The sequence below is a fragment of the Pristiophorus japonicus genome, chromosome 6, assembly GCF_044704955.1.
Source record: "Pristiophorus japonicus isolate sPriJap1 chromosome 6, sPriJap1.hap1, whole genome shotgun sequence".
Classification (NCBI taxonomy): domain Eukaryota; kingdom Metazoa; phylum Chordata; class Chondrichthyes; family Pristiophoridae; genus Pristiophorus; species Pristiophorus japonicus.
This window is the reverse complement of record NC_091982.1, coordinates 60,427,743-60,499,831: the sequence shown is the minus strand read 5'-3', so window position 1 is coordinate 60,499,831 and position 72,089 is coordinate 60,427,743.

Sequence of the window (72,089 nt, the reverse complement as noted above, 5' to 3'; positions counted from 1 at the left end):
CATAACGGCCTCACCCGAAACTATTTTTCTGCTAAATAATATTTAGAAATAAGCAGCGATGCACTTACTTTTACTGTCAATCGTAGCCATGGCAACTCAGTCACCGTGACTGTCCAATCATTCTGCAACTTCAACAGCACTAAGATATAACTCCTTGTTGCGACAGAGCTGACCCATAAAACAGCTCAGCAGCTCACAACAAGCAAGATTTAAGTAAAACACAATTCTATTGAGGTCACGTTCACCCACCATCTGAGAAATGGACACAACAAGGACACATGCACCAATAGTTATTCAATCACACACTTGCATATGTGCGCTTTCACACACAATTGAGGACACGGACACAGTGACACAGGTACAGAAACACACACACACACACTCTCACACACACTCACCCACACGCACGCACGCACGCACACATACACACACATCATCATCATAGGCAGTCCCTCGGAACAAGGAAGACTTCCACTCTTGGATTGAGCCCTTAGGTGGCTGAAAAGTCCAATACGAGAGACACAGTCCCTGCCACAGGTGGGACAGATAGTTGTTGAGGGAAGGGGTGGGTGGGACAGGTTTGCCGCAAGCTCTTTCCGCTGCCTGCACTTGGTTTCTGCATGCACTCGGAGATGAGACTCGAGGTGCTCAGCGCCCTCCCGGATGCACTTCCTCCACTTAGGGCGGTCTTTGGCCAGGGACTCCCAGGTGTCAGTGAGAATGTTGCACTTTATCAGGGAGGCTTTGAGGGTGTTCTTGTAACGTTTCCTCTGCCCACCCTTGGCCTGTTTGCCATGAAGGAGTTCCAAGTAGAGTGCTTGCTTTGGGAGTCTCGTGTCTCGCAATCGACAACGTGGCCTAGCCAGCGGAGCTGATCAAGTGTGGTCAGTGCTTCAATCTTGGGGATGTTGGCCTGGTCGAGGACGCTAATGTTGGTGCGTCTGTTCTCCCAGGGGATTTGCAGGATCTTGCGGAGACATCGTTGGTGGTATTTCTCCAGCGACTTGAGGTGTCTACTGTACATGGTCCATGCCTCTGAGCCATACAGGAGGGCGGGTATTACTACAGCCCTGTAGACCATGAGCTTGGTGGTAGATTTGAGGGCCTGGTCTTCAAACACTCTTTTCCTCAGGCGGCCAAAGGCTATACTGGCGCACTGGAGGCGGTGTTGAATCTCCTCATCAATGTCTGCCCAGGTTGATAAGAGGCTCCTGAGGTATGGGAAATGGTCCACGTTGTCCAGGGCCATGCCATGGATCTTGATGACTGGGGGGCAATGGTTTGCGGCGAGGACAGACTGGTGGAGGACCTTTCTCTTATGGTTGTTTAGCGTAAGGCCCATGCTTTCGTATGCCTAAGTAAATACGCAGAATATATCCTGGAGTTCAGCCTCTGAATGTGCGCAGACACAGGCGTCGTCCACGTACTAAAGCTCGACGACAGAGGTTGGGGTGGTCTTGGAACTGGCCTGGAGGCGGCATAGGTTAAACAGCTTCCCATTGGTTCTGTAGTTTTTTCTGTAGTGGGGAGCTGTCAGGTGGAGCATGGCAGAGAGGAAGATTGAGAAGAGGGTTGGGGCCATGACGGAGCCCTGTTTGACCCCAATCCGGACGTGGATTGAGTCTGTAATGGATCCGTTGGTAAGGATCACGGCCTGCATGTCATTGTGGAGCAGGCGAAGGATGTTGATAAACTTTTGGGGGCATCCGAAGCGGAGGAGGACGCTCCATAGTCCCTCGTGGTAGACAGTGTCAAAGGCCTTTGTAAGGTTGAAGAAGGCCATGTATAAGGGCTGGCACTGCTCCCTGCAGCTGTCGCGCTGCAAAGTTTATGTCCGTTGTGCCTATTAGGGGACGAAATCCGCACTGTGACTCCGGGAGGAGCTCCTCCACCACAGGGAGCAGACGGTTGAGGACGATTCCAGCGACAACTTTCCCAGTGGCTGATAGCAGGGAGATTCCCCTGTAGTTGCCGCAGTCGAACTTGTCCTCTTTTTTAAAGATGGTCACGATCACTGCATCTCTGAGAACTCCTGGCATGCTCTCTTCCCTCCAGATGAGAGAGATGAGGTCATGTATCCGCGCCAACAGCGCCTCTCCGCCCTACACACACACACAGATACATCAAACAATCACTCTCAATCTCTGTCACACATACACAGATATAAACACACACACACACACATACAAACACACACACACACACACATACACACACATACACACACATACACACACACACACATACACACACATACACACACACACACACACATATACACACACACACATACTCACACATACACACACACACACACACATACACACACACACACACACACACTCAATAGATGCACTTACACGCACACACATAGAAGTGGGGATGTTCGCTGATGATTGCACAGTGTTCAGTGCCATTCACAACTCCTCAGATAATGAAGCAATCAATGCCTGCATGCAGCAAGACCTGGATGACATTCAGGCTTGGACTGATAAGTGGCAGGTAACTTTCGTGCCACACAAGTACCAGGCAAAGACCAACAAGTGGGAGTCTAACCACATCCCCTTGGTATTCAACGATCCCCCACCATCAACATCCTAGGGGTCACCATTAACCAGAAACTTAACTGGACCAGCCACATAAATACTGTGGCTACAAGAGCAGGTCAGAGGCTGGATATTCTGCAGCGAGTGTCTCACCTCCTGACTCCCCAAAGCCTTTCCACCATCTATAAGGCACAAATCAGGAGTGTGATTGAATATTCGCTATTTGCCTGGATTATATGCAACTGCAAGAACACTCTAGAAGCTGGACACCATTCAGGACAAAGCAGCCCGCTTGATTGGCACCCCGTCCACCACCTTCAACATTCACTCCCTCCACCACCGGCGCACCGTGGCTGCAGTGTGTACCATCTACAAGATGCACTGCAGCAACTCTCCAAGGCTTCTTCGGCAGCATCTCCCAAACCCGTGACCTCTACCACCTAGAAGGACAAGGGCAGCAGGCGCATGGGAACATCACCACCTCCACGTTCCCCTCCAAGTTACACACCATCCTGACTTGGAAATATATCGCCGTTCCTTCACCGTCGCTGGGGTCACACGCACGCACGCATACACACACACAGCAATAAAACCTACCGTACTATACAGAGAGACAATTTTATTTTCACTTTACTGCTATACCACACAAAACGTATATACATACATTGTCGAAGCATAATACAGGTACTCTAATAAGTTGGGCCACAGCGTGTACACTGGCGCTAACAGTGACTGCCTCACTCTCTTGCGCCCCGAAAATCGTGACATCACCCGGTGCGCAGCACCCCGTTATGGTTCCGGATGCGATATTCGGTCCCGCCCTCTGCAGCATCGCCGGGCGTCAACAATAGCAGCTACAAGAGGCGTTGTCACCTTGGCCGGCCGCTTGGGGAGCGATATTTAAAGGCAGCGGTGGTCAGGCCAGGCACAATATATTTATGTCCCCAGTGTGTTGCATTTTAATTTATTTAGACACAGCGATTACTCAGCCCTGCAATCTCTCAGAGCGCCTGAGGCTGCTCAGCATGTATTGCAGGTGTCGTCCAACAGACACATCCTGAGGATGCATTCCATGCAGCATTGGCCCTTCCTTGTAAGGGAGGGAAGAAGCCAATGAAAGCGGCAGTGCAACACGAAACATTACTCTCACTCCCTTTACCGCTCTAAGTGATAGCGCATGATTTAGCCAACTCCTCTAACTCCAGCCAATTTCGCGGGAGCTGGTAGCACCCCGCCCTCCCCCGGGAAAAAACAGGTTCAGGCCCCTCCCCCGGAGGCGCTAACAGAAGATGCACAACAGGGGAATTTCACCCCCTATGAGTTATGTAATCTTGCTACAATTATATAGGGCATTGGTGAGACCATACCTGGAGTGCTGTGTACAGTCCTGGTCTCCTTACCTAAGGAAAGACCTACTTGCCTTAGAGGGAGTGCGATGAAGGTTCACCAGACTGGTTCCTAGGATGGGGGGATTGTCCTATGAGAAGAGATTGAGTAGACTAGGCCTATATTCCCTAGAGTTTAGAAGAATGAGAGATTATCTAATTGAAACATATAACATTCTTAAGGGGCTTGACAGGGTTAATGCAGGGAGGATGTTTGCCCCGGGCTGGGGAATCTAGAACCAGGGGTCACAGTCTCAGAATAAGGGGTCGGACATTTAGGACTGAGAGGAGGAGATATTTCTTCATTCAGAGGGAGGTGAATCTTTGGAATTCTTTACCCCAGAGGGCTGTGGATAGTCAGTCGTTGAGTATAATCAAGACCAGGTCGATAAATTGTAGGGAACTAATAGATTAAGGAATATGGGGATAGTGTGGGAAGGTGGAGTTGAGGTAGGAGATTAGCCATGATCTTATTGAATGGCAGAGCAGGCTTGAGGGGCCATATGGCCTACTCCTGCTCCTATTTCTTATGTTCTTATGGGCAGGGATCTGGCGGAGAGTGAATCGTCCACCTTATTTAGAACCCGCTTGGTTTTGGTCGCGTTGAAGTCAACGGGCTGACAGCAAGGTGGGATCTATAACTGGTGGGAATCCCACTTTTGAGAAAGTATAAGTGTAGTATTAGGTGGTTCCTCATGTCGAGGATGACCTACTTCCACACCAAAAAGGGATGAGTTCACAGGTGTTTCAATGTGGGACCTGACATTCAAGGTCCCGAACTACATCCTGAAGGGTGGAAGATGTCTGTGCTTGGATTTTTTTTAACATGGGGTGGCCATTGCACACCAGCCACCACATGGGCTTGACAGCGCTAGGTCTTGGTCCAGTGACAAGGATTAACCAAGATGACTATAAACCTGCTCTGCTGCACGAGCCTAGTGTACACACATATCGCAGTGTGGGCTGGCCCGTGCTGTCCCTGGGCCCCTGTCTCTCCTGGGCCCCGAGCACAATGTTCCTGTGCCCCGATCTCTCGCCGCTCCTCCACCCCGACCTCCCCGCTCCTCTGCTGTACCTGGGCCCCGCTCCAATTGGCGACGTGGATTTTGATGACGTCAATCCAGTCACCCACCTCAGATCCGTCGCCCTCCTGGGACAGCTCGCGCTGCACCCTGCAGAGGCTAGCTCCTCCTCTTATCTCCAACCTGTGGCGTTGGTGTCTCCCTGCAGGTCGGGGGGCCACGCTGTCCGGGGTTGCTTCGCTCCTCCTCTTATCCCCGACAATGCGGAGAGAGAATATCGCCAGGCAGCGAGGTGGAATATTTACTCTCACGGAATAAAAATTGTGACCAATCATCTGCACGTGCGGCTCTCTACAAATTGATCTGCAGAGCACTGAGGGGCAATTTACAGCCTTCTAGTCTCACCATCAACAATTTCAGATCATAACCTCTGCCACCATTTTTTCATGATTCTGCCATTGCTATTTACACCCCCTCTAGACCCATATTTTGTTTCTTTACTTGCCCCATTACCATCTCCTTTTGCTTTGCACCATCATCCCATTTGTCATTTGGACTTAGACTACTCCAATTCACTCCTGGCCGGCCTTCCACATTCTACCCTACGTACACTTATGGTCATCTAAAACTCAGCAGCCCGTGTCTGAACTCGCACCAAGTCCCGCTCACCCGTCACTCTCTGTGATCGCTGACCTACATTGGCTCCCGGTTAAACAACGCCTCAATTTTAAAATTCTCATCCTTATTTACAAATCACTCCATGGCCTTGCCCCTGCCGATCTCTGTAATCTCCTCCAGCCCCACAACCATACTAAATGTCTGCGCTCCTCAAATTCTGGCCTCTTGAGCATCCCTGATTATAATTGCTCAACCATTGGTGGCCGTGCCTTCAGCTGCCTGGGCCCCAAGCTCTGAAATTCTCTGCCTAAACCTCTCTGCCTCTCTAACTCTCTTTCCTCCTTTAAGACGCTCCTTAAAACCTACCCCTTTGACCCAGCTTTTGGTCATCTGCCTTAATTTCTTCTTTTGTGGCTCGGTGTCAAATTTATCTGTTTTGTCTGTAACACTCCTGGGATGTTTTGCTATGTTAAAGACGCTATATAAATAAAAGTTTTTATTATTATTTAATCACTCCTACTATCCACCCTATCACAGACCTTCTCTTTTGTTCTTTCCTCCCTTGGCCCTCTTTCCCTGCCTCTGCACTTGATTACCCGCTGTTACATCTCTAACTTATTCTATATCCGATGAAGGATCATCAGCCTGAAACGTTAACTCTGTTTCCCTCTCCACAGATGCTGCCTGACCCATTGAGTATTTCCAGCATTTTCTGTTTCTGTTACGGCAGAATAACGTGATGCTAATGCACTTGCCACAATGTCAAATACCAACATTTAGTCCTCGATCTTACCCAGTCGGTACTTTACAAGACTTTGAATTACTTGTTTCTTTGCAGACAGTGCAAATATATGTATTAGTCTCAAAATAAAATCAATACAACTTAAGTCTGCAAAGAAGCAGAGTCCTGCAATTATTCCTTGGACTTTAGGTGACACCAAAATGAAAATGTAATCAATGAAACTGCATAATGAAGAATAGGAGAGGTGGATATATTTGGTGTTCACATGACAGTCCCCTGTCCATGATGTGCAGCGGAGGCATGAGCCTGCTCAAAACAAACTGCGTTAAAATAACAGATAATGGAATCGCGAATGAACACATAAAGGGTTACATAGAATCACTGAAATTTACAGCGCGGAAGGAGGCTATTTCGGCCCATCATGTCCGCGCCATTCGACAAAGAGCTACCCAGCCTAATCCCACTTTCCATCTCTTGATCCGTAACCCTGTAGGTTACGGCACTTCAAGTGCACATCCAAGTACTATCACACTTTCAGGCAGTGAGTTCCAGACCCCCACCACCCTCAGGCTGAAGACATTTCCCCTCAAATCCCCTCTAAATCTCTTACCAATTGCATTAAATCCATGCACCCTGGATGTTGACCCCCTCTGCTAAGGGAAATAGGTCCTTCCTATCCACTCTATCTCGGCCCCTCATAATTTTATACACCTCATTAAGGTCTCCCCTCAGCCTCCTCTGTTCCAGAGAAAACAACCGCAGCCTATCCAAACTTTCCTCATAGCTAAAATTATCCAGTCCTGGTAACATCCTCGTAGATCTCCTGTACCCTCTCCAGTGCAATCATAACCCTAAATGTGGTAACCAGAACAGCATGAGCACTCTAGCTGTGGCCTAACTAGTGGTTTATACAGTTCAAGTGTAACCCCCTCCTGCTCTTGTATTGTATGCCTCGGCTAATAAAGGCAAGTATTCCGTATGCCTTCTTAACCACCTTATCTACATGGCCTGCTACCTTCAGAGATCTGTGGACATGCACTCCAAGGTCCCTCTGTTCCTCTACAATTCACAGTATCCTACCATTTAATGTGTATTCCCTTGCCTTGTTACGCTTTCCCAAATGCTTCACAGGAGTAATTGAAGACAAATATTTGACACCGAGCCACATAAGGGGAAATTAAGGCAGGTGACCAAAAGCTTGGTCTAAGAGCTAGGTTTTAAGGAGCGTCTTAAAGAAGAAAAGAGAGATAGAGAGGCTTATGGAGGGAATTCCAGATCTTGGGGGCTTGGCAGCTGAAGGCACGGCCACCAATGGTGGAGTGATTAAAATGGGGGATTTGCAAGAGGCCAGAATTGGAGGACCGCAGATATCACAGAAGGTTATGGAGCTGGAAGTGGTTCAGTTTTGCAACAACTCAACATGAACAGCTTTACTCTGTTGGCTTGCAGGGCACATGGGGCAGTGTGCTGACACAGTGCCCAATCAGGGCATCACAATTGGGCTCTCAACAGCATTATTCACAGGAGCAGAAGGTGGGTAGTGGTGTTCCACAAGGATCAGTGCTGGGACCACTGCTTTTCACAATTTACATTAGCGATTTAGATTTGGAATCAAAAACATAATTTCTAAATTTGCGGATGACACCAAATTGGGGGAATAGTCAATACTGAGGAAGACTGCAACACATTACAGGAGGACATTAATCATTTTGCAGAATGGGCCTATCATTGGCAAATGAAGTTCAACACAGACAAATGTGTGGTATTACATTTTGGTAGGAAGAATAGGGAGGTCACTTGTTACTTGGAGGGTGTGAGTCTGGGTGGGTTGGAGGAACAAAGGGATCTCAGATTGCAAATACACCAATCAATAAAAGTTGTGACACAAGGCCATAAAAAAAGCAAACCCAGCACTAGGGTTTATTTCTAGATCCCGCCTCTTGGGGGCACAGTTTCAGAATAAGGGGCCGCCCATTTAAAACGGAGATGAGGAGGAATTTCTTCTCTCAGAGGGTTGTAAATCTGTAGAATTCTCTGCCCCAGAGAGCTGTGGAGGCTGGGTCATTGCATATATTTTAAGCGGAGATAGACAGAATTTTGAGCGATAAAACAGTGAAGGGTTATGGGGAACGGGCAGGGAAGTGGGACTGAGCCCAAGATCTGATCAGCCATTCTCTTATTGAATGGCGGAGCAGGCTCGAGGGGCCAGATGGCCTACTCCTGTTCCTATTTCTTATGCTCTTATGTAGAATTGAAAAGTAGGGAAGTTATGCTAAACCTGTATTGAACCTTGGGTGGACCACACTTAGAGTAGTGCTTACAGTTCTGGTCGCCATATTATAAAAAGGCTATCGAGGCACTGGAGAGGGCGCACAAACGATTTACAAGGATAATACCTTGTACCGTGAGGGTATACATATCAAGAAAGGATTAACAGGCTGGGTCTCTTTTCTCTTGAAAAAAGAAGACCGACGGTTCACCTAATAGAGTTCTTTAAAATGATGTAAGGTTTTGAAAGAGTGGATGAAGAGATATTTTCCCCGGTGATTTGCGCCGTTTCTTTGGCAAGCGCTGCTTTTTTAGGCCTAAATTTAAAAATCCAAGTTTCCCCAAAGATTGTGCGCCAGCGTAACTCAGTTAGTTACGATTTTTTTAGGTTCGTTTATTTTGTGTGTAACCTGATGTCTGCGCCAGCTTTTCACATTTATGCAAGTTTGGCCAACTTACATTTCTCCTCGAACGGCGTCTGTGACTACTCTCAAAAAACCTTCTGGGCACTTAAGAAAGACTACCGCACGTCAAAAAATCAGCGTAGAAAGACGTGATTGTTTTTATACGAAGTTTTGGAGGGCGTCAAGAACACATAAATATGCATCATCAAGCTTGATTTTTTTCAACGGAAAACACAGAAAATGGAAATTTAATACAATTCTTTCATTTTGGACTTTTTTCAACGTGTCACCACCGAACGTCTCCAAACCGGGCTCGAGGGTCGGCGCGTCGGCCGACAGAACCAGTCCCTCGCCCGGACACAGGGGCTCGGGGCTCGGCTTCAAAAGAAGCCCGCGCGGGGTAGGAGTGGTGTAAGCCGAACTGAGGCATGAGAAGCCTTACACTATGCAGCAAGCAGCATGAAATGAAGTCAGGGAGGGTGGGGGGGGGGGGGCGGTGGGGTGGTGTTCCCGATCTAAGCAAGTCTATTACGCATGCTCAGACCTGGGCTTGCTCCATACTAGGGCGTCGACCTTGGGGAGAGAGACAACAAAGAAGCTTGTCCTGCTGTTTTCAGCAGTCTTGCAAAGGTACAATTTAATCATGGGGGCAATACTGACAATGCCATAACTCATGCAAGCCTTCTGCACGATTTTGCTGCGGAGGGGACAATTGATTCGACTTCATCGCATGAGAAATCTCAGAGCACATAGGATGATGGGCAGGAGGCCTTACCCACGTCGGGTATATCGAGACAGTCCTTCCTACCTGCACCAGATTTATCATCATCATAGGCAGCCCCTCGGAGTCGAGGATGACTTGCTTCCACACTAGAAATGAGTTCTCAGGTGACTGAAGAGTCGAATGCAGGACCTACAGTCTCTGTCACAGGTAGAGCAGACGGTGGTTGAAGAACAGGTGGGTGGGGTGCCTGGGTTGCCGCACGCTCCTTCCGCTGTCGACACTCGGCAAAGAGACTCGAGGTGTTCAGCGCCTTCCCGGATGATTTGCTCCACTTTGGGTGGACTTGGGCCAGGGATTCCCAAGTGGCGTTTTTGAGTTCGGTATGCAAGCGTGCGCAGATGCAGGCGTCATCTGCTTACTGTAGTTCAACGACGGAGGATGGAACGACCTTGTATCTGGAGGCGCCGGAGGTTGAACAGGTTCTCGTTTGTCCTGTAATTTAGTTCAACTCCAGCGGGGAGCTTTCTGAGAGTGAGAAGGAGCATTGCAGCAATGAAGATCGAGAAGAGCACAGCCTTCAATGACACAGCCTTACTTGACCCCGCTCCGAACGTGGAATGGGTCTGTAATGGAGCCGTTGGTCAGAATCATGCTTTCATGTCATCGTGGAGCAGGCGGAGGATGGTGCCAAACTTTTGAGGGCAGCCGAATCTGAAGAGGATGCTCCATAATCCTTCATGGTTGATTATGTCGAAGACTTTTGTGAGGTCAAAGAAGGCCATGTACAAGGGTTGGTGTTGTTCCCTGCATTTCTCTTGAATCTGTCGCGCGTTGAAGACATGTCCATTGTGCCCTTAGAAGGCGGAATCCGCATTGTGACTCTGGGAGGGGCTCTTCAGGAGGATTCTTGCGATGACTTTCCCGGTGGTCAACAGCAGGGATGTTCCTCTTTACTTACCCCATCCGGACTTTTCACCTTTCTTGAAGATGGTCATGATTACAGCTTCTCTGAGATCTCCTGGCATGCTCACCTCCTTCCAGATAAGAGAGATGAGGCCATGAATCCACACCAGTAGTGCTTCTCCGCTATGTTCTAGCGCTTCGGCAGGGATTCCATCTTCTCCTGAGGCCTTGTAGTTCTTCAGTTGTCTGATGGCCTTTTCTATCTTGTGCCGGGCTGGGGTTGTGCTGTGATGGTGGCGGGTAGCATGCTGTGGGATGGGGTCGAGGACACTCATGTCGAAGACAGAGTGTTGATTGAGGAGATCCTCGAAGTGCTCCTTCCAGCTGGCCCAGACTGCCTTTCTGTCCTTGATGAGCACCTCTCCGTTCTTGGCCAGCAGTGCGGTAGGGCCTTGGGTGCTTGGGCCGTAGGTCGTCTTGATTGCGCTGAAGAATCCTCGCACGTCGTGGTTGTTGGCTAGTTGCTAGTTCTCCTGTGCTTTCTCCACCCACCATCGGTTCTTTGGGTCCCGGGTTTTCTGTTGGACCTTGGCCTTCAGACTTCTGTAGAGCTGATTTCTTGGCCTCAAGTTGTGTTGCTGCTTCCAGTCCAAGAATGCCTTGCGCTTGCGGCATATTAGCTCCTGGATCACGTACTTTTTGACACATTCCATTACAGCATTCATAACTGAATCAAATTCAGAATGTGTTGTAATGTATGAATGGCATTTGCTCTGTCATTAATTTAGGAAATAGAGAAATAAATAGGTGTTCTTTTGGAAATGGGAACATGGAGTGCTTTGGTCAGTTATTATTTTGCATAACTGACTGTTACTCCATTAAGTTCGATTGTTTTTAATAAGGGTGTGATTAGAACATACAATGATTTACAAGTGACTAATTGAGGCAGAGCCAGAGCCAGAGATTGGAGGACAGCGGGAGGTTGGAGGACAGGGGAGGTCGGAGGACAGTGGAGGTCGGAGGACAGCATTGGGGTCGTGGCCCAGGAGCGGCGCAGCACAGGCCAACAGCGAGTCCGTGAGATCACCATTGCGTCTTACGAAACCCAGGGATTAAGGTCCTGCGGGAAGAAGGAAGGAGGACAGTAGGAGTAATTGTGTGTGTATGAACTAGGCCCATACAGCAGAGCCTGGTCTCCAGTCATCTTGGATTCCCTTGCTCTGTCAAGCCCGTGTGGTGGCTGGTGTGCAACGGCCACCCCACGTTAAAAGATTTCATGGACAGGCATCTTCCACCCTTTAAGATGAAGTTCAGGACCTGGAACGTCAGGAGCCACATGGACAGCCCCCAACAGCAACAGACCGGAACGGCGCACTGCCATCGTTGCCCAAGAGCTCAGATATTTCGATGTTGACATCGCCGCCCTAAGCGAGACTCAGGGAGCAGGGGAAGGCCAGCTCAAGAAACAAGGTGGATGTTACACCTTCTTCTGGAAAGGCAAATCAGAAGCAGAACGCCGTCTCCATGGGGTTGGCTTCACCATAAAAAATAAACTAGTGGGCCGTCTCAGAGACTCCCCCTGTGGGATAAGCAAACGCCTCATGACCCTTCGGCTCACCCTAGCCCGGAACCAGTGCGTTACAGTCATCAGCGCATACGGCCCAACACTGGAAGCTACAGACGAGACCAAAGAGGAATTCTACTTTAGTCTCAAACAATCCCTGTCCCGAGTCCCAACGGGCGACAAGCTGATCCTCCTCAGCGACTTCAACACGAGAGTTGGAAAGGACACTGACCTCTGCAGAGGTGTGATCGGCAGAGAGGGTGTAGGGAAAGCCAACGCCAATGGTACCCTCCTGCTGACAAAATGCTTAGAACATGGCCTCGCCATAACCAATACCCTGTTCCATCAGAAGGACAAATATAAAGCTTCATGGCAACACCCTCGCTCCAAGCTCTGGCGTCTGCTCGACTACATCATCGTCCGAGCGAGGGACCGCAAAGACGTGCACATCACTCGTACCATGACAGGAGTTGACGACTGCTGGATGGACCGCTGCCTAATCCGCTCTGTCATCACCATCAACATTGCCCCAAAATAACGATGGCAACAGAAACAATGCCGCAGGAAAATCAACGCTGGAGCACTTAAAGACCCTGCTAAGAAAGCCCTATTCAGTCAGCGCCTCGCTACCAACCTGACGACTCCCAGTGACCCAGAGACGCCGAGTGTCCACAGGGCCTGGTCAACCTTCAAGGCTTCCATAATTAGCACGTGCGAAGAGATGCTCGGTCACTCGTCCAAGAAACACCAAGACTGATTTGACGAGAATGACCAGGAGATCCAGGAGCTAATATGCTGAAAGCACAAAGCATATAGGGTTAGAACCTTCACTTTTTTTGCCTGCTTAATGCCCACTTAACGCCCATTTCACCGCTGAAATGAAGTATAACGGCCATATATCGCCCATTCTGGCACAAAATGGAAACTGACGGGCCTTTTTAGGAGACTTATCGGCAAGCATTATTTTCCCAATGGGCTTAACACCGGGAAAAAATATTACCGCCTGCCCACTTTTCTTGGGCGGAATCAGCAGTATGGGCGAATTCAATGCCCATAATATCGGGCAGCGTTACTTTCCGCATGGAATTAACGGCGAGATTCAATATTAACGCCCGCCCACTGTTTTTTGTCATAAAGAGCATATTTACCCAAACTAGAGGCCATGGAGATCGGCCATCGTCAATTTCACCACCTTGCACAAATCTCGCCCACACTATCACTCGCTCAAAAAAACGCCCACAAAAAGTGGAACTAACCGGAACGAACGCCAGTGGTGTGGCTGGCATTTGTTAAATCCCATTCTTACGTGAGGAGCTGATATCTGAACGATTTGACTGAATGAGCGCTGATGTGAGTGACAATGCTGACACACTGCTGTGTGTGTGCAGCTCAGACATCAATGGTGCCCATCACCTTGGTGCCAGTTAAAGTTTATGTTGATTGATGTATTAAGTTGTATTTAACCCTTTCATGGTAAGAAATCACCAGTGTGTAATGGTCCAGCTATCTGAAACAATGCGCAACAAGGTTATGTTCAATAACAAAAGTTTAATACCAACATTGCTCTGAAATCATAAGTATCACAGCCAATAACACCCAACCCCCGCCCACACCCCACTTTTTCCACCATTGACATAAATCACATGCTCAACATGTCCAGCAACACAGAATACAAAGGCAAAGCAGGAGTGTGGTCCCCAGCCCCCATACATTGCAACAAATTGCATACACCCAGATGGAGATATAACACAGCCATCACCTGCGGACATGCACCTCACTTCCCTTCCCCCCTCTCCTTCTTCCCACCTCTACCCCTTCCCCTCCTCGCTCCACGGCGCCTGGTCGAAGAGCTCCTCAGGTGGTGCCTCATTGGGGGGGGGATGAAGGCAGAGGTGTTGGTTGGACGGGTACGACAGCAGGGGATGTCAAGGGGGCAACATTCTCTGATGCAGAAGCAGGATCTTGATCCTTGCTCTCATCTGTTGTTTGCAGTGGTGGTGCGGAACCTAGGGGTGGAGTGCCGCGCTCGGGGACCACTGGGAAGCCTGTGGCAGCAGTGTTCCTCACTATTGCATCTAGGGACTCCGCCATCCGCAGAATGCACTCAGTCATGGTAGCCAGCTGTCGGGATATGCCTCCCAGTGCTTCGATGAGCTGGTCACCAATGTTTACAGTCCTCCTGGACAACTGAACCATCTCTCCGCTGTCATGTCGCACTAGTGGATCAGACCTGCCACGTCCATGGGACCTCCGTGTGGTCGGCGCCATCCTGGGGACAAATGAAGTGCCCTGTGAAGAGGTGCTTGGGGTCGGCACCTCCAGAGTAGAGGCGGGAATGACCAGAGGACCACTAGATGGCCTTGGAATGGAATGGCTTCTGGAGCGTGGGGCTTCAGGTTCTTCGAAGTCCGCGCTCTCATCCGTCGAGAAAAGACCCAGGGGATTGACGGATGACAATCGGAGTTCCTCAGCACCAAATGTAGTAGGATCGTCCACCGACTCATGCCCCACACCCCCACCTACTGGCCTCTGTGGCCTTGCCTGGGGCCGCGCTGCTGGCTGAGCTGCAAGACACAAATGAGTCCAGCGCTACACACAGCATATGCACAACAAAAGCACCACCGCTCTCAAAATCATCGCAGACATCACATTTCATGACCATCAAAACATTGTGCATTGCAATGATTTTCATTAGGCCAGCATTATTTCTATGACATTTTTAGAAATCATCTATCATATATGATTGTTCGGATATGAGTGGGTGTGGCATCTATTGATTTTACATCATGCAATGTTGTAAGCTTTACTCAAGTGGCATCACTTCAGGGTCCGTGGTCATCCGTGGGTGCTTCCCCATGAGTGCTAGCACTCACTCCTCCATCTCTGTGATGTCACTGGGGACTGCTGGCCTCCCACCCATTCTGCACGGACCGCATCATCAATAGCTTCTTCTGTAAAAGGTGACAGGACAACATGGCATGAGAGCATTGCGTGATATCATTGCTAAGTACTGTCACAGAGACTGATACAACACGTAACTGACACATGTAGTCATCATTATTATGATTATTATCATTCTTTACCTGAAGACTTAAACTCGTGACCACAGGCTTTGAGTAAAACATTCCCAGTAAAAGTGCAAGACCTCACATCTGCAGATAGTCACTCATGACTGTTACAAATCAAATTATATAAATACTAAGTACATGTAAATCAATGTAATACTTATTTTTGCGGATCCCACAAGGTCTTTCCATCGTTTGCGGCATTGGTTGCCCTCACGCATCTCGTTGGCGGCCGACGAGACCACCTCTGCTATCATGGTCCATATCCTTTGGTAGGCCTTTGGGGTGGGCTTCCCACGTCCTCCGTGTGTCAAATCACCCCAGCGTAACTTGACCTCCTGCAGGAGGGAGGCATTTGCCTTGTCCGAGAACCTCCTGGCTCTTTTGTGGCATCCAATGTGCTCCTCTCCCACCTCATTGCCCTCTCCAGCGTCAGTCTCCACAATGTGCTTGATGCCTCCTCCTCTCTCTCCATTATAGGCAAATTCAGTCAAATATGTGGCTGGTAACAGCTAATTTTTGTTTGCCTACTTGCTGCAAAGCTCTAAAGTCTCCCTCCTTTCTCCCAAAGCAGCTACACCACACCCAGCCATGCCTTCAGTCCCTCTGAGCTCCCTCTCTCTCTGTCTCCTCTTCTGAATATGTCATGGTGACCCTTGACCTCCAGAATCACGGGAATAGAGCATTGCCCTACCGTTGCTAAGGACGGCCACACTTTACGGCAGAAGGTCAAAAAAATTTAATGATACCGCCCATTTGATATCGCTCATGGTAACACCCATTTTCAAAAAAGTATACTAGGTGTTTTGAGAATGGGCGAGAAGCTGGTGATCTGAAAACCCTTTTTTACCACCCATGCTGGAAATAACGCCCATTTTTTGGCGATAAGCACAAAAGTGGAGGTTCTAGCCCCATAGACTATGTCAGAAGGCTGCGTTTACACAAATAAGTTGTAACTGAGCTCTGTGAGTTAATAAAAGTAGATCTGCAACCTAGAAGTGTCAGGAGGACTGCTTTGTCAGTTGAAGTGAAGGTTACAGCTGCACTTTCATTCCATGCATCTGGATCATTCCAGGCCACAACTGGGGATGTGTGCACCATTTCTCAACATGCAACACATATCTGCATTCGGCAGGTGACTGCTGCACTATATGCCCGGAGGAATGACTACATGAGGTTCCCCATGACCGTCCAGGCAATGCGTGAAAGGGCTGTGGGCTTCTCCAGAATTGCTGGCTTCCCAAAGGTACAGAGCTGCATTGATTGTACCCACATCACCTTGCGAGTACCTTTGAAAGATTCCGAGATGTACAGGAACAGAAAAGACTTCCACTCCATTAATGTGCAGCTCGTGTGTAATGACATGCATTGCATCATCCTACGCAAGAGCATTATATCTGCCATGTTTCAGCAGCAGCCAGAAGGGCAGAGCTGGCTACTGGGAGACAAAGGGTACGGCCTCGCCACCTCATGACGCCCCTACGCGTAACCCGGACAGAAGCTGACCAGGAATACAACATGTCGCAACTTGCGATGTGCAGCATAACAGAGAGGACCATTTGCATCTTGAATCAGTGTTTCCAATTACTGGATCATTCCGGAGGCTACTTGCAATACTGCCCTGAGATTGTCAGTCAGTTCACTGTTGTGTACTGCATGCTGCATAACTTAGTCATCATGAGACAGCAGCAGTTGGTAGTAGAAGACCCACCTGAGGTGAGAGTGGCTGATGATGAGGAGGAACATGCAAGTATGAGGAGGAGGAGGACGAGGAAGCCATGCAACTACCTGAACCCGGCGCACGACGGCGGAGGAGGGCGGGCCGTCGTGCCCCTTTAACGATTGCTCGAGCCTTGCGCCAGCAGCTCATCCGTGAACGCTTTGCTGCCTGAAGGCTCAGCGGCAAATATTCCAAATTGACGATGTTTACTGTTTGGACCTGTTCCATAATATTGTGTTGTGTTAATGGAACAAGTAATCGAAATTATTCAGTTATAATTTAAAATAATTTTTATTCAAAAGTTTAACACTTGCTTGTATTTAACTTAACTTTAATAAAAAATATTCTTGTATCGAACTTTAAAATTTTCCGTTAAGACCACTTACAAACTTTAAGATCACTTACAACCTTCTAAACTTGTAAATTTACATTAATTTACAAAAACATTTAATTTGAGAACAGTTACAACAGTAACAACAATAATAATAATAACAACAACAGCAGCAAAGAAAGGCTGCACCCATCTCTCCTCTACCTTATTCTAAGACCGCCCGCTGCGCTTGGTCTTGTTGACTCCACCACCCCTGCTCGCAGGCGGTGGCGCAGCATTTCCCGGGTTGGTACCAACCTTATTCTTTCAAACATCCTGCACCTCAGGAGAGTGCTGTCGAGCTCTCCTTCCCCTCCTCACCCTGGGTATGCCTCCATGCATTGCATTGGGACCCGCAGCCTCGGACGGTGAGGCCCTGGGTGAGCCTCACTGCTCCCAACTGAAATCTCCAGCCTCGAACGGTGGGAAACCATGGAATGTCCCAGCAACACTCGTACTATAAAGGAAAGGGCTTGGCACCTCAATGGGTGGCACCTGCACCTCCTCCAAAGTGAGGATAACAGTGGGGCCTTCATCCATCATCTCCCCCTCACCCGCATGCTCTTGGGTCTGGAAGGTGGGATTGGAAGATGTTCTCCTCTTCGGGCTCGTCCGTATCTGAATCTTCTTCTGCATCATCAGGGTTGGCCTCAAGTTCTGCAAAATATAACAGAACAGACAAATGGTTAGCAGCAGAGGAGTGGGCAGGGTGGCATGAGTAGGCACACACAGCGCAGGTAGCAGGTTCATTTGAAGGACCAAAATGAATGATAGCACATTGCATTAACAAACGCTTAGCTGATGGAGACATCCCCATGATTTGAAGCATGGCTAGCCTGCGCAGTACTTAACATTTAGCAAAGCCAGACTGTGGAATTTGCAGGACTTACCCTGTCCCTCGAATGTGGGCCCAGCTTGTGCAGTGGTGATTGCTTTTCTCCAGGCGGGACCCATCAAAGCAGCGACCCTCTCTTCCAAGGGTTTCAGTGGGTGCAGATTTGCCGGGCCTCCTCCTGTTCGAGTTCTTTCCCTTTTGTTGTGTGCCACCTTCCTCTGCAAAGATGAAAATATAACGTTTTAGAGAGGGTGTCTTTCTGCTGTGTGGGACATACAGATGGTCACATTTACAATTGCAATTCCATTGAATAAATGAAAATATTAATTACACTAACTACTTGACTAAGGTCCTGCCACTTTTTACATTGGCCTCCAGACCTCGTGGTGGTCACCATTGCACAGTAATCTTCTGCAAGTTGGTTCCAGCATTTCTTCATTTCTTTGGATAGAACTTTTATGTGACCTCTGTTGGTGTCCAGCTCGTGCCATCTGGCCTCAATTGCAGTAACCAGTGCGTCCACTTCATCCTGTGAGAAATTCTTGGTCCTTAAGCTGCGTTGCATATTGTATTGCAGTCCGATATTTCCACTGAGAATTAAAGTACTCACACACAACTAGCTCTTTAAAAATGGCCGATTGCAGACCAGGAGCTGTACTGGGCATGCGTGCCCATAGCATTCATGTCAAAAATGCCCTTTTTTTTGCGCATGCGCAGAAGGAGGGGGGCCTTGTTTTATCGGCACAGACATTAGGTTCCACTCCCCAAAGCTAAAGGACAGGCTGCGCAGCACCAGTTTCAAAAAATAGAACAGGGAAACTTGCCACTTAATTTTTTTGCAGTAGTCAGGGCCCCCAAAAAATGGGCATAATTCTGGCAATACACCAAAAAATAGCATTGGGGAAAATTGAGCCCAATGTTTCCACTTGTGGGGCAGAGCATAACCAGAGGTCATCAATATAAGATAGACACCAAGAAATCCAATGGGGAATTCAGAAGAAACTTCTTTACATAGAGGGTGGTGAGAATGTGGAACTCGCTACCACAGGGAGTGGTTGAAGTGAATAGTGCAGTTGCATTCAAAGAGAGGCTAGACAAGCATATGGGGGAGAAGGGAATAGAGGGTTATGCTGAAAAAGTTAATGAGGAAAGACAGGAGGAGGCTTGAGTGGAACATAAACACCGGCATGGACTGGTTGGGCCAAATGGCCTGTTTCTGTGCCTTATATCTTATGTAACTATACTGTTCACACATTCCCCATGAAAGAACAGCAAACCTACCTAAATATCCATTATGTAGATCAACAAAAATTGTATTCTCGGGCGAAGCAAATGCCCCCCTCCCGCTGGGGTGATTTGACGCAGTGAGGGCGTAGGAAGCCCACCCAAAGGCCTATCAGAGGATATGAACCGAGATAGCAGAGGTGGTCTCATCGGCGACCAATGAGGTGTGTGAGGGCAACCAATGCTGCAAACGATGGAACGACCTTGTGGGATCTGCAAGAGTATTACAGTGATTTACATGAACTTATGTATTTAAATAGCGCCTTTAACATAGTAAAAAAATCCCAAGGCGCTTCACAGCAGTAGTATAAGAGAAAAATATTTGACACCGAGCCACATAAGGAGATATTCGGGCAGGTGGTCAAAGAAGTAGGTAGGGGAGCTTAAAATAGGCCTCATTTTGTGCAGAACAACCAGCGTGCTGTGGTGTAATATCAGGGCTGTAACATCGAAGGCATATCCCTTCTTCATTCAGCTTCTGAAAGGTGGATAAATGCTGGATTCCCTCAGTATATAGGTGTCTACAGCTCTCCCTGTGCAGCATGCATTCAGGTGTAAAATGTTCCTGTCAGAGCAGCCCATCATCTCTGAATTATTCCTAAAGCTGCACGCCTTAGGATTGATACGCTTAGTAATTGTGTTACTGGACTAGCAGTGCAGACAACACAAGTTCAAATCCCACCATGGCAGCTTGAGAAATTGAATTCACTTCAACAAAAAAAAAAGCTGGAAATAAAAAGCTGGTATCAGTAAAAGTGACCATGAATCTGTCGGAAATACGCTAGAAATCGGTCACCCGACATATCTGTGCAACAACGGTGGCTCAGTCGGCGGCATTCTCGCCTCTGAGTCAGAGGTTGTGTGTTCAAGTCCTCTGCACAGAATCGTACATTCCAGCGCAGTACTGAGGGAGCGCTGCACTGTTGGAGGTGCCGTCTTTTGGATGAGATGTTAAAACGAGGCCCTCTCAGGTGGACGTAAAAGATCCCATGGCACTATTTTGAAGAAGGGCAGGGGAGTCATCCCTGGTGTCCTGGCCAACAAGTTTCCCCCTCAATCAACATCACTAAAATAGATGATCTGTTCATTATCATGTTGCTGTTTGTGGGAGCTTGCTGTGCGCAAATTGGTTGCTGCTGCCTTTCCTACATTACATCCGTGACTATACTTCAAAAGTTCTACTTTGGCTGACATTTTGAGGACATGAAAGGCACTATAGAAAGGAAAGTATTTTCTGACTTGTCAAAGGAAGGAAACAGGAGAAGATAGATATGTGCATGACTAGATAGATGGATTAAGAATGAGGCTTGAGGCCGGACTGCAATGAGTGCTGCAAGCTTTGTCCCTGAACCTATATGGAGGAAAGAAAAATTAAAGAAGATGATATCATCGTGTCCGTGTCCTAACTCGCACCAAGTCCCGCTCACCCACCACCCCTGCGCTCGCTGACCTATATTGGCTCCCGGTCCGGCAATGCCTTGATTTTAAAATTCTCATCCTTGTTTTCAAATCCTTCCATGGCCTCACCCCTTCCTGTCTCTGTAATCCCCTCCAGCCCTCTAATCCCTGAGAGATAAAAGGAACAGCGCAGCCCAGTGGATAATAAAAGGAGTTAGCTTGGAGAAGCACCGACTGACCTGTGAGTGAGAGAAGTCATTTTCCGGTTTGCAAACGGTAACTAGTGGGGTGCCACAGGGATCAGTGCTGGGGCCTCAACTATTTACAATCTATATTAATCACTTGAATGAAGGGACCGACTGTAATGTATCCAAGTTTGCTGATGATACAAAGATGGGCAGGAATACAAGTTGTGAGGAGGACACAAAACATCCGTAAAGGGATATAGACAGGATAAGTAAGTGGGCAAACATTTGGCAGATGGAGTATAATGTGGGAAAGTGTGAAGTTATCCACTTTGGCAGGAATAATAAAAAAACTAATTATTATTGAAATGGAAAGAGAGTACAAAATGCTGCAGTACAGAGAGACCTGGGAGCCCTTGTGCATGAAACACAAAAAGTTAGTATGCAGGTACAGCAAGTAATCAGGAATGGAATGTTGGCCTTTATTACAAGGGGGATGGAGTATAAAAGCAGAGAAGTCCTGCTACAACTGTACAGGGTATTGGTGAGGCCACACCTGGAGTACTGTGTACAGTGTTGGGGCCCAAAATTGCCCCTCTCCTTAAGGCCTGTTACCACCGCAACTTGGCCTCCATGCTGAGGAGTGGAATAGCCATCAACTTTTCGTGGAATGGCCGCTGATAGCCCAATTGATCTCCCGAAGTTTCCTGGCGGTGATCCGATCTCGTCCCTCCGCTGCTGCCGATCGGTGGTAACCGCGTCATCACCATGCGCATCGCCGATCTACCCCGCATCCCCACCCACCCCCCCCCCCCGACGGTGACATTCCCCTCGGAAAATCTTCGGTCCGCCCAGCGGTGCCAAAACCTGTTTTTTCCCGTTGGTCCAGGGAGGCTGTGGCCTTCTGCAGCGGCGGTGCGGCTACCCTTAAACGAGAGGGCGCACTGCCGCTGCTGCCATGTTTTTTTTCTCAGCTGACTGCCATGTTGGCATGACTATTATGCCCCTGGGTTTGGCCCTGGTGGCCCAGTGGGCCGATGTGTTACATCGCGAAGGCTCTCCCATTTAAGTGAAGAGGAGAGCCGTAGTGACGCGGCGCCGTGATGATGTCATCGCAGCGGTCACTCCGTGCCCCCCAACTTCCGCCCCTCTCATGTAGTCACCACCCCCATTAAGAGCAACTTCCGGATTCGAATTAAAAAAAGAGCAAAATTGCCTCAAGAGGCGACCGGAACAGCAGCTGCGGTAAATGCCTTGGAAACTAGGCCGGGCCGGGGGCAATTTCGGCCCACTGATCACCTTATTTAAGAAGGGATATACTTGCATTGGAGGCTGTTCGGAGAAGGTTCACTAGTTGATTCCAGAGATGAAGGGATTGACTTATGAAGAAAGGTTGAGCAGGTTGGGCCTCTACTCATTGGAGTTCAGAAGAATGAGAGGTGATCTTATTGAAACGTATAAGATTCTGAAGGGGCTCGACAAGGTAGATGGAGAGAGGATGTTTCCACTAGTGGGGGAATCGAGAACTAGGGGGCATAGTTTAAGAACAAGGGGTTGCCCATTTAGAACTGAGCTGAGGAGGAATTTCTTCTCTCAGAGGGTCGTGAATCTGTGGAATTCCCTGCCCCAGAGAGCTGTGGAGGCTGGGTTATGGGGAGCGGGCAGGGAAGTGGAGCTGAGCCCAAGATCAGATCAGCCATGATCTTATTAAATGGTGGAGCAGACTCGAGGGGCCAAATGGCCTACTCCTGCTCCTTTTACTTATGTTGTTATGGGCCCGATTTTCATCAAGGCCTCCGCCTTCCTAAGTGCCGCCCAAAGTGCCGCAGATGGCCGGCGAGGTACTGAACGGTACTTTGGGCAGGATATTCATCGGCGAGGTCCCTTGAAGGTCGGCGGGAAGCAAATGGACGATGTATGCCGCCAATCTGGGCAGCAGTGGGCAGGAGCTCTCATTCTCAGCGGCAGAGGTGCTTGCTGCCCAAGTGCCGCCGAGGATGGAGTCAGGCCCACGGAGGGTCGAAGACCTGAAAATAGAAACGGCAAAAAATTCTCCAAGTTTGCAGATGTCACTAAGCTGGGTGGCGGTGTGAGCTGTGAGGAGGATGCTAAGAGGCTGCAGGGTGACTTGGACAGGTTAGATGAGTGGGCAAATGCATGGCAGATGAAGTATAATGTGGATAAATGTGAGGTTATCCACTTTGGTGGCAAAAACAGGAAGGCAGAATATTATCTGAATGGCGGCAGATCAGGAAAAGGGGAGGTGCAACGAGACCTGGGTGTCATGGTTCATCAGTCATTGAAAGTTGACATGCAGGTACAGCAGGCGGTGAAGAAGGCAAATGGTATGTTGGCCTTCATAGCTAGGGAATTTGAGTATAGGAGCAGGTAGGTCTTACTGCAGTTGTAAAGAGCCTTGGTAAGGCCTCACCTGGAATATTGTGTTCAGTTTTGGTCTCCTAATCTGAGGAAGGACATTCTTGCTTGGTGGTGCAGCGAAGGTTCACCAGACTGATTCCCGCGATGGCAGAACTGACATATGAGGAGAGACTGGATCGACTGAGCCTGTATTCACTGGAGTTTAGAAGGATGAGAGGGGATCTCATAGAAACATACAAGATTCTGACGGGACTGGACAGGTTAGATGCAGGAAGAATGTTCCCGATGCTGGGGAAGTCCAGAACCAGGGGTCACATTCTAAGGATAAGTGGTAAGCCATTTAGGACTGGGATGAGGAGAAACTTCTTCACTCAGAGAGTTGTTAACCTGTGGAATTCTCTACCACAGAGAGTTGTTGATGCCAGTTCGTTAGATATATTCAAGAGGGAGTTAGATAATGCCCTTACGGCTAAAGGAATCAAGGGGTATGGAGAGCAAGCAGGAAAGGGGTACTGAGGTGAATGATCAGCCATGATCTTATTGAATGGTGGTGCAGGTTCAAAGGGCCGAATGGCCTACTCCTGCACCTATTTTCTATGTTTCTATGTTTCTAAAATACAAAAAACTATTGGAAGACCTTCAGTGGACCCCATGCAGCTAAGTCGCTGTTGAAAAAAAATATTAAAAAGTTCTCCTACCTTTTTTTCAGGTTCTTCAGACTTACTGTCAGGGACGGACCAGCCTCCAGCCAGCAGGAATCTGGGAGCTCGGCGGGCGGGAGCTCAGTTGCGCCACTCAGCCATCCGCTGATGAGAGCGGGCAGTTCCCGGTGGCTATCCCCTCCCGCCCGCTCCAGGCCAAATCAAAAGTGGCACTGGGCGGATCTTGAGGAGGAATGTCAGCGGGAGTGGGCAGGTGGACTGATGAATTTCCCAATGTTCCTTTGAGATCTCTGTGCTCATCCTATTCTGGCCTCTTGCACATCCCCAATTTTAATCGCTGCACCATTGGTGGCTGTGCCTTCAACTGCCAAGGCTCTAAGTTCTGGAATTCCCTCCCTAAATCTCTCCATCTCTCTCTTCTCCTTTAAGACGTCCCTCTTTCATCTGCCTTAATATCTCTTTACCTGGCTCGGTGTCATATTTTGTCTGATAACACTTCTGTAAAGTGGCTTGGGATGTTTTACTGTGTTGAAGGCACTTATATAAATGAAAGTTGTTGTTGTAGTGTACTGTTTAGATACAGCAGGGCTGCAAATAATATCATCCTAAAAATTGGAGCACACAGCACTCGTTTTTTTGAGCAAAAAATGGATACAGAATGGCTCAATATGACTTGTGATGTGCGCACTCACTCCGAGCCATTGACTATTCAACTCTAGTGCCTATCGCCGGGTTCATGCTGCGCTCAGCTTTCTCAGGCCTAAACCAGCCCAAACCAGCAGTCTTTAAAGAGCCGCTGGAAGCTGCAAGCGAAAAGCCTGGCATGAGAAAATGTAACTTAACTGATTGTGGAGCAGGGAGGAGCAGGAGTGTTCTTCCAGGCTCCATACTGAAAATACAGGCCTCAGCTCACCCACCCCTCTCCCAATCTCCTGCTGCCCCTCCCGCCCCCCCACCCACCCCAGATTTACTGTCCGACTGGTGCTGGTTTTGCCATCGGCTCACATTCCTCCTATTGCGACCCACCCACTGCCACTAGGGGCGCAACTATCCCCCCCCCCGCCCCACCCCCTCGCCCAGTATCCCCCTGTATGCTGCTCACACTCAGAGGGCACAAGAGGACAAGAGGATCAATCTTGGCGGGTCGGCCATCGCCAAATCTGAGCGTGAATGAACCTCTAGGTCAAGACTTTTTTCAACAAAATTGGAAGCAGGAAATAAGGATGGAAGATCAGGCATCGACACAGCCAATTTTGGAACTTATGCAGCATTTAAAACTTATAATGGCAAAGGCAGCATCTTGTGCAAGGCTTTAATCACAGGAGATCTCATTGGGAAAAGCATCGTCATCTGTACCTTGCTTCCTCCCAGAGGCGGGAGTATTTGTTCTGCCTGACACCCCTTTATCCAATCCTCAAATTAGACTTTGCAGGGCAGTTGTAATACCCCAACCGTAGCTTTCCCAAAGTCACCGTGGCAATAGTGCGATGGATTCATGTTACATAAAGCAGCCTAACTGTACAACAATGTTATCGCTATCTCCCCCCAGGCTGCCATTCCTTTCTCCTTAACTAACTTCACTCAAACTTTAACTGCGTCATGCTTTCAGCAAAGAAGAAGAAGATTATTCTGCGTGCTGAACCCTGAATTTCTCAAAGCCTCTTGTCCCTCAAACAACATCATAAAAAGAAAACAGATGATCTGCTCATGACCTCATTGCTGCTTGTGGAAGCTTGCTGTGCGCAAATGGGCTGCTGCGTTTCCCTACATTACAACAGTCACTACGCTTCCTAAAGTACTGCATTGGTTGAAAAGCGCTTTGGGACGTCCTGAGGCATGATAGAAACGCGAGATCTCTCTCTTCCCTGTTAAACCGTCAGAAATCCTTCAGGACACGAGATGAGCAGGGTAATTTTGCAAAGCTGGTTTAGAAATATAGAAACATGGAAAATAGGTGCAGGAGTAGGCCATTCGGCCCTTCGAGCCTGCACCACCATTCAATATGATTATGGCTGATCATGCAACTTCAGTACCCCATTCCTGCTTTCTTTCCATAGCGCCTGATCCCCTTTAGCCATAAGGGCCACACCTAACTCCCTTTTGAATATATATAATGACCTGGCCTCAACAACTTTCTGTGGTAGAGAATTCCACAGGTTCACAACTCTCTGAGTGAAGAAGTTTCTCCTCATCTCGGTCCTAAATGGCTTACCCCTTATCCTTAGACTGTGACCCCTGGTTCTGGACTTCCCCAACATCGGGAACATTCTTTCTGCATCTAACCTGTCCAATGCCATCAAAATGTTATATGTTTCTATGAGATCCCCTCTTATTCTTCTAAATTCCAGTGAATATAAGCCTAGTCGATCCAATCTTTCTTCATTTGTCAATCCTGCCATCCCGGGAATCACTCCCTCAATAGCAAGAATGTCCTTCCTTAGATTAGGAGTCCAAAACTGTACACAATATTCAAGGTGTGGCCTCACCAAGGCCCTGTACAACTGCAGTAAGACCTCCCTGCTCCTATACTCAAATCCTCTTGCGAAAAAGGCCAACATGCCATTTGCCTTCTTCACCACCTACTGCACCTGCATGCGAACTTTCAATGACTGATGTACCATGACACCCAGGTCTCGTTGCACCTCCCCTTTTCCTAATCTGTCACCATTCAGATAATATTCTGCCTTCCTGTTTTTGCCACCAAAGTTGATAACCTCACATTTATCCACATTATACTGCATCTGTCATGCATTTGCCCACTCACCTAACCTGTCCAAGTCACCCTGTAGCCTCTTAGCATCCTCCTCACAGCTCACACTGCCACCCAGCTTAGTGTCATCTGCAAACTTGGAGATATTACATTCAATTCCTTCGTCTAAATCATTAATTTGCAATCTTGTTCAACAATAATGGCGGAGCCCATTTTAACTCCAGCAGGAGCCACTAAACAAGTGGGAGTGGGTGGGCCACTCGTTATATACCCTGCCCGAATGTCCTTTCCATTGACTTCAATGAATCAATAAAATCAGACCTGTGGTTCTCAGGATTAGTGCTGCAGAGTTGTTGCCCTGTCTCAGAGCCGCAGTCCTATCCAGCAAGCCTCCCACTCCAAAAGACTCGCCTCACAAACTGATAAGTAGGAGCATGAAATTACCACGGGTAAATGTGAACGTCGACACTGCCCATAATTTCACATTTTGGCACCTGCGTCCTATCTCCATTGTTACACAATCTCAGATTGCCCACAAATGAATGAGGGAACTAACGGTGTACAGGCACTCGAGATGGCGGCTTCTCCGAAAGTGTGCTCCCAGGAGCCCCGCCTTGCCAGGAGTGCGTGTCAGGAGTTCACGAACGCACTCCCTTGAGAAAGAAAGAACTTGTATTTATATAGCGCCTTTCACGATCTCAGGATGTCCCAAAGCGCTTTACAGCCAATGAGTTACTTTTTGAAGTGTTGTTGATGTTGAAATGTAGGAAACACGGCAGCCAATGTGCGCACAGCAAGCTCCCACAAACTGTAAATAATTAATGTCCAGAGAATCTGTTTTGGTGATAATCTCTATAATTTCAAATCCATTAATGGACAAAAATAATGGGCTCAATTTCAAATTGCCAATTGAAACTGCGTGAGGTTCTACAGCGTTTTCTGTTTTTGGGGCGATAATGGCGGCGGGGGCGGAAAGTTAGTGGTCGAGAACAGTTTGCGCCTCAATAGATAAGTTTGGGTAACTGGGCACTGAGTCAGGGGGCGCAGCATTAAGGGAGGCGTTGTACAGCTCTCTCTTGGGGCGCTAGGATGGGAAACTCCCGAGCTAAAGAGCCAGGCCGGGAGCGCTCCGAGAGACAGCGGGGAGGGGAGGGGAAACCTAAAAAAAACCTACACAAACATTCCCAAAACATTGCCCATGCCACCACAACACAAATCCCTAAAAAAATTAAGGAAAAAACAATCACCCTTACCTTAGGAGTCCATGACTCAGCTGTTCGCCAATGGGATGGTTGGACCACCCTGATTTCCCAGGCGGTCAGTGAGTGGCGCGCTGCTGGGCAGACGGATTGGGCAAGCGCTCAAACTCGAGCCAGTTTCACAACCAGGTGCGTTGCACACCAGGCACAGCTCTTCCGGGTGGTGCTGCTCCGCGCTGCTGCAAAACCCGACCCGAGGATCGCTGCGTGGTGCAGCAGACTTCACCACCGCCTTTCATGCCGCTCTAGGGTGAAACCCGCAGCGCAAAAGACCAAAAAATGTAGCCTTAACTCTGTAATGTCCTCCAACCCTACGAACTTCGGACATCGCTGCACTCCTCCAATTCTGGCCTTAAGCGCATCCCACTTTTCATCGCTCCACCATCAGTGGCCGTGCCTTCAGCTGCCTGGGCCCAAATTCTGAAACTCTCCCCTGCTAAACCTCTCCGCCTCTCTACCTCTCTCTCCTCCTTTAAGACGTTCCTTAAAACCTACCCCATTGACCAAGCCTCCCCTAACATCTCCTTATGTGGCTCGGTGTTTGATAACACACCTGTGAAGCTCCTTGGGATGTTTTATTGTGCTAAAGGCACTGTATAAATAACAGTTGTTGTTGTTCAGAGGATCGGCACAAATGGGTAAATGTCCCAATTGCAGCCAGGTAAAAAAACCTTCACCCAAAACGATCCTTTCCGGTGAGCATGATTTGGGCATCTGCAGGGCAGCAACTAATGATATACTGCGACAACAACAACAATAACTTTTATTTATATAGCACCTTTAATGTATTAAAATGTTCCAAGGTGCTTCACAGGAGTAGTGTAAGACAAAATATTTGACAATCAGCTGCACAAGGAGAAATTCGGGCACATGACCAAAAGCTTAGTCAAAGAGTAGGATTTAAGGACCATCTTAAAGGAGGAGAGAGAGGTAGAGAGGGGGAGAGGTTTAGGGAGGGAGTTCCAGAGCTTGGGGCCCAGGCAGCTGAAGGCACGGCCACCGATGGTTGAGCGATTATAATCAGGGATGCTCAAGAGGGCAGAATTAGAGGAGTGCAGATTTCTCGGGGAGGGTGGGGGTGAGGGGGTGGGGGAGAGTGGGGGTTGTGAGGCTGGAGGAAATTACAGCGATAGGGAAGGGCGCGGCCATGGAGGAATTTTTGAAATCAAAGCGTTCCTTAACCAGGAGCTAATGCAGGTCAACGAGCACAGGGGTGATAGGGTAACGGGACTTGGTGCGAGTTTGGACACGGGCAACCGAGTTTTGGATCACCTTTAGTTTACGTAGGGTAGAATGTAGGAGGCCAGCCAGGAATGCGGTACACAGACATGGAGGCTGATGCTCTCTTTCACCCAGCACCATTCTCAAGTAATTGAAATTTCCCTTTGTGGCTGAATTTAAGGCGGCTTCCTCCTCACTTTTCGATATTTGCTAATTGTGTTTGTCTTACGCTGAATCAACAAAGACAAATATGTCATTATTCGATATTGGACAGGTTAGGTGAGTGGACAAATGCATGGCAGATGCAGTATAATGTGGATAAATGTGAGGTTATCCACTTTGGTGGCAAAAACAGGAAGGCAGCTTATTATCTGAATGGTGACAGATTCGGAAAAGGGGAGGTGCAACGAGACCTGGGTGTCATGGTACATCAGTCATTGAAGTTTGGCATGCAGGTACAGCAGGCGGTGAAGAAGGCAAATGGCATGTTAGCCTTCATAGCTCGGGGATTTGAGTATAGGAGCAGGGAGGTCTTACTGCAGTTGTACAGGGCCTTGGTGAGGCCACACCTTGAATATTGTGTTCAGTTTTGGTCTCCTAATCTGAGGAAGGATGTTCTTGCTATTGAGCGAGTACAGCGAAGGTTCACCAGATTGATTCCCGGGATGGCAGGACTGACATATGAGGACAGACTGGATCAACTGGGCTTGTATCCACAGAGGGAATCTCATAAAAACATTTAAAATTCTGACGGAATTGGACAGGTTAGAGGCTGGAAGAATGTTCCCATTGCTGGGGAGTTCCAGAACCAGGGGTCACAGTCCAAGAATAAGGGGTAAGCCATTCAGGACCGAGATGAGGAGAAACTTCTTCACTCAGAGAGTGGTTAACCTGTGGAATTCTCTACCGCAGAAAGTTGTTGATGCCAGTTCGTTAGATATATTCAAGAGGGAGTTAGATATGGCCCTTAAGGCCAAAGGGATCAAGGGGTATGGAGAGAAAGAAGGAAAGGGGTCCTGAGGTTGAATGATCAGCCATGATCATATTGAATGGTGGTGCAGGCTCGAAGGGCCGAATGACCTACTCCTGCATCTATTTTCTATGTTTCTATGTTTCTATGATATTTTCTCGATTTCTCCTCTCCCGAAAGCATTCGCCACATTTCTTTTAGCTGAGTTTCAATAATCTTCATTGCTGTCGATTAGCGAGGTAGTAATAAAATCCCTTGGAGGTTAATTCCACCTGCACACTAACCCTTCGACCCACCCCTCATTCGGTGTCACAAAGCACTGAACTAACCATTTATTTTAAATGGGTTAAAGCTGCTTAAAAAGCACAGACAGAGATCTGATGCAAATATGCCAACCTGTAACTTCAATATAAAAATCACATTCCTTCTTCAGATGAGGTGTTAACCCGAGACCATGCCTGCCATTTCAGGAGGACCTAAACCTGTTCCTTCATCTAATACATTTACAAACAGAGTGAAAAGATGTGGCCCTCAGTACAGGCTCCTGGGGGACACCATTAGTCACCTCCTGCCAGTTGGCGTACATGCCCATTACCCCTAATCTCTGTCTCCTACCCCACGAACCACTCCCCTGCCCTCTGTCTCCTACCCCGCTAACCATTCCCCTGCCCTCTCTCTGCTCGAGGGGATGCAAACGATCCAGTGTTGCTGTCTGAGTTGTGAAGCTCCGCCATTAGCTTTGTGAAATCGGCAGCGCAACGTCAGCCTCACCACCGAAACACATTGTGCGAGGTGAAGTTGCTGTATCTGCACAGTAGACACAAACTAAACTCGCCGCAGGATGGTAAAGTTAAATCCTTTCAGTCAAAGTACTCTTTTAACTGTGATGTCTGTAAGTGCTGTAAGCTTGTAATGCTTGTAGCTCCATACTGTGGATGTGGACGTATTGTGTACTGCAGCTGCAGAGTTATAATAAATAGACAGACAGCTTCCAGAAGCTTCCGGATAGAGCAGCCTCCATGTTAAGAAGCTGTGCGTGTGCTGTGCTCTGTAAAGATATGACAGTTGGCGACTGAAGATGGAGATTTTTCGGATGTTTAAAGCTTAATTTTTGTTGGTGAAGGATTTAGCCAGCCGACAGAAGACTTTGGAAGTTTCTGTCTTTGAAAAATAAGCTACAAAATCCGAGGTAAACTACAGCACACGGTGAGAACAGCTAGAGATTAAACATGGCAGGTGTAATCGGATATTTGGGTGAATATACACACGACCAGGAACGTTTTAAAGCATATGTGGATCGGCTAGAAATGTATTTCACTGCAAATAACATAATCGAAGTTCCAGACAATGCAGTCCAAAACCAGGCTGTGTTGGAACAGGAAGCAAGCGATTTTCTTATCCTTGGCAGGTCCGACATTGTATGAAACACTTGTAAATCTGCTTGTGCCTGATGAGCCAAAGGACACAACGCTTAAAGAGATTTTAACGAAGCTGGAACAGCACTATAACCCCAAACTGTTAGAAATTGCTGAAAGGATTCGTCAGACAGCGAGGTCGATGGGCATGGCCGAACAATATTCCCGTGAATTGAATAATAATTATGGTCGTCAGTCAACCGAGGTAAATTACCTGCAGGTTCAAAGTAAAAGATGGTGGGGGCTGAAAGTCTCAGAAACTGGAAATTCTACCAGAGCATCGAAGTCGTGCTATAGGTGCCTGGGACAACACATTGCTCAAATTTGTCCATACGTGAAGGCAGAGTGTTTCTTCTGCAGAAAGACTAGGCATCTTGCAAAGGCATGCCGACTGAAGGGTAAACCAATTTTTAAAGCTATGAGTCCAGCGTTCAAAGCTATGAGTAGAAATCCAAAGAGACTGCATGGCTTGGAAGAACAACAGCAGGACAAGGAGATGTTAGAGTTACACGTCATCAGGAGCACGAAGTTAATGGACAGCGATTCGGAAAGCATCAAAATCCACATAGATGTTGCGGGATTCAAGATACCAATGGAAATTGACACGGGTGCCTCCATGAGTGTAGTACCGGAGTCACTGTACCGCGACAAATTGCGTGATTTCTAACTGGAGAAATCCAAGATAGAGCTGCGAGGCTACTCAGGAGAGAAAATTCCTGTAGTAGGCTGTATCACCGTACCGGTGCAGTATAAAGATCAATTTCAGAACTTGCCTCTAATAATAGTGAAAGAAGACAAGACTGCTTTACTAGGAAGAAATTGGTTAAGCTCACTGAAGCTGGATTGGAGTAAGATCTTCTCTGTGGAAGCGAGATTTTCATCAATGGATGAGGTTATCAAGCAGTCTCCAAAGGTGTTCTGCGAAACGGGCAGTCCGATCCAAGGCTTCAAGGCGAGTGTCAGGGTACAGAAGAACGCTAGATCGGTTTACTACAAGCCACGTTCCGTACCATATGTACTCAAAGAAAAAGTTGAGGAACAACTCAAAAGACTAGAGACTGAGAACATTATTTGTAAGGTAGATCGATATAATTGGGCTACACCCATTGTCGTTGTACCTAAGTTTGATGGTAAAGTAAGATTGTGTGGTGATTATAAGGTAACCGTAAACCAGGTTCTAGAGAATAATGTCCCCAATACATTGCCGAATATAGAAGATTTGTTCACAACACTGACAGGTGGTCACATCTTCTCAAAACTGGATCTTACGAATGCCTACTTACAGCTTGAACTAGATGAGGAGTCGAAGTCATGTTTGACTATAAATACTCATCTCGGCCTATATCAATTTAATAGGCTACCGTTTGGAGTGTCTTCCGCCCCTGCCATATTCCAAGGGGTGATGAACCAGATTTTGCAAGGTATTGAAGGGGTAGTATGTTATTTAGATGACATACTAATTTCAGCACCAAATAGGCAAATTCATAATAAAATATTGAATTAAGTCCTCAAACGGCTAGAGAAGCACAGAGTACGAGTGTCTGCTCCTAAGTGTGACATATTTAAAAATTCAGTGGAGTACTTAGGGTACAGAGTAGACAAAGATGGTTTCCATCCGACCAAGGAAAAATTGGATGCAATTAGAAATGCACCCACTCCCAGGAATGTCACTGAACTTCGTTCATTTTTGGGTCTTTTGAACTATTATGGGGAAGTTCCTACCAAATTTGGCTACAATATTACATCCACTGAATGAACTTTTGAGAAAACAGGTCCAGTGGAAGTGGTCAAAAGAATGCAAAACAGCATTCAAGGAGTGTAAAAACAAATTGGTAGAGAGCACCATGTTAGTTCACTATGACATATCTAAGGAGATTAAGCTAGCATGTGATGCCACTCCGTATGGAGTTGGGGCAGTAATCTCTCATGTATTAAGTAGTGGGGAGGAGAGACCAATTGCTTTTGCTTCACACACTCTCAGTGTCAGTGAGAGAAATTATGCGCAAATTGAAAGGGAAGCTTTGGCATTAATTTTTGGGGTCAAGAAGTTTCACAAATACTTGTATTTGTAAGTTTACCATCGTTACAGACCATAAGCCCCTAACAGTAATCCTCCATCCAAAGTCCCCAATTCCAACATTAGCTGCAGCCTGAATGCAGAGATGGGCTTTGATTTTGTCAGCATATACATGTGATATTGAATACAGACGATCAGCTGATCACAGTAATACTGATGCAATGTCTAGATTGCCTTCCCCATCACAGGTTGCACCCGATAGGGAAGAAGTGTTTAATTTTTCATACATTGATGAACTGCCAGTCACAGCTGGGGAGATTGATGGAGCAACCAAACGTGACCCCGTGATGTCAAAGGTGTATGAGCATATTGCAACTGGACGGCAAACCAGGTAACAGACAAAGAAACACATCCATTCTTCATTCGTAGGAATGAATTATCAGTAGATAAAGATTGTATCATGTGGGGTGCAAGAGTGGTTGTACCAAAGAAATTCAGGTCCAAATTATTAGGAGACCTCCATGTCCAGCACCTGGGAATGTGCTTGACCAAGAGTTTTGCACACAGTTATTTATGGTGGCCAGGTCTTGATAAAGATATAGAGGACATCGTGAGTCAGTGTGTGACATGTCAATCGGTAAGCAAGCAACCACCACCAGTACCATTACAGCCATGGAAATGGCCTCCCAGGGTGTGGCAAAGGCTGCATATTGATTTTGTTGAGTTAAATGGACAACAATTGTTCATTGTGATTGATAGCCATTCAAAGTGGGTTGAGGTGTTTCCAATGTGGAAAATAACAACAAGTAAAACATTGGACATTTTACAAAAATTATTTTCTGCATTTGGCCTCCCTGAAGAAATTGTTTTGGATAATGGACCACAATTTCATTCAGAAGAATTTGCATGATTTACGAGCAAAAATGGTGTGAAACACACCAAGGTTCCACCATACCACCCTGCTTTGAATGGTGCACTGTACAAATTGTCAAACGTGCCCTCATAAAACAAATGTTAGTTCCAAATCCAAGAAAACGACAATTGTCATATGATCACCAATTGGCTAATTTCTTGATTACATATCGAAATACGCCTCATACAACTACTGGTAAAATGCCAGTGGAGTTGTTTCTCAAACGACAGCCACGAACCAGATTCTCATTGTTAAAGCCAAATTTGGCACAGTCTGTCGAAGAGAACCAAATTAGACAAAAAGAGAATCATGATAAAGAGAGATTAAAAGAGAGAAGAGTGAAATTAAACCAGAAGGTGAGAGTGAAGAACCATCACCATAAATGGTTAAAGTGGTTACCCGGAAGAGTGGTGAAGATATGTGGTCCTCACATATATTTGGTAAAGATGTTTGATAATGGACAGGTTAGGTTTGTCCATATTGATCATATTTTACCTACAGACATGGAAGGAGTTGAAGGTGGGAATGATTCAATTATTTCTGACTCATCAGATAGTTTTGATATACCAATAGCAAATCCTAAATCCAATGTACTGGAAACAAATCCAGGAGAGAATCAGAATTAAAGTCTGAGTCCAAGTCAGGGAAACAAAGAAGTTAGAGTGAGGGCAAATGAAAATCAAGGAAATTCCATGGAGGAAAATGTTCCTCAGGATGAGCCTCAAATGAGTGTGGAATCAACACCATGTTTGGAATGTTCTGTTCGAGAGCGAAGGTATCCTCTTCGAAACAGAAAACAAGTGGTAAAGTTAAATTTGTAAATATGTATAAAAATGAAGTTATTTATGATTTTTGTTATGATGGTTTTTTCATTATGTCTGTAAGTGCTGTAAGCTTAAAGTGCTTGTAGTTCCATACAGTGGATGTGGACATATTGTGTACTGCAGCTGCAGAGTTATAATAAACAGACAGGCAGCTTCCGGTAGCTTCCAGACAGAGTAGCCTCCATGTTAAGAAGCTGTGTGTGTGCTGTGCTCTGTAAAGATATGACATTAACGATGTGGTATTAATTACTGGTAGACAGGGAGGGATGTCGAGCAGGCCGAAGGGACACTGATTCGCTGGCTTCAGGTGTGCTATTTTCCATACCTCGGGAGCCTACAAGGGCAGACATCGATGACGAGGTTCAACACCGCCTCCAGTGGCCTTCCGATACCTGAGGAAGAGAGTGTTTGAAGACCAGGACTTTAAATCTGGCACTAAGCTTATGTTCTACAGGGCAGTAGTGATACCTGACCTCCTATATGGCTCGGAGATGTGGACCATATACAACAGACCTCTCAAAGCGCTGGAGAAGTACCACCAGCGCGCCCTCCGCAAGATCCTGCAAATCCACTGGGAGGACAGACGCACCAACATCAGTGTTCTCACTCAGGCCAACATCTCCAGCATTGAAGCACTGATCTCACTCGGCCAGCTCCATTGGGCAGGCCACATCATCCGCATGCCTGACATGAGACTCCCTAAGCAATTGCTCTACTCAGAACTCCTACATGGAAAGCGAGCCCCAGGTGGGCAGAGGAATCGTTTCAAGGACACCCTCAAAGCCTCCCTGATAAAGTGCAACATCTCCACTGACACCTGGAGTCCCGTCGCCTAGAGCATGCAGAAATCAAGCACAGGCAGCGGAAGGAACGTGCGACAAACCAGACTCCCCACCCACCCTTTCCTTCAACCACTGTCTGTCTCACCTGTGACAGAGACTATAATTCACGTATTGGACTGTTCAGTTACTTGAGAACTCACTTTTAGAGTGGAAGCAAGTCTTCCTCGATCTCGAGGGACTGCCTATGATGATGACTGCTAGACAATCTCTTTGACACTGAAAATAAACGATTACAAGTCTGGTGTCTCATTCGGTCAGTTTTTAATTATTGCCGATTTAAAAAATGTCAAATTTAAATAAAAATGTTTTTTTTTTCTTTTACTTTCTGTCTCTATTTTTCGCTCTCTCTTAATCTGATCTTTCTTTCCCTCTCTTTATTTCACTTTCAGTCCCTGATTTGACATTGAATTCACCCACTCTAATTTACACTTCCTTCTCAGTCCGTGCGCTGTTTACTTCTCAATCCTTCGATCTGATTGGTTAAGGAGATACGCTGTTGCTTGGCCTGCTTACTCAGGTCCCAGATGTCCAGTTTCCCCCACTGCGACGTTATCAGCTTGAACGTTCAGCAACTTGCGGCGTAAGCTATCATCGCGATTAACTGGGCAAGGGTAAGTCTAACTAACAGCATGCTGTCTTCATTGCAAATTATGGCCCATTGTCATGAGAGCGCAGAGTTCTCCCAGGTTTCCAGCCAACGTTGTATATAATCAGCCAACACTCATTCATTCATTGGCAATGCAAATCAAGGATACGTTACCACAGTGGTGATGTAACTGGACGATTAATCCAGAGGCCTGGACTAATGATCCCCGAGACGCGACTTCAAAACCCAATGGGGAATTTGAATTCAGTTAATCAAATAAATCTGGAATAAAAACCCAGCTAGTAACTGTAATGGCGACCATGAAACTATTGGGTCATTGTAAAAATCCATTTGGTTCACCAATGTCCTTTAGGGAAGGAAATCTGCCAGACTAGCCTGGTCTGGCCTATAGCATCATAGAAGGGTTACCGCACAGAAGGAGGCCATTCAGCCCGTCGAGCCTGTGCCAGCTCTCTGCAAGAGCACTTCAACCAGTCCCAATCCCCCACCCTTTCCCCGTAGCCCTGCAAATGTTTACATTCATGTACTTATCCAATTTCCTTTTGAAAGCCTCCATCTCTCTTTCAGGCAGTGCATTCCAGATCCTAACCACTCGCTGCATCAAAAGGTTTTTCCTCCAGACCCACAGCAATGTGGTTCGCTCTTAACTGCCCTGTGAAATGGCCCAGTAAGCCACTCCATTGTACCAAACCACTACAAAGTATTACAACAGATACACTGCAAGAAGGTGCCTCACCACCACCTTCTCGAGGGCAGTTAGGGATGGGCAATAAATGTTGGCCTTGGCAGTGAAGCCCACATCCCATGAACGGAAAAATATATACATATGCTGTTAGTTTTGAGAAACAATTGTTTTTTCACTAACTGGAAACACCGTGATTCCTTGGGGTAGAAATTCATGCTCGCCGGACACCTGGCGCACCGACCGTTTTTGAAGCGTTTATTCCGCCGTGCTGGATGAGGTGGCCTCTTTCGCGAAATTCAGCTCTTTGTCATTTTTTTTCAGGCGGACCAGAAGTCGGTCAGAATAGGGGCGGAGGTGAGGCGGTGAGCAGCAGATTGGTAACAAGAGGGGCGGGAGTGGAGGCGGGACAGTGTCACCGCCGCTGTCAATCATCAGCAGAGTGGTGATGACATCACGACGTGTGTGCGTCACCGTGGTTCTCCCCTTCACTTATAGGAGTAAACCTTCGGCATTCTGAAACATCGGTCGACTGGGCCACCAGGGAGAGTTTCGGCCGGGCCAGTGGCCTGGCACCCAAGAGGGAGTGCCATGCTGCTGTGGCTCACACACAGCGAACACAGCGCACTGACAGAAAAAGCTGTCGGGGGCACCACGCGGTGGGTCAAAGATTTTTAGAGCTGAATTTAGATGGAGATGCGGGAGATAGGCGGTGTGCGCTTTGATGGCGCACTTAGGAGGGGTTGGCAGCAGTGGGCCAGAAGTGGGGACCGCCAAAAAAAACCCCGAGGTGAATTTTGCTGGCGGCGGCCATTCGACTGCAAATCAGTGGCCACTCCACTCTGCCGCTTGGCCGGCGCTTTCTGGCGGTAAGAGGTCTTTAAGGGACACTGAATTTTGGTCCCTTAACTTTATTTGGGAACGGTTTCCATCTTACATATGAAAGCAATTGCGACTATTAGCATTGATAATGGCTGTAACTATCGACCAAGGTCCAACATAATCTGCCGATACTTCACTTTCAATCATTGTCAGCCATGGCTCAGTGGGCAGCACTCTCACCTCTGACTCAGAAGGTTGTGGGTTCAAGTCCTGCTCCAGGGACCTGAGCACAAAGAAATCTACGTTGACATTCCAGTGCAGTCCTGAGGGAGTGCTGCACTGTTGGAGGTGCCGTCTTTTGGATGAGACAATAAACTGAGGCCCCGTCTCCTCTCCCAAGTGGAAGTAAAAGATCCTGTGGCACTATTTCAAAGAAGAGCAGGGGATTTATCCCTCAATCAACATAACAAAAAAAAAGATTATCTGGTTATCATCACATTGCTGTCTGTCCTTTCCCCTGACGAATGTCTGTCTCACCTGTGACAGGGTCTGTGGCTCTTGTATTGGACTGTTCAGCCACCAAAGAACTCACTTTAGGAGTGGAAGCAAGTCTTCCTCGATTCTGAGGGCCTGCCTATGATGATGTTGATGATGATGGCTGTGTGTGGGAGCTTGCTGTGTGCAAATTGGGTGCTGCGTTTCCTACATTACAACAGTGACTACACTCCAAAAATAATTCATTGGCTGTAAAGCGCTTTGAGACGTCCAGTGGTCGTGAAAGGCACTATATAAATGCAAGTCTTTTCTTTATTATTCAATGAGATTTAATATAACACAGTATGAAGAAGCTGGCAATGAGTTATACAAAATAATGCTCAACTCACTGAAACAATGATCATTAATAGTGGCCTCAACAGCAGTGAGATGCTGCGCTCAGCAACGTGGGTGGAACAGATGAAGATCTTTCACCTTACTATAGTTATTTGCCAGATTAGAAGGAAATAAGAAATGAGAGAGAAAGCAATCGTCAGTCAAGCCTTTAATACTTTCCAATGAATAGTTGAGAAAAACGACAAAAAAATAAAGGCAAGAATCGTTCATTGATTGTTTCATGGTCAAGATGCTAAAGCCATTAATCACTCAACTGAAGTTTATTGATTCCATTATTTTCTTATCTTCAGTTCATATCCCTTTTGTGTTGTGTGGCTTCATGGTTTTATCAACAGCTCGTAACAAAGCTGGGAGGTACAATAAATGGGGACTTTTTGCCCCAGTTGTCCCCTTTCCTTGCCTGGCAGTGGCTGAAGATTGGGCTTTGTAAAGCTGCTGCTGCTGATGGACAGGGCACACAGTCCCTGCTTATCTGAGCACACTGCTTGTGCATTGAATGAGAGTATCTGTTTATTTTTGTTCCGTATTTCAGCGCGACACGCAAGTTCACCTTGAAGGTTGGGTGCGGAATAATCAATGCAAAACCCTGCAGATAATCTGAAGGCACCTAATTCTGCCAAATCACCCACTTTCTTTTCAGCCACAAGACATTTAGGCCTTTGGCAGCATGCGGGTTATGTTATTGGGTAATGCAGAAGGCCTGGATTGATGATCTAGGGATGTCAGTTCATATCCCACCACGGCAGCTGGGGAATTTAAATTGAGTTAATTAAATAAATCTGGAATATAAAAAGCTAGTATCAGTAATGGTGATCATGAAAATGTGATATTGTCATAAAAACCCATCTGGTTCACTAATGTCGTTTAGGGAAGGAAATCTGCCGCCCTTACACGGTCTGGCCGATAAATGACTCCAGACCCACAGCAAAGTGGTTGACTCTTAACTGCCCTCTGAAATGGCGGCTCACCATTACTTTCTCAAGGGCAATAAATGCCGGCCTTGCCACCAACGCTCATATCCCAAGAATGACATTAAAAAAAATACATAGAGCCCTCAGTATGTCAATCCAGGTGAAAAGTGCATCAATTTGGTGCTCAAGTAGAACTCAATGATTTTAACTTTTGGCATTAGTTTAAAGAATTAAAGACTGGCATTTCAATAGCGCCGTTCACAGCCTCAGGATGTCCCAAAGTGCTTTACAGCCAATAAAATCCTTTTGAAGTGTAGTTAATTTTGTAATATAAACAATTTGCATACAGCAAGCTCTCACAAAAAGCAGTGTGATAACGACCAGATAATCTGATTTCGTGATGTTGATTGAGGGATAAATATTCGTCAGGACAGCAGGGTGAATTCCATTGCCCTTCCTCGAAATAATGCCACGAGATCTTTTATGTCCAACGAAGAGGGCAGACAGGGCCTCAGTTTAACGTCTCATCTGAAAGACGGCACCTCTGACAGTGCAGCACTCACTCAGTACTGCACTGAAGTGTCAGCCTAATCTTTGTGCTCAAGTCTCTGGAGTGGGATTTGAACCCACAATATTCTAACTACCTGCTGAGCCACAAGTACCGCTCCAATTTGGCGATATCAAATCAGCTATCCATTGTACACCGTGTCCCAAATGTTCCTGTAACATGAACTTGATGGAAGGGAAATTCGGACAAGGCATATAATTCGCTAAATTCCATTTTACTCCATTGTTAAAATGACCTTTTGTGAGGGAGATACTTTTTGTGGGACAAAAAGATGATTCATGTCTAAACAGGGCAATCCAACGTTACCTAAATTTTGCCCTCTGGGAGACAAGGACACGGGTCAGTCTTGGCTGTTGTAGGGGGTGGTGGGTCTGTCAGCTTGCCTTCCTGATCAGAGCGGTTGTGAATCGCTCCTACTCCCTGGTTCTAAGCTTGGATTTATTAATCAGGGTGTGATAAAGTACAGCAGACAACTGTTTTGTACAAAGAAGGTATGGATTTTATTCAAGAAAGCAAATAACACAAATACACTCCAATAAAACCATGAAATCTTACAAAAGGTTCTAAACAATGGGGACTACTTTATTACAGATAATAAACACAACAGAAATACCTCCCACTCACTCTCTAACTAGGTCACACTCTAGGGCTCCAGGAATTCATGCTCACCAGATCCTTTCCTTTGACATCTAGGGCTGTTTCGTGGTTTCAGGTTCTTTGTTTATAGCTGGTTTGCCTTGCCATATCCCAGATGTGGTAGAAGACCTCTGCTGCATATTGAAGCCAGTTGGGGCGAGTTGTTTTCTCCGATGTTGCGATGTTTCTTCCTGTGGTCTCTCGCCATGTGCTCTTTGTCTTGTTGTTCCAAAGTGCTGGTCAAAATAGTGCTTTCTGTGATGGTCAGAATAGAGATTCTTCTCTTGATATGATAGGCCCTTAATTATACTCTGAGAGGCTCCTGAATCTTTGCGCCAAGTCTAACGTTTCCTTTGTTTAAGTTTTGCTGCCCAGCTAACTGAAACTTGATTTAGTGTTTTTAATCTGGAGTTGATAGACTTTTCTGAGCTAATGAGCTCTTGTCAATTGTTGAAATTATCCTTTGGTTTTAAGTCGCAATTGTTAAAGTTAGCTTCTGGTGTCGAGTTGTCTGCCTGGGTCCCAGCTTTCTATGCAGGCCGGAAAGATGATTAGCATTATGCATGTGTTGGATGGGTTCTGTGCTTGGACTACAACTGTACTTCCTTGGATTGATTGTTGAAATGTAAATGTCTTCTAGGGGCAGGTTTTGAAGGTAAACAGTTCTCCAGACAATTTGATTAGCTCCAATATCACTAGACAGCTTGATTAGCTCCAATATCCAAACTGGCTTTTCAGAGGGTGAACCCACCCCTTTTCTTGCAGCCCTTTTCTCACAGAACCAACATGCACCTTTTTAAAATCCCAAACTTGATTAAAACTCGTAGATTTCTTCCATATACATTCTAGGATCCCAAACTTTCTCTTTAATAGTCCCAAATCTAATTTCCTTTTCAGTGAGTCCAAACACTGGGGGGTTTCCACGAATTTTGGAATCTTACACCGTTCACACCTTTGCACGACCTCAAACTCAAGTTCAGCGAGCACAGGGGTGGAGGGTGGAAGTCCACATTACTCCAGGACACTGTTGCCGAGTGACTAATCAGCCTAGTACACTAATCAAACCAGTGAGTTAAACCTATCACTGGAGCGTGGATTGAAGAAGCAACTCGGGTTACCTTGATTACCCTGCACACACTGGAGGGTTCCTAAAGACTTGGTTCTCACAGCTTGACCCAGGGTCTCTGGTCCTGGGTAAGAACATAGGAACATAAGAATTAGGAACAGGAGTAGGTCATAGGATCCTTCGAGCCTGCTCCACCATTCAATAAGATCATGGCTGATCTTCAACCTCAACTCCACTTTCCTGTCCGATCTCAATATCCCTTGATTCCCCTAGAGTCCAAAAATCTATCTATCTCAGCCTTGAATACAATCAATGATTCCAAATCCACAGCCCTTTGGGATAGAGAATTCCAAAGATTCATAACCCTCTGACTGAAGAAATTTTTCCTCATCTCAGTCTTAAATGGCCAACCCCTTATCCTTAGACTGTGCCCCCTGGTTCTAGACTCTCCAGCCCGGGGAAATATCCTCTCAGCATCTACCCTGTCAATCCCCCTCAGAATCTTATATAGTTCACTGAGATCACCACTCATTCTTCTAAACTCCTGAGAGTACAGACCCAATCTACTCACTCTCTCCTCATAGGGCAACCCTCTCACCCCAGGAATCAAGCAAGTGGAAATATAGAAAGATAGAAAGATAGAAAAATAGGTGCAGGAGTAGGCCATTCAGTCCTTCGAGCCTGCACCAGCATTCAATAAGATCATGGATGATCAATCACCTCAGTACCCCTGGAAGGAATCCTGAGTGGGAGAGAGTGATGCACTCCATTTTGCAAAAACGGAAATCCTGCGGATGGGTTTAGTTATGTTGGAGACTTTTAAACATAGCAAAGGCCTGGAAATTGGCCTCCTCGTGCCTCCTGTTATCGCCTGTGGGGGGGACATACCGACCGGGCACGATGAGATGAACGACTCCCGCTAACTTTGGCGAGAGGTTTGTGGTGGCGGTAGGGTGTTGCGCCCCAATTTAAAGAAGGGTAACTTTGAAGGTATGAGGCGTGAATTAGCTAGGATAGATTGGCGAATGATACTGAAGGGGTTGACTGTAGATGGGCAATGGCAGACATTTAGAGACCGCATGGATGAACTACAACAATTGTACATTCCTGTCTGGCGTAAAAATAAAAACGGGAAGGTGGCTCAACCGTGGCTATCAAGGGAAATCAGGGATAGCATTAAAGCCAAGGAAGTGGCATACAAATTGGCCAGAAATAGCAGCGAACCCGGGGACTGGGAGAAATTTAGAACTCAGCAAAGGAGGACAAAGGGTTTGATTAGGGCAGGGAAAATGGAGTACGAGAAGAAGCTTGCAGGGAACATTAAGACGGATTGCAAAAGTTTCTATAGATATGTAAAGAGAAAAAGGTTAGTAAAGACAAACGTAGGTCGCCTGCAGTCAGAATCAGGGGAAGTCATAATGGGGAACAAAGAAATGGCGGACCAATTGAACAAGTACTTTGGTTCGGTATTCACTGAGGAGGACACAAACAACCTTCCGGATATAAAAGGGGTCGGAGGGTCTAGTAAGGAGGAGGAACTGAGGGAAATCCTTATTAGTCGGGAAATTGTGTTGGGGAAATTGATGGGATTGAAGGCCGATAAATCCCCAGGGCCTGATGGATTGCATCCCAGAGTACTTAAGGAGGTGGCCTTGGAAATAGTGGATGCATTGACAGTCATTTTCCAACATTCCATTGACTCTGATCAGTTCCTATGGAGTGGAGGGTAGCCAATGTAACCCCACTTTTTAAAAAAGGAGGGAGAGAGAAAACAGGGAATTATAGACCGGTCAGCCTGACATCGGTAGTGGATAAAATGATGGAATCAATTATTAAGGATGTCATAGCAGTGCATTTGGAAAGAGGTAATATGATAGGTCCAAGTCAGCATGGATTTGTGAAAGGGAAATCATGCTTGACAAATCTTCTGGAATTTTTTGAGGATGTTTCCAGTAGAGTGGACAAGGGAGAACCAGTTGATGTGGTATATTTGGACTTTCAGAAGGCTTTCGACAAGGTCCCACACAAGAGATTAATGTGCAAAGTTAAAGCACATGGGATTGGGGGTAGTGTGCTGACATGGATTGAGAACTGGTTGTCAGACAGGAAGCAAAGAGTAGAAGTAAATGGGTACTTTTCAGAATGGCAGGCAGTGACTAGTGGGGTACCGCAAGGTTCTGTGCTGGGGCCCCAGCTGTTTACACTGTACATTAATGATTTAGACGAGGGGATTAAATGTAGTATCTCCAAATTTGCGGATGACACTAAGTTGGGTGGCAGTGTGAGCTGCGAGGAGGATGCTATGAGGCTGCAGAGCGACTTGGATAGGTTAGGTGAATGGGCAAATGCATGGCAGATGAAGTATAATGTGGATAAATGTGAGGTTATCCACTTTGGTGGTAAAAACAGAGAGACAGACTATTATCTGAATGGTGACAGATTAGGAAAAGGGGAGGTGCAAAGAGACCTGGGTGTCATGGTACATCAGTCATTGAAGGTTGGCATGCAGGTACAGCAGGCGGTTAGGAAAGCAAATGGCATGTTGACCTTCATAGCGAGGGGATTTGAGTACAGGGGCAGGGAGGTGTTGCTACAATTGTACAGGGCCTTGGTGAGGCCACACCTGGAGTATTGTGTACAGTTTTGGTCTCCTAACCTGAGGAAGGACATTCTTGCTATTGAGGGAGTGCAGCGAAGGTTCACCAGACTGATTCCCGGGATGGCGGGACTGACATATCAAGAAAGACTGGATCAACTGGGCTTGTATTCACTGAAGTTCAGAAGAATGAGAGGGGACCTCATAGAAACGTTTAAAATTCTGACGGAGTTAGACAGGTTAGATGCAGGAAGAATGTTCCCAATGTTGGGGAAGTCCAGAACCAGGGGACACAGTCTAAGGATAAGGGGGAAGCCATTTAGGACCGAGATGAGGAGGAATTTCTTCACCCAGAGAGTGGTGAACCTGTGGAATTCTCTACCACAGAAAGTTGTTGAGGCCAATTCACTAAATATATTCAAAAAGGAGTTAGATGAAGTCCTTACTACTAGGGGAATCAAGGGGTATGGTGAGAAAGCAGGAATGGGGTACTGAAGTTGCATTTTCAGCCATGAGCTCATTGAATGGCGGTGCAGGCTAGAAGGGCCGAATGGCCTACTCCTGCACCTATTTTCTATGTTTCTATGTTTCTAATTTCCTTCGCCCGGAGATCGTGATGTCATCGGCTTCATCCCTGTAGCACCCCTGACCCGAACTTTGCGGCTCCTGCATCATCACCAGGCGAAAACAGGCAGCTGTAGGAGGCGTTCGTGGTGGGCGGTGGGGGGGGGGGGGGGGGGAGGGGTGGTGGTGGTCACCAGGTACCTAGGGGGCGATAATTAAAGGCGAGGTGGTCGTAAAAAAAATTGTGAATTGGTGCACCTTCATTTTTCTCAAGCCTCTTCCGTCCTGATCGATCAGCCCGGCGCGCTGCTGCAGTGCATCGGGCTGATCGGGCCGGACCGTGTCTGCCATTGGGTACGTTTTTCCCAGTGCAGAGCCTGCAATGATGGCTCTTCCCTATAAGGGAGGGGAGGAGTCTCCCAGCGCTGCAGCACTGCAAGGCCCATTCCATACGTACCGACCCGCCTGCTGCCCCTTGCGCTCCGAGAACACATGTTGTAAAGTGTAGCGCTTGATTTAACGCTTCATTTGCTTCCTGGAGCACCAAACCCCAAAAACGTTTTAAAAGTTGAAAAACATTAGCGTTTGGCGCCAACTTTTTCAACTTATAAAAGTTAGCGGCCCAAGCGGGGCGCACCCGAATTTCTCCCCCCATAATGTTTCCAACATGTGTCACTCATCTGGCTGACCAAAATAGAAGGTGTAAAACGCTGGACTTTCAGTGAAGGGGGGCAGCAGGAAGACAGAGTGGAGCAGAGAGAAGACAGACGTGAAGATCCTCCCTCAGGAAACGATTGCTCGTAAGCAGCAAACAATTACCTAATCACCGAAAACCATATTGATCTGCACAAATTGTCTGGGTGACAAATGTGTTTTTTTTTTCCACAGGCAATCCAATTTATACAAACAAAGTCAAACAATGTGAAGGTCTCAGGAAGGATTGGCATTCAATGGGCAGCGTGCACTAGGCTCTCAAAACCAGTGCAAGAAAGAAGATGCATTGCATCAGATCAGGCACTGTTAGCAGGCAGCAAGCTCGGACAGGTTGACATAGACTGGTTTTGCAATGGGATCTTCTTATGAGTAATCAATGCTATATTTATGCACCTTAAATCATTTAATTTGCATATCTGTGCAGTTTATGCTCACAGATTTAAATAATTTAGCAGTTTGAACAATATTTGCATTATCAATCCCCTTGGCCATGAGGTGCGATAGCTGTTCACTTGCTTTCACTGAAGCCAAGTCAGAAATGGAGCACAGAATGCAACACACAGTGGGTGGGTCAAGAGCTGGGCGGCATAAATTACAAGCCTTCTCCAAAAGAATATTAGGAGAGATTTGGAGAAACCTTCCAGAGAAGATTGTGAGGATATGGATTGAAGACTGTGAGGATATGTAGTGCCCTTCCTGAAACAACACAGGAAGCTGAATCCATAACGGTTTACCAAAGGGCAGTACATAGACAATCGGAAAATGTAACAGTGTGCGACCAAAGGCAGGAGATTGAGTGTGGGGCAGCACAAGTTCAATGGGCTGAATGGCCCACTTGTGTGCTATAAAACTCTACGGCCCAGAAATTGGGGTGGTTTGCGCCTCCCGTTACCGGCCTACAGGATGCAAACTACTATATTTCCGGGCGTCGCGTCGCTAACGACACCCGCTGAGTTCCGCAGGAGTTTAGCGCTGGCGGTTACCCACAGAACTCGGCTCGGCCGTACTGACAATATCATCACACCCTAAATCAGGTATCGCCCCCCTGAATCTGCGTGTGGCGATGCCAGCAGCAGCTTCGGGGGGAAGTGAACCAGGCGGTCGGCCGATCGCAGGGCGAGAGTTAAAGGGGAGGTGGCGGCCATTGGAAATAAAAATCTGACGACTTTCTTCAGCGCCCCGTCGGAGCTTCGATCGCGGGGTCCGTGCCGCGATCGGTCAGCGGGCAGCGGCGGGTGCTGTTGGCACGGTAACCCCGCTCCCCGTTGGTCCAGGACGACTCGTTTCTTCACTGCAGAGTTTGCAGCTTGAGCCCTTCCCTTTAATGAAGGGAAGGGAACCTCCTTCGCGGCAGCGCAACGCGGCGCAGTGCGTAGCGCTGCTGAGCCGTGTGTCCGCTCCCGGCCCGTCCGACGCACTACACGGCCCAGACAGGAAGTGGAGTGTGTCTTTTGCACTCCACTTCCTTTCAGGGCGGTAACCAGAATGTTTTGAGCAGGGCGGGACTTCTCCGCAAAATATCCCGCCTCCCAGACGTTACCGCCCTCAACCAGGGCGCATCGCAATTTCACCCCCTTGATTCTATTTCACCCCCTTGATTCTATTACGAAAGATGAGTTGTCTTTATGCAACATTTGACCCCTGTATTTATATATTCTACTTGCTCCATATAGTTTTGATTATGCTTTCCGTGAGGTGTGTCACCTTCCAGGTGTGCTTCGCCATAACACATATACCTGTCCATAACACATTCTCCTGAGCGACTTCAGTTACGTGGAGAGACTGGAGACGCTGGGAGAGTTCTGCTTAGAGCAGAGAAGGTTAAGGAGAGATTTAATAGAGGTGATCACAATTATGAAGGGTTTTGATAGAATAAATAAGGAGAATCTGTTACCGGTGGCAGGACGGTCGGGAAACAGAGGACACAGATTTAATTGGTTAAAGGAGCCAGAGGGGAGAAGAGGAAAGATTACTTTTACACGGCGATTGGTTATGATCTGGAACGCACTGCCTGAAAGGATAGTGGAAGCAGATTCAATAGTAACTTTCAAAAGAGAATGGATAAATAATTAAAAAGGAAAAGATTGTAGGGCTATGGGTGTAGTGTATGCAGGCACCTTTGGTAATGACGCCACGAGGCAGGTGTCATGTTTGTAACCTTCATGTAACTGTAACCTTCATGTAACAACACTGTATACAGTATACACCTAAGAAATGCACACCTTGACCACAGGGGGTGAACTTGTGGGAGACACTCCTCACCTGGTCATCCAGGTATATAAAGGGAGGTCCCACGCAGGGTCATCACTTCTTGGTACTGTGAATAAAGGTTAGGGTCACAGAGTGACCTTGTCTGCAGAATGTGCCTCATGTGAATTTATAGTAGTGTGTAAGGACACAACATTTGGCGACGAGAAACGGGAATCAACGACTCATGAGAATGGCCACCGGTAGCACAGAGGAACGGCACTGTGTTGGTGAGGACTGGGACGAGTTCGTTGAGAGGCTCCAGCAGAGCTTTGTCATGAAGGACTGGCTGGGAGAGGCAGCAGCTGACAAGCGAAGGGCACATCTACTTACCAGCTGTGGACCTAAGATGCACGCGCTGATGAAAGACCTGCTCGCACCCGAGAAGCCGGCGGACAAAACCTTTGAGGAGCTCAGCAAACTGATCGGTGAGCACCTCAAACCGGCGAGCAGTATACACATGGCCCGACACCGATTCTATACTCACCAACGTCGGGAAGGACAGAGCATACCAGACTTTGTTGCGGACCTTCGGCGCTTGGCCAGCCTCTGTAAGTTCATAGATGCCTGCAGGGAGGAGATGTTACGGGATTTCTTCATTGAGGGCATTGGTCATGCCGGGATTTTCAGAAAACTAATTGAGACCAAGGACTTGAACTTGGAAGCAGCGGCATTGATGGCTCAAACCTTCATGGTGGGGGAGGAGGAAACCAAGATAATATACGCGTGCAACTCTCCTTCCAACGTGGCAATGGTGCAGGGAGTTAACATTGTAAACGCAACTCAGAATCCCGCAGGCAGGCAAGGGCAATTCGACACCACCCAGGCAGCAACAGACTCTAGAGTGGATCCTCAGCAGAGATAATGGCAGGTTGAATGGACATTTACATCATCACAAGGGACAATACGTCCCGGGATGGGGCCATTGACACCCAAGAGTGCTCAAGAGTAATCAAAGAGACAATCAAAGAGGAATGCCTGGTAATAGCTCTTTTGTTCACAACAATCTCAGCTCATGCTGGAGGTGTGGGAGCAGACATACTGCAAAAACCTGCAGGTTTCAACAATTCATCTGTAGAAATTTTAACTTCAGTGGACATTGAGCCAGAATGTGCAGGAAGCTCGCAGCGAGGCTAATTTACGAGGCAGATGAGCCATAAAAGGGGTCTGCAAGGCAGGTTTATGCTTGGGACACAGCAATGGACACTGAAGTTCAGCGGGTTCAGGTGGCAAACATCCACAGCTCATATACAAAAACGCCACCTATAATGATGAAAGTGCTATTAAACGGCTTACCGGTATGCATGGAGCTGGACACAGGAGCCAGCCAGTCACTTATGAGTGTCCAACAATTTGAGAATCTATGGCAACTCAGAGTTAGCAGACCCAAACTAGAATGCATTGACATGCAATTACGGATGTACACCAAAGAGATCATCCCAGTGCTAGGCAGTGCAATTTTGGTGATCACACATAATGGATCAGAGAACCGGCTGCCACTCTGGATTGTCCCAGGAAATGGTCCCGCGCTTTTGGGGAGGAGCTGGCTAGCCGAGATGAACTGGAAATGGGGGGATGTGCACGCCATTTCATCTGTGGAGCGAAGTTCATGCTCACAGGTCCTACAAAAATTTGAGTCACTATTTCAACCTGGTGTCGGGACTTTCAAAGGTACCAAAGTAGTGATATGCCAGACCAGTGCACCATAAAGCCAGAGCTGTGCCGTATGTGATGCGCGAGAAAATTGAGAGTGAGTTGGACAGGTTGCTAAGAGAGGGCATAATTTCGCCCGTTGAATTCAGCGACTGGGAAAGCCCCATCGTCCCTGTCCTAAAAACAGATGGCTCGGTCAGGATCTGTGGCGACGACAAGGCGACTATCAACCAAGTGTCACTACAAGACCATTACCCGCTTCCGAGAGTCTTTTGAGAAATATAGAAACATAGAAAATAGGTGCAGGAGTAGGCCATTCGGCCCTTCGAGCCTGCACCGCCATTCAATGAGTTCATGGCTGAACATGCAACTTCAGTACCCGATTCCTGATTTCTCGCCGTACCCCTTGATCCCCCTAGTAGTAAGGACTACATCTAACTCCTTTTTGAATATATTTAGTGAATTGGCCTCAACAACTTTCTGTGGTAGACAATTCCACAGGTTCACCACACTCTGGGTGAAGAAGTTTCTCCTCAACTCGGTCCTAAATGGCTTACCCCTTATCCTTAGACTGTGACCCGTGGTTCTGGATTTCCCCAACATTGGGAACATTCTTCCTGCATATAACCTGTCTAAACCCGTCAGAATTTTAAACGTTTCTATGAGATCCCCTCTCATTCTTCTGAACTTCAGTGAATACAAGCCCAGTTGATCCAATCTTTCTTGATATGTCAGTCCCGGGAATCAGTCTGGCGAACCTTCGCTGCACTCCCTCAATAGCAAGAATGTCCTTCCTCAAGTTAGGAGACAAAAACTGTACACAATACCCCAGGTGTGGCCTCACCAAGGCCCTGTACAACTGTAGTAATACCTCCATGCATCTGTACTCAAATCCCCTCGCTAAGAAGTCCAACATGCCATTTGCTTTCTGAACCGCTTGCTGTACCTGCATGCCAACCTTCAATGACTGATGTACCATGACACACAGGTCTCGTTGCACCTCCCCTTTTCCTAATCTGCCATCATTCAGATAATAGTCTGTCTCTCTGTTTTTACCACCAAAGTGGATAACCTCACATTTATCCACATTATACTTCACCTGCCATGCATTTGCCCACTCACCTAACCTATCCAAGTCACTCTGCAGCCTCTTTAGCATCCTCCTCGCAGCTCACACTGCTGCCCAACTTAATGTCATCCGCAAATTTGGAGATACTACATTTAATCTCCTCGTCTAAATCATTAATGTACAATGAAAACAGCTGGGGCCCCAGCACAGAACCTTGCGATACCCCACTAGTCACTGCCTGCCATTCTGAAAAGTACCCATTTACTCCTACTCTTTGCTTCCTGTCTGCCAACCAGTTCTCAATCCACATCAGCACACTAACCCCAATCCCATGTGCTTTAATTTTGTACATTAATCTCTTGTGTGAGACCTTGTCGAAAGCCTTCTGAAAGTCCAAATATACCACATCAACTGGTTCTCCCTTGTCCACTCTACTGGAAACATCCTAAAAAATTCCAGAAAATTTGTCAAGCATGATTTCCCTTTCACAAATCCATGCTGACTTGGACCTATCATGTCACCTCTTTCCAAATGCGCTGCTATGACATCCTTAATAATTGATTCCATCATTTTACCCACTACCGATGTCAGGCTGACCGGTCTATAATTCCCTGTTTTCTCTCTCCCTCCTTGCAGGCGGCAAGCTATTCACCAAGTTGGACCTCACTTCAGCCTACATGACGCAGGAACTGGCCGAAGAATCCAAGCTCCTGACCAGCATCATCACGCACAAGGGGCTGTTTGTCTACAACAGGTGTCCGTTTGGCATTCGATCAGTGGCCGCAATCTTTCAAAGGAACATGGAAAGCCTGCTCAGCTCCACCCTTGGAACAATCGTATTTCAGGCCGACATCCTTATCACGGGTCGAGACACCGAGGAACACCTCCACAACCTGGAGGAGGTGCTACGCCAACTGGACCGGGTAGGCCTGCGACTAAAGAAGTCCAAGTGTGTGTTTTTGGCCCCAGAGGTCGAGTTTTTGGGCAGGAGGGTTGCCGCAGATGGGATCCGGCCTACCGAATCCAAAACAGGTTATTCGTCGTGTGCCCAGGCCCGGCAACACATCGGAGTTGCGTTCATTTCTGGGACTCTTGAACTATTTCAGGAACTTTCTGCCGAACTTAAGCACATTATTGGAGCAGCTACACGTGCTCCTGCATAAGGGTTGTGAATGGTTTTGGGAGGACTGTCAGGGCCAGGCTTTCAATTGGGCACAGAACCTGCTTTGTTCGAATAAACTGTTGACCCTGTACAACCCCTGTAAGAAATTGGTTTTGACAGGTGATGCATCATCCTATGGAGTTGGGTGCGTGTTGCAGCAGAGTAATGATGAGGGCCAACTCCAACTTGTGGCTTATGCCTTCAGGTTGCTCTCCCAAGCAGAACGGGGATATGGGATGGTTGAAAAGGAAGCACTCGCATGTGTCTACGGGGTGAAAAAGATGCACCAGTACCTTTTTGGCAGAAGGTTTGAGTTAGAAACGGACCACAAGCTGTTAACATCCCTGTTGTCAGACAGCAAAACTGTCAATGCCAAAGCATCAGCTCGCATACAGCGATGGGCTCTCACACTGGCTGCGTATGACTACACCATACGGCACCGGCCAGGCACCGAAAATTGCGTAGACGCGCTCAGCAGGCTTCCACTGGCCACCACTGAGGGGGCAGCGGAGCAAAGCGCTGAGATGGTTATGGCTGTCAATGCTTTTGACAGCACAGGCTCCCCCATCACAGCCCGCCAGATCAAAATCTGGACCAACAGAGATCCCCTCCTATCTTTGATTAAGAAATGTGTCCTGACTGGGGATTGGGCTCCTGCACACGGAGCGTGCCCTGAGGAGATCAGACCGTTTCACAGATGGATGGATGAGCTCTCCATCCAAGCCTACTGCCTACTATGGGGCAGCTGGTAAGTCATGCCCCAGAAGGGAAGGGATGCATTCATCAGGGAACTCCACAGCGAACACCCAGGCATTGTGCTAATGAAGGCCATTGCCCGGTCATATGTATGGTGGCTGGGAATTGACTCAGACCTGGAACACTGTGTTCACAGGTGCACGATGTGTGCCCAGCTGGGCAATGCCCCCAGGGAGGTCCCATTCAGCCCGTGGCCCTGGCTCACCAAGCCATGGTCACGTATTCACATAGACTACGCGGGCCCGTTCATGGAAAAAATGTTCCTCATTGTTGTTGAGGCGTACTCGAAATGGATCGAGTGCATCATATTGAATCCGTGCACGGCATCCACCACCGTGGAGAGTCTGCATGCGGTCTTTGCGACCCACGGCTTGCCGGACATCCTGGTTAGCGACAACGGCCCGTGCTTCACTAGCTATGAATTCCGGGAGTTCATGTCGGGTAATGGTATCAAACATGTCAGGACAGCACCGCTCAAGCCGGCTTCCAATGGCCAGGCGGAACGTGCGGTCCAAATCATAAAACAAGAAAACAAGGCATGCTCCGGATTCAAGGACCCTCCCTTCAATGCCGCCTATCGCTCCTCCTGCTGGCCTATAGGTCCCGACCGCACTCGCTCACGGGAGTCCCGCCCGTGGAACTACTCATGAAACGTACACTTAAAACTCAGCTGTCCCTCATTCATCCAGTCCTGTCAGACATTGTTGAGGGCAAGCGCCAGTCCCAAAATGAGTGCCATGACCGTAACTCAAAGGGGAGATGTATAGATATCGATGACCCTGTATTTGTTCTTAATCACGCTTTGGGGCCCAAGTGGCTTGAGGGTACTGTAATTGACAAAGTGGGGAATAGGGTCATAGTGGTCAGACTTAACAATGGACAGATATGCCGCAAGCATCTGGACCAAGTAAAGAAAAGTTTCAGCATGGACACTGAGGAACCTGAGCAAGATCATGAGATGGTATTCACACCACCGCCAGTGAATGAGCAACAAGAACCGTCAGCAGCATGCACAGTCCTTGCGGCCAGCCCGGATGAGCCGGAATCACCACAGGTGACAGAGATGCATGCCAAAGCTCAACAACCAGAGCCCCAACTGCGGCGCTCCACGAGAAAGCGTCGACCGCCCGAAAGACTTAATCTTTGACCCAATAAGACGTTGTGGGGGGGTGATGTCATGTTTGTAACCTTCATGTAACTGTAACCTTCATGTAACAACATTGCATACATTATACAGCTCAGAAATGCACACCTTGACCACAGGGGGTGAACTTGTGGGAGACACTCCTCACGTGGTCATTCAGGTATATAAGGGAGGTCCCACGCAGGGTCATTACTTCTTGGTCCTGTGAATAAAGGTTAAGGTCACAGAGTGATCTTGTCTGCAGAATGTGCCTAGTGTGAATTTATAGTAGTGTGTAAGGACACAACAGCAGGGTATGGTACTTAACTGTGTAGACTGTAGTCCTTTATTTGCAGCTCCTCGAGTGAGGACACCAAGCTGTTAGCTCCCTTTGATACTGGGTAACCTGCAGTGTGCAGGTAACCCTTAGGTCTCCAGCAGCAGTACCCTCTGCTGTACAGGTAAGGTGTGTACAGTGTAAAAGTACATTCAGTGTTACAGACATCATGGAACAATACAAGCATGCGTACATAACAACACTCCCCTCTAAGCATTTTTCAAGTCCTTATTGTAATAACCTGCGGAGCTGATCAGCAGTGGGCTATGGGAGGGTGTGGTGAGGGTTGTGTGGGTGCCAAGTGTGATCCCTGTATTTGAGGCTGGCCTCATACATTTCCCTCCCCTTCACGCACAGATCATGTGGGTGCCACTGTTGTGGGATCCCTCGGTGGGGTAGCCAATGCAGCAGTGGGTAGGGTGCATACACTGTGATGTGGGTAGTTGTCTGGTGGTGGGCAGGGTCACAGGACTGTGTGGGTTCCTTGTCCTCCAATTGGGATGAGAGTCTGGTCATCCCAGGGTTTGCCAGGAAAGCTGGAGGGTATTGACCTCTTGCTCCTGGTGTTGGCCCTTGTGGCCAGGGGGTGTAGGGCTGGTCTGGGGCAGGTTGCCAGTGGTGGTGGCTATGCTGCCCAGTAAGCACTGTTCCTGTAGTGGGTCTGCTCCCACTGGGTGTGTGTGTGTCCTTCCTGAGGCATCATACTAATTCCAAAGGTCCAGTCTGGTAGCCAGCCCTGGGGGTCTCCCACGAGGGGATTCCTCTAGCATTTGCATGGTCCCTGTAGAACCCAGTGTCCTTTAACAGTGTTCTACATGTATTCATGACACCATGGCTCTGGTCATACATAGTCGAGTCTACATTACTGTCTGTCTTTACATTGTTAATTACAGCATTTGCATCACTTTTTGGTATCATGGTCTCACCAGACATGGTTACATCAGGCATTTCAAACTCTCTATCATAATCATCACACATAACAAGCTTGTTCTTAACCTTACTTACACAAGCATTCATTTCATTTTTCACATTAGTTACACCAGCATCACAATTCATGGTTACATTATCATACTTGCACCATTTTACTGCATTTTTAGCTTTAAAGTCCCTGTTATCTTTTATTTGAAACTGTACCTTTACATTTTTTTGATTACCAGTCTCCTTTAAGGGAGCTTTTAAATCCGATTGGCTATTCATTGTCACGTGTCACTCCTCCAATGCTGCCCCTCATGGTCTGGTCGTGGCCATTTTGATTTTAGGTTCTTCTCCTCGTGCTGTAGCTGCCATCTTCTGGCTCTCCTCCAGATAGGCTGTGGTGATCTTTTCTTCCTCAGGTTCCACCATGGACGTCGGGAATCCACTTCTTTCAATGATGTTCGCCTGTTGGAGTTCGAACCCGGCCCGGAAGGTGAAGTTTGGGTTTTCGGTCCTGGAGATTTTGCTGCGCAGTCGAGCAGGACAGTGGGATCTCTAGATGCAGTGATGGATCCATGTTCGATGTTGTTGTGTCCTTACACACTACAGCAAATCAACACGAGGCACATACTGGAGACAAGGTCACTCTGTGACCTGTACCTTTATTCACAGGACCCAGGAGTGATGACCCTGCGTGGGACCTCCCTTTATATACCTGGATGACCAGGTGAGGAGTGTCTCCCACAAGTTCACCCCTGTGGTCAAGGTGTGCATTTTTTATGTGTATATAGTGTACAGTGTTGGTACATGAAGGTTACAGTTACATGAAGGTTACAAACATGACATCACCTCTCCCCAAAGTCTTTGGGTCAAAGATTGAGTCTTTCAGGCGGTTGACGCTCTCTCGTGGAGCGCCGCAGTTGGGGCTCTGGTTGTTGAGCTTGGCATGCGTCTTTGTCACCTGTGGTGATTCCGGCTCGTCCGGGCTGGCTGCAGGAACTGTGCATGCTGCTGACGGTTCTTGTTGCTCGTTCACTGGTGGTGGTATGGGCAGCATCTCATGATTTTCCTCAGGTTCCTCAGTATCCATGCTGAATCTTTTTTTTACTTGGTCCAGATGCTTGTGGCATATCTGTCCATTGTTAAGTCTGACCACTATGACCCTATTCCCCTCTTTACCAATTACAGTACCCTCGAGCCACTTGGGCCCCACAGCGTGATTAAGAACAAATAAAGGGTCATCGATTTCTATGCATCTCCCCTTTGAGTTACGGTCGTGGCACTCATTTTGGGACTGGCGCTTGCCCTCAACAATGTCTGACAGGACTGGATGGATGAGGGACAGCCGAGTTTTTAGTGTACGTTTCATGAGTAGTTCCACTGGCGGGACTCCCATGAGCGAGTGTGGTCGGGACCTGTAGGCCAGCAGGAGGCACGATAGACGGTATTGAAGGGAGGGTCCTTGAATCTGGAGCATGCCTTGCTTTCTTATTTGTACCGCACGTTCTGCCTGGCCATTGGAAGCCGGCTTGAACGGTGCTGTCCTGACATGTTTGATACCATTACCTGACATGAACTCCCGGAATTCATAACTGGTGAAGCACAGGCCGCTGTCGCTAACCAGGATGTCCGGCAGGCCGTGGGTCACAAAGACTGCACGCAGACTCTCCACTGTGGTGGATGTCGTGCACAAATTCAATATGATGCAATCAATCCATTTTGAGTACGCCTCAACAACAATGAAGAACATTTTCCCCATGAACGGACCCGCGTAGTCAACGCGAATGTGTGACCATGGCTTGGTGGGCCAGGGCCCCGGCTGAATGGTGCCTCCCTAGGAGCATTGCCCAGCTGGGCACACATCATGCACCTGCGAACACAGTGTACCAGGTCTGCATCAATTCCCGGCCACCAGACATGTGACCGGGCAATGGCCTTCATTTGTACAATGCCTGCGTGCTCGCTGTGGAGTTCCCTGATAAATGCTTCCCTACCCCTTTGGGGCATGACTACCCGCCTGCCCCATAGTTGTCAGTCGGCTTGGATGGAGAGTTCATCCATCTGTCTGTGAAACGGTCTGACCTCTTCAGGGCATGCTCCGTGTGTGGGCACCCAATCCCCAGTCAGGGCACATTTTTAATCAGGGAAGGGAGGGGATCTCTGTTTGTCCATGTTTTGATCTGGTGGGGCTGTGAAGGGAGAGCCTGCACTGTCAAAGGCATCGGCAGCCATGACCATCTCAGTGCTTTGCTCCGCTGCCCCCTCAGTGGTGGCCAGTGGAAGCCTGCTGAGCATGTCAGCGCAATTTTCGGTGCCTGGCCGACGCCGTATGGTGCAATTAAACGCAGCCAGCGTAAGAGCCCATCGCTGTATACGAGCTGATACATTGGCATTGACAGCTTTTCTGTCTGACAACAGGGATGTTAACGGCTTGTGGTCCGTTTCTAACTCGAACCTTCTGCCAAAAAGGTACAGGTGCATCTTTTTCACCCCGTAGACACATGCGAGTGCTTCCTTTTCAACCATCCTGTACCGCCTTTCTGCTTGGGAGACTGACCTGGAAGCATAAGCCACAGGTTAGAGTTGGCCCTCATCATTACTCTGCTGCAACAAATACCCAACCCCATAGGATGATGCATCACGACAAAACCATTTTCTTACAGGGGTCATACAGGGTCAACAGCTTATTAGAACAAAGCAGGTTCCGTGCCCGATTGAAAGCCCATTCCTGACAATCCCCCCAAAACCAATCACATCCCTTATGCAGGAGCACGTGCAGCGCCTCCAACAATGTACTTAAGTTCAGCACAAAGTTCCTGAAATAGTTCAAGAGTCCCAGAAATGAACGCAACTCCGATGTATTGCCAGGCCTGGGCGCGCGACGGATCGGCTCCGTTTTGGATTCGGTAGGCCGGATTCCGTCTGCGGCAACCCTCTTGCACAAAACCTCGACCTCTGGGGCCAAAAACTCACATTTGGACACCTTTAGTCACAGGCCTAACCTGTCCAGTCGGCGTAGCACCTCCTCCAGGTTGTGGAGGTGTTCCTCGGTGTCTCGACCCGTGATAAGGATGTCGTCCTGAAATACAATTGTTCCAAAGATGGATTTGAACAGGCTTTCCATGTTCCTTTAAAAGATAGCGGCTGCTGAACGAATGCCAAACGGACACCTGTTGTAGACAAACAGCCCCTTGTGCGTGGTGATGGTGGTCAGTAGCTTGGGTTCATCGGCCAGTTCCTGGGTCATGTAGGCCGAGGTGAGATCCAACTTGGTGAACAGCTTGCCGCGTGCAACGTGGCAAAATGATCCTCCGCTCTCGGAAGCGGGTATTGGTCCTGAAGTGACACCCGGTTGATGGTGGCCTCGTAGTCGCCACAGATTCTGATCGAGCCATCCGTTTTTAGAACAGGGACGATGGGGTTTGCCCAGTCGCTGAATTCAATAGGCAAAATTACGCACTCTCTTAGCAATCTGTCCAACTCACTCTCAATTTTCTCCCGCATCACATATGGCACAGCTCTGGCTTTGTGGTGCACCGGTGTGGTGTCCAGGGTGATGCGTTTCCTTATTTTGGTGCCCTTGAAAGTCCCGACACCAGGTTGAAATAGTGACTCAAACTTTTGTCAGACCTGTGAGCATGAACTTCGCTCCACAGATGAAATGGCGTGCACATCCCCCCATTTCCAGTTCATCTCGGCTAGCCAGCTTTTCCCCAAAAGCGCGGGACCATTTCCCAGGACAATCCAGAGTGGCAGCCGGTTCTCTGATCCATTATGCATGACCACCAACATTGCACTGCCTAGCACTGGGATGATCTCTTTGGTGTATGTCCATAATTGCTTGTCAATACGTTCTAGTTTGGGTCTGCTAGGTCTGAGTGGCCACAGCTTCTCAAATTGTTGGACACTCATAAGTGACTGGCTGGCTCCTGTGTCCAGCTCCATGTGTACCGAGATGCCATTTAATAGTACTCTCAACATCGTAGGTGGCGTTTTTATGTATGCGCTGTGGATGTTTGCCACCTGAACCCGCTGAACTTCAGTGTCCATTGCTGTGTCCCATGCATAACCCTGCCTTGCAGACCCCTCTTGTGGTTCATCCGCTTCGTAGACCTGCCTCGCTGCAGGCTTCCTGCACATCCTGGCTAAATGTCCACTTAAGTTACAATTTCTGCAGATAAATTGCTGAAACCTGCAGGTCTTCACGGCATGTCTGCCACCGCACCTCCAGCATGGGCTGAGATGGTTGTGAACAAAAGAGCTGTTACCAGGCATTCTTCTCTGATTGTCTCTTTGTTACTCTTGAGCACTCTGTTAATGGGTGTCAATGGCCCCATCCAGGACGTATTGTCCCATGTGATGGTGTAAATGTCCATTCAACCTGCCATTGTCTCTGTTGAGGACCCATCCTAAATTCTGTTACTGCCTGGTTGGTGTCAAATTGCCCTTGCCTGCCTGCGGTGGTTCTGAATCACGTTTACCACATTGGGGAGTTCATGGTGCTTCGGCGAGAGGCTCGGGAGGTGCGTGGAGAGGCCTATAAAAAGGCCCAGCATCCGTGAGTCGTCGGGAGTTCGTAGTGCGTCGGAGAGGCTCGGGAGGTGCGTGGAGAGGCCTATAAAAAGGCCCAGCGTCCGTGAGTCGTCGGGATTTCGTGGTGTGTCGGCAAGAGGCTCGGGAGGTGCATGGAGAGGCCTATAAAAAGGCCCAGCGTCCGTGAGTCGTCGGAATTTGGTGGTGTGTTGGCGAGAGGCTCGGGAGTTGCGTGGAGAGGCCTATAAAAAGGCCCAGCGTCTGTGAGTCGTCGGGATTTCGTGGTGTGTTGGCGAGAGGCTCGGAAGTTGTGTGGAGAGGCCTGCTTGTGCAGCTACAGAGAGGCAAACAAGAAGTAGAAAGAAATCAAAAGATGATGTCACAGCCAAGGGGTAAAGTGATTGGCTAGCGATTGGTAAATCGTTTTTCTTTTTTCTTTTCTTTCTTTACCAATAAGTATCCTTTTAACATTGTTGTTGCCCAATTAAGTTAATCCAAGGGTTAAGTCATGGCAGGAGAGCTCTGACACATGTTATGCTCCTCCTGTACTAAGTGGGAACTCAGGGACGCCTCCGGTGTCCCAGACGACTACGTGTGCGGGAAGTGAATCCAGAATCCTCCTGCAGATCCAGACAGCCCGCATTGCGGCACTGGAGCTGCGGGTAGATGAACTCTGGAGCATCCACGATGCTGAGAATGACGTGAAAAGCACGTTTAGCGAGTTGGTCACACCGCAGGTAAAGGATACACAGCCAGATAGGGGATGGGTGACCAACAGGAAGAGCAGTGCAAGGAAGGTAGTGCAGGCGTCCCCTATGGCCATCTCCCTGCAAAACAGATACACCGCTTTGGGTACTGTTGAGGGGGATGACTCATCAGGGGAAGGCAGCAGCAGCCAAGTTCATGGCACCGTGGGTGGCTCTGCTGCACAGATGGGCAGGAAAAAGAGTGGGAGAGCTATAGTAATAGGGGATTCAATTGTAAGGGGAATAGATAGACGTTTCTGCGGCCGCAACCGAGACTCCAGGATGGTATGTTGCTTCCCTGCTGCAAGGGTCAAGGATGTCTCGGAGCGGGTGCAGGACATTCTGAAAAGGGAGGGTGAACAGCCAGTTGTCGTGGTGCATATAGGTACCAACAATATAGCTAAAAAACAGGATGAGATCCTACGAGACGAATTTAGGGAGCTAGGAGCTAAATTAAAAAGTAGGATCTCAAAAGTAGTAATCTCAGGATTGCTACCAGTGCCACATGCTAGTCAGAGTAGGAATCGCAGGATAGCTCAGATTAATACGTGTCTTGAGGAGTGATGCAGAAGGAAGGGATTCAAATTCCTGGGGCTTTGGAACCGGTTCTGGGGGAGGTGGGACCAGTACAAACCAGACAGTCGCACCTGGGCAGGACCGGAACCAATGTCTTAAGGAGAGTGTTTGCTCATGCTGTTGGGGAGGAGTTAAACTAATATGGCAGTGGGATGGGAGCCGATGCAGGGAGACAGAGGGAAATAAAAGGGAGACAGAGGCAAAAGATAGAAAGGAGAATAGTAAAAGTGGAGGGCAGAGAAACTCAAGGCACAAAACAAAAAATGCCACATTACAGCAAAATTCTAAAGGGGCAAAGTGTGTTAAAAAGACAAGCCTGAAGGCTCTGTGCCTCAATGCGAGGAGTATTCGGAATAAAGTGGATGAATTAACTGCTCAGACAGCAGTTATTGGATATGATGTAATTGGCATCACAGAGACATGGCTCCAGGGTGACCAAGGCTGGGAACTCAACATCCAAGGGTATTCAACATTTAGGAAGGATAGACAGAAAGGAAAAGGAGGTGGGGTGACGTTGCTGGTTAAAGAGGAAATTAATGCAATAGTAAGGAAGGACTTTGGCTTGGATGATGTGGAATCGGTATGGGTGGAGCTACGGAACACCAAAGGGCAGAAAACGCTGGTGTGAGTTGTGTACAGGCCACCAAACAGTAGTAGTGAGTTTGGGGACAGCATCAAAGAAGAAATAAGGGATGCGTGCAATAAAGGTACAGCAGTTATCATGGGCGACTTTAATTTACACATAGATTGGGCGAACCAAACTGGTAGCAATGCGGTCGAGGAGGATTTCCTGGAGTGTATTAGGGATGGTTTTCGAGACCAATATGTCGAGGAACCAACTAGAGAGCTGGCCATCCAAGACTGGATGATGTGTAATGAGAAGGGACTAATTAGCAATCTTGTTGTGCGAGGCCCCTTGGGGAAGAGTGACCATAATATGGTAGAATTCTTTATTAAGATAGAGAGTGACACAGTTAATTCAGAAACTAGGGTCCTGAACTTAAGGAAAGCTAACTTCGATGGCATGAGGCGTGAATTGGCTAGAATAGATTGGCAAATGATACTTAAAGGGTTGACAGTGGATAGGCAATGGCAAACATTTATAGATCACATGGATGAACTTCAACAGTTGTACATCCCTGACAGGAGTAAAAATAAAACAGGGAAGGAGGCTCAACCGTTACGAACAAGGGAAATTAAGGATAGTGTTAGATCCAAGGATGAGGCATATAATTTGATCAAAAAAAACAGAAAACCTGAGAACTGGGAGAAATTTATAATTCAACAGAGGAGGACAAAGGGTTTAATTAGGAGGGGGAAAATAGAGTATGAGAGTAAGCTTGCCGGGAACATAAAAACTGACTGCAAAAGCTTCGATAGATATGTGAAGAGAAAAAGATTAGTGAAGACAAACGAAGATCCCTTGCAGTTGGACTCAGGTGAATTTATAATGGGGAACAAAGAAAGGGCAGACCAATTGAACAAATACTTTGGTTCCACCTTCACGAAGGAAGACACAAATAACCTTCCGGATGTAGTAGGGAACCGAGGGTCTGGTGAGAAGGAGGAACTGAAGGATATCCTTATTAGGCGGGAAATTGAGTTGGAGAAATTGATGGGATTGAAGGCCAATAAATCCCCAGGGCCTGATTGTCTGCATCCCAGAGTACGTAAGGAAGTGGCCCTAGAAATAGTGGAGCATTGGAGATCATTTTCCAACAGTCTATCAACTCTGGATCAGTTCCTATGGACTGGAGGGTAGCTAATATAACACCACTTTTTAAAAAAGGAGGGAGAGAGAAGGCGGTTAATTATAAACCGGTTAGCCTGACATCAGTAGTGGGGAAAATGTTGGAATCAATTATTAAGGATGAAATAGCTGCGCATTTGGAAAGCAGTGACACGATCAGTCCAAGTCAGCATGAATTTATGAAAGGGAAATCATGCTTGACAAATCTTCTGTAATTTCTGGAATTGAGGATGTAACTAGTAGAGTGTACAAGGGAAAACCAGTGGATGTGGTGTATTTGGACTTTCAAAAGACCTTTGACAAGGTCCCACATAAGAGACTGGTGTGCAAAGAAGAATTGGTTGGCCGACAGGAAGCAGAGAGTTGGGATTAACGGGTCCTTTTCGGAATGGCAGGCAGTGACTAGTGGAATGCCGCACAGCTCAGTGCTGGGACCCGAGCTCTTTACAATATACATTAATGATTTGGATGAAGGAATTGAGTGTAATATCTCCAAGTTTGCAGATGACACTAAACTGGGTGGCGGTGTGAGCTGTGAGGAGGATGCTAAGAGGCTGCAGGGTGATTTGGACAGGTTCGGTGAGTGGGCAAATGCATGACAGGTGCAGTATAATGTGGATAAGTGTGAGTTTATCCACTTTGGTGGCAAAACCACAAAGGCAGAATATTATCTGAATGGCGGCAGATTAGGAAAAGGGGAGGTGCAACGGGACCTAGGTGTCATGGTTCATCAGTCATTGAAAGTTGGCATGCAGGTACAGCAGGCGGTGAAGAAGGCAAATGGCATGTTGGCCTTCATAGCTCGGGGATTTGAGTATAGGAGCAGGGAGGTCCTACTGCAATTGTACAGGACCTTGGTGCGGCCTCACCTGGAATATTGTGTTCAGTTTTGGTATCCTAATCTGAGGAAGGACGTTCTTGCTGTTGAGGAAGTGCAGCGAAGGTTCACCAGACTGATTCCAGGGATGGCTGGACTGACATATGAAGAGAGATTGGATCAACTGGGCCTTTATACATTGGAGTTTAGAAGGATGAGAGGGGATCTCATAGAAACGTATACGATTCTGATGGGACTGGACAGGTTAGATGCGGGAAGAATGTTCCCGATGTTGGGGAAGTCTAGAACCAGGGGACACGTCTTAGGATACGGGGTAGGCCATTTAGGATTGAGATGAGGAGAAACCTCTTCACTCAGAGAGTTGTTAACCTGTGGAATTCCCTTCCGCAGAGAGTTGTTGATGCCAGTTCATTGGATATATTCAAGAGGGAGTCATATATGGCCCTTACGGCTAAAGGGATCAAGGGGTATGGAGAGAAAGCAGGAAAGGGGTACAGAGGTGCCTGATCAGCCATGATCTTATTGAATGGTGGTGCAGGCTCGAAGGGCCGAATGGCCGACTACTGCACCTATTTTCTATGTTCTATGTTTCTATGTTAACTCCCTGCTCAATCGCCACGTTGGGAGCAGAGTTACGCGTGTATATGATCTTGGTTTCCCTCTCCACCGGCATGAAGGTTTGAGCCATCAACGCCGCTGCTTCCAAGGTCAAGTCCTTGGTCTCTATTAACTTCCTAAAAATCCCGGCATGACCAATGCCCTCAATGAAAAAATCCCGTAACATCTCCCCCCTGCAGGCGTCTGTGAACTTACAGAGGCTGGCCAAGTGCTGAAGGTCCGCAACGAAGTCTGGTATGCTCTGCCTTCCCAACGTCGGTGCGTATAGAACCGGTGTCGGGCCATGTGTGTAGTGCTCACCGGTTTGAGATGCTCACCGATCAATTTGCTGAGCTCCTCGAAGGTCTTGTCTGCTGGCTTCTTGGGTGCAAGTAGGTCTTTCATCAGCGCGTATGTCTTAGGTCCACAGCTGGTCAGTAGATGCGCCCTTTGCTTGTCAGCCGCTGCCGCTCCCAGCCAGTCCTTCGTAACAAAACTCTGCTGGAGCCTCTCAACGAACTCGTCACAGTCCTCACCAACACAGTACCTTTCCTCCGTGCTACCGGTGGCCATTCTCATGAGTCGTTGATTCCCGTTTCTCATCGCCAAATGTTGTGTCCTTCCACACTACTATCAAATCAACACGAGGCACATACTGGAGACAAGATCACTCTGTGACCTGTACGTTTATTCACAGGACCCAGGAGTGATGACCCGGCGTGGGACCTCCCTTTGTGTACCTGGATGACCAGGTGAGGAGTGTCTCCCACAAGTTCACCCCCTGTGGTCAAGGTGTGTATTTCTTATGTGTATACAGTGTAGAGTGTTGTTGCATGAAGGTTACAAACATGACAGATGTTGATTGCTGGAGCCCGGAGGCCCTTGCCACTTCGACTGATTTGGACCGTGTTCATCCAATTTCTTCCCAGCAGCGTGGGACCATCTCCGGCAATGATCCACAGGAGGAGTTTGTTCAACACGCTGCCCTGCGAGACCTGGACGTCCACGCTGCCAACAATTTGGATTTTACCTTTGTTTTAGGTGAGCAACTGTGCCTGGACACGAGACAGTTTTGGTCGAGTGGCGGGATTCATCCAAATTTTTTCAAAGGTCGTTTGGCTCATCACAGCCTGGCTGGCCCCTGTTTCGATCTCCATGGAAACTGGGACCCCATCGATGTCTACTTCCATCTTCCACGGAGAGCTTTCGGTGGAGCAGGTATAAACTCCACACTCTTCTTCCAGGGGTTGAGCAGCTTCACCTTCATCTGTGTCCGAGCCCGGGTGATCAGCCAACTCTTCGGTGACGTGGTAAGTAAAGCTTTTTCTGCACATTCGCTGAAGGTGCCCTCTTTCTTTGCAGCCTTTGCATGTATAGTCTTCCTCCACAGAGCCAGCACGGGGCCATCTGGTTTGCCCCATGTGGCGGACTCAGGGTTGCGGGACTCAGGGCAGCATTCCTGCCTTTAGGAGTGTCTATGCGGTGCACTGCGCTCGCCGATTTAGAGTCCTGGGTCAGTATTCGCTTGGAGTCGCCGGCCGAAATCATGTAGGCCTGGCTCACTTGAATTGCTTTCTGCAGGGTGACCATGATGTCGGCAGAGAGCAATTTGTGTAGGAGGCCCTCGTGGCCGATTCCGATGACAAATATGTCCCTTAATGCTTCATTTAGGTGCTCACCAAAACCACACGGTGCAGCCAGTCTTCTTAAATGTGCAGCATACTTAGTAATTTCTTGGCCTTCGGGTCGCCGGTAAGTATAGAACCTGTGCCTGGCTGTGAGGATGCTTTCTTTTGGCTTGAGTTGCTCCTGTATTAGTGTTACAAGTTCTTCATAGCTCTTGGTGGTTGTCTTCTCCGGGGCTAGCAAGTCCCTGATGAGACAATGAATGGTGGGCCCATAACTGCTAAGCAGGATGGTCCTGCGCTTTTTCAGTCGTGTAGCCGGTGTGTCCCCATCCAGGTCGTTGGCTATGAAGAAAGGTTCCAATCTTTCTATAAAAGTGTCCCAATCTTCCCCATCGGTAAATTGCTAAAAGTTGCTGAGATTCGACATGCTGAGCGTGTAGTTTGTGACCTCGTTTCCAGTTGTAGTGTATGCAGGCACCTTTGGTAATGACTCCACGAGGCAGGGTATGGTACTTAAACTGTGTAGACTGCAGTCCTTTATTTGCAGCTCTTCAAGTGAGGACACCAAGCTGTGAGCTCCCTTTCATACTGGGTAACCTGCAGTGTGTAGTTAACCCTTAGGTCTCCAGCAGCAGCACCCTCTTGTGTGCAGTAAAGCGTGTAGTGTCAGGTACTTTCAGTGTTACAGACATCATATAACAATACAAGCAAGCATACATAACAATGGGGACCGAGCAGGAGGAGTGGGATTAATTCTAATAAACTTTCAAAAAGCCAGCACAGGCACCAAGGACTAATGGCTTCCTTCTGCACTGTATAGTGGGGAGGGGAGGGTTCAGTTGAGGGGAAATTTAGAAAGTTGAAAGGGAAAAGAGAAGGCAATAGTGCAGGGTAGCGATAGGCGTAATGATAACCAGAGTGTGACAGGAAGGGACAGAGCGTACAAACAGAAGAGTGCACCAGTAAATAGGGTCAGAGAAGGGAAAAACGGTAAAAAGACAAAAATAAAGGCTTTTTATCTGAATGTGCACAGCATTCGTAACAAGATAGATGAGTTGACGGCACAAATAGAAATAAATGGGTGTGATCTGCTAATCATTACAGCGACATGGTTGCAAAATGACCAAAGCTGGGAACTGAAGATTCAGGATCTTTGACATTTCAGAAGGATAGGCAGAAAGGAAATGAGCTGGGATAGCTCTGTTAATAAAGGATGAGGTCAGTGCCACAGTGAGATATGATATTGGCTCAGAAGACAAGATGTGGAATCAGTTTGGGTGGTGTAAGGATGGGGTGGTCTCTACGAGGGGGTCAGGTTCCCGTCTGACCAACTTGAGCAGTTCAAATCACTCCCCCTCCCTTGGGTTCTGTACTCTGGATTTATTTGGAGGGTGCGACAAAAGTGTAGAGGACACAGGTTTGCTGCAAAGAGCTTTGTTTTTATTACAATCAAGGTAATACAGGCTTATTACTCGAGTAAGAAAATACAAGGTCAAACTTATAATCACTCTAATAAAGAACAATACAAGGAAAGTTACAAGGTCAAACTTAAAATCACTCTAATAAAGAGCCATACACTACACATTCAAAGGGGGTTACAGTAAAATTAAACCTCCCACCTCCCAATACCTAATTCTAGCTAGGTTGGACTCCAAGGCATGCAGGGACTATGCTTACCAATCCTTTTGTTATTTAACGGTTGATCGCGGTTGTTTTTCCTTTGATACCATGTTGACTGTGGTTGGTCGCTGCTGCGATGGTGATGTTCTTCTTTCCTTCAGGACTTCAGGACTTCGAGGCTGGAGAAGTTAGTTTACAACTGTCACGTTGGTTTCTCTCCTTGTCTTGATGACACAGCATAGTGTGGTACTAGTCTGTCAGTAAAAGTGTCATCTGAGGTGGTAGCAGCCTTGTAGCTACCTAGCAACCACCTAACCTCTGTTGAAAACAGGGACCAGTTATACAATTTCAGTGTTCTAATCTTAGTACCAAATCTCTTCAAAATCCTTTGTATAATTTTGGCGGGCTTGGTTGTTCTTTGTAATATTTTGGAGGGGCTCGTTAAAAGTTGATATGTTTTGGGTGAGTTGATGTTCGAAAACTGTTTCCTGATGGAAATATTAGTTTGGTAATTGCAATGTCCTTTTGTGCTTAATCTTTCGCATAGAGGCTGGATTGGGCCTCTTTGTAATGTATATGCTGAAATGATTGTCCCGACCCATGTTGATGGGTAGCTACCTCTGGGTGATTTTGTGATGTTAGTGTCTCTTGTGGGGGAAGGATTTTAGAATACTCATTCTTCTGGACAGGTTAACTCAGTGCTCACACCCAGGTAGCGTTACTTAATTAGACTGTCTCTTGCTAGTTCCGTAAGTCCGCCCACAGCCTTGAGTTTGTTTTTTAAAATCCAAAATTCTATTAAAGTTTGTAGTTTCTTCCATAAGCACTTTAGAGTTCCAACCTTTTGATAGATAGTCCCAAATTACATTTCCTTTCGAATGAGCCCAAATACAGGAGGGGTTTCTTGTGAATTTTGCATTCCTTCATTCCCCCCTGTTGACACTCCACACTCTTGAGTGTCAATCAAGGTAAGCAAAATTCCTGCTCCCGAGAGTCAACCTTCCCTGCATTTATACTGGCTAAACATTACCCTGCACCCCGCCGTTGAAATGCAATGTAATATACAGGCGAATACAGTCATTACAATTCGGTTATGATGTTTCTCTTTTACTCGGTTTTCACAGTAAAATGACGGTATACAGTCATACACAACTTTAAGTAAAGTAAAATATAAACACATAGTAACACATTTTCAAATAGCATAAATGTCCATTGTCAAACACTATTTAAGTTCAGTAAAATAAAAGTACATAATCAAACATTTTTAAGTAGACTCTTACAGCACTCGATATTCTGCGGTTTTCAGCAGGTAAAATCAAACACAAATTAAACATGGCAGTATGGTGTCACCCCTCCCTGCCGTGATTCCCAAATTCGGCCAAGGAGCATACAGCACCGTTTGGTGCCTGACCTGACGGCCTCTGCGTTTCACTCGGCAAGTGAGACAACATAAGTAAAGTATAATCGCGAGTTGTCAAATAAGTAAGGTATGGGAAGCGATTCTGATCCAGACTGGGACCTCTATATTTCTGAAAAGGTCCCACCAAGACGGAATGGTGACCTCAAGAATCTTTTTCCCTATCTCAATGGTTTTCTGTTCTAGAGTGTAGAAGTGTTTTTGTGAGATAATTACAGCTTTTAGCAGAGCGATAAGATGTTCGGGTGGAGGGGGTATTGCATAGCCAAAATGTACAACATAATCCTGCAGGTTTGTAATGTTTTCCTGCACAGTGAGGTGGACAGTGGAGGGTTCAGGAATGGGGACAATCCGTTCCTGAGCCACTGGAACTGATGCCTCATCTTTGAAGAAAAAACTGCTGTCACCACCAGCAGTGTCCATGCTGGTAGTGGGGCGCACTGGTGGTGACACAATATGTCCCAGCCCCTGTGTATGTTACCTGTGGAGGGACATGGTCTTGTGCCATTACTTCCATGGTGCAGTTAATAGGCTGTGCACCAGCAGCTTTAAACCCACACTGTGACTGGGCACTCAAGTACTGGGGACACCGTGCACGCCGGCTCTGGCACCCGCAGAGGTCAGTACCTGTTACAGTGTGCTCCCACTTTATGGCATAAAGTGGGACCACTGCGAAATGAATGTGTGCACTTCCCTGAATAGCTCCAATGTTTTCCACCCGGTATACCGGTGCGGGTCGGACTGTCCCACCCATGACCGGCATCCTTAGTACGATCCCCATAATAGTGTGGTTAGATTTCCCACAGTCTACTGGGACAGGGTAGGCTTCAGAGGCTAGGCGGAGCTGGCACGGGCTTAGTGAATTGCTGTACGGGTGGAGGGCTGTGAGGTGCTTGTTCCTGATCCAAGAGCGGAGTACCCCTTGTTTTAAATCCTCCAGTTTGTTGCGGCTCTCGCCCAACAACCATGCCCCTTACAGTACGCACAGCTCGTTCTGTGCAGCCTAGTCCGAAGCGTTTCTATCCTCTCATATAAGTGCATTCACTGTCTGTGCATGTTTTTTCCAGCTCAGCCACTATTTCTTTTAACTGGACAGTCATAGCCTGGTCCTCATGTAGTTCTGATCCTACTACGGTATTCTCCTGTTTCAGGATTTTTCTCAATTGGGTCTTTAAACTGTTTATCTGTGTTTGCAGTTCTTTGTCATCTAGGCTATTTATTACAGAGGATGCTGTATTGTAGGTAGTGAAAACGTCGTTTATGATTCCCCTTCTAGGACTCCCTGAGCCCATGGTGTCCCTAGCGTTTAGGGTGTATAGGTCTACTTTGTCTACATTTCCAAAGTCTAACCCTTAAAATTTCTTGAACATGTCTCTGAGTAGGGCCTGGTATAGCAGCTCTGTTTCCTTTGGACACCATACAGGTAGGTGTACCTCGGTAAGGTTTAATATTACTGAAGCTACTGCATAATGTAGCCCCTGGTATAACACCTTTCCGGTTGGTACTAATACAAATCTGTTTCCAGGTCCCTTGGTGGTGGTAAGACACCTTTCTATTACTGTGCGTATTGGCGGGGTTGTGGGCAGGAGTTTCTTAATGTGTGCTCTTAGTTCGGTGGCGTTAATTGGGAGTGGGGAGTGTGAAAGTTTAAACCTTGCTCTGTCCAAGGCAAAAGGCATGGTATGTCTAATAAGCCCGGGTACGCCCCAGGTAAACCTGGAAGAGAAGGAAGAAACTATCTGGCCACCTGGTGGCACCGGTGACTATACCGGTGCAGCAGCAGGAGGGCCAAATCAGTTACAGGGCGGACAGGGCTAGTGAACCACCACCACCTGTAGCACCGAGTTTCAGCTCGGCTTGGCCGCAGGGAAGAGAAGGAGGCGAGCCAGAACAGGGAAAGCCAGAACCAGGGCCAATGTGCCCGGTCTGGCAACAGAAGTTTTCCCCGCCCAACCTTGCCGGGGGTCCAGGGCCCCTGGAAAGTCAGTTTGTGGTCCCCCACACTCCCTACCAGCTTAGGGCTATGATAAGCCACCTGGGAACGCTAACTCTAAAGGGAGACCCCTCGGTTCACTTTGTGGAAGTGGAACAGGCAGGGGATAGTAATGGGTGCGATGATGCAGAAATGGCAAAGCTGCTTCTCCTATCCCTAGACAGCAAACTCTACCAGTCCCTCTCTACTGAGACCAAAAGAGGACAGAAAACGCTTGCTGCCATCCAAAAGGACATTTTAGAAGTTATGGGCTGCAATGATGGGAGTCCCTTCTCTAGAGAAGAGAAAACAGTGCGGCTCACAGGAGAAACCCCACAGGCTTTCGCAGACCGACTGTGGCTGATGTACAAAAGCACCTGTAGTGGGGACTTAGACAGGGATCATTTAAACCTGGACGAATTAGCACACTGGCTCCGAAGTCTAGTAGCTAACAGTTAACCCTGAATAAGAACTAAGGCTGAGGCCTGGTTCGACCCCAAAGATCCCCAAGCCACAGAACAGGGAGTGCTTAGGCAACTGACCCTAGCTTACAGAAATGGCAGAGGGACAAAAGAGCACCCACAAAAGGGAAGGGTTCACGAAATCCGACCTAACCAAGATAAGAGGGAATGGCACCACGAGGGGGCAACCCCTCCAATACAAAACGTATCTGCTTCGGGTGCGGAAAGAGTGGGCACTGGAGAAAGGATTTTAAAAATTCTTGGAAGAATAGCGCAGGAAAGAATTCTCCAGCCCCTGCCCAAAAGACCGAGACAGATTAGCCAGTCCCTCCCCACTTGTTTGAGACCTTTTTAATTGCGCTCTGAGCCATGTTAGATGGCCCTGGA